Below are 72,089 nucleotides of genomic sequence, written 5' to 3' on the forward strand. Positions count from 1 at the left end.
CATTTCATGATAACCTATCTATTCAATCTGTAGCTACGGCCCCTCATCTAAAAAGATTTGTCGCTGCATTTCCAATTCCTGTTGTAGTCCCCCTTCATCCGCTGCACAGTCGTGGATCCTAACAGCCAAGATTCTAGGGGCGTCTATCTGATCCAGTGCACCCCACATTCTACCCATCATGCATTTAAGGATGGCCAGGCCCACAAAGATGCAGCCGAGTGCCACTGCTAAATACATGGCCATATTTATCAACCAGTCCTTCCAACCTCCAAATCCCCAGTTACCCCAAGAGCCAGGGTCCTGCATTCCGTCCAGGTGATCCCGTATGCAATCCATAAATTTAGTGATGTTAGCGGTTAGGTCTTGAACTCCCATGATGCACTTGCACTGCATTATGGCGCATACCCCACCCTCACGGGCCAGAAGATAGTCAAGAGCATACCAGTTCTGCATTGCAAACAACCGCAGTTGAGACAATTCCTTGGTTATTGCCCCGAGTGCTCCCAAGATTTTGTTTCCCAGGATGGTAAGGCCACAAACAAAATAATTCCTATCACTGACCGCCAAGGAACCCTCCACACATCCCAGTGTCAAGACGTTCAGAATTCCCCACCCGGCTGAGTGGCCCCGGTTGGGTGCGAGAACCTGAGGTTTTTTCCAGTTCTCGCAGAATTCAGCTGAGACTGCCCGGCGTGCTAACTGATTATGCAGTATCCACGCAGAGGGGCAGGGGACTGTGGTAGGGACTAGAGTCCCGATAGCAATTTGGCGAGGAAATGGGGGTGACAAAACTTTGGTCGCTGTGCCATTGAAAAAAAAGTAGTATCCTTGTTCCGTGTACAGGCTGCATAGGGATCCCCCAGTAGCCCAGTTTATCCAGCTTTGGAACGCCCATTCGGGCCTCCCAGCAATGCGGAAAGCCCTAGTCCCAACAGTGATATGAGAGACATTCGCCCAGCCACAAAGGAGCTGGAGGCCGGCGTTCAATGGAACGCAGGTGGTGTTATAACAGACGCATTGGCCAGACGCCTGAGTGATATGACACCTCCTGTCCATACAGGTGGGGAACAGACATGTTATATTCGTTTCCACCCCTACCAGCAAACAGCCGTACCCATCACTGCTGAAACAATTCTCGTACGACCGGGAGTCTCTATTGGGAGTGAAGTGGCTAGGTATGTATGCCCTCCACCGTTGCAGCCTATCATACTGTGAGTGGGAATTATCCCGAGGAAGGGGAAGGCAAATAACCGGTGGTGCTGAACCCGGATCGTAAGGAAGAGTGACTTGCTCGGGCGGTGGCTTGGAACGCTGACAATGAACCACCGTTTGGGGAGTGCCACAAAGCGGTGAAACAGAAAATAACCTAGACACCGCTGCGGGGTTTGGGTAGCGGACAACCCGTCCCTGGCCATACAAGCGGTGGTAAATCTGGGAGAAGAGATTCATACTACCCGGGTTTTCCTCAGTCTGGGCCCTAAATGAATTAAGTGTATCTCCTGATAACCTACGTTCTAGTTGTACTCCCCTCCTTACTCGCACCGTCCTCTCTCTTGTCCCCCTCTCTCTCTCACAACCTCTTCCTACCCTCTCCTGACGGTCTGATTTTACCTTTATGGCACCAATCTTAACACATCCAAAATCAAATTTACATGTACTCCAAAAACAAGGCAATGTCCATGTAATGTTCCCTTCCCATCGCCGGGACCGGTGCAATTGCTTCATGAGTCCTGCATTGTCCGTTAACCTGATGACCTTCCATGAGTCGATACCATGTCCTCGTATATGGGGGCAGCGAAGAACATCACCCCTGCATGAACGAAATGTCCTTGTAGTTTGGTTGGGGTTACAGATGTAGATGATATTTCCCTTTTCCATGTCCGTCACCGATGTCACTCCAAGCGAGGCGAGGCCGAAGATTACACAGGCGGTGCGCAGCCACCCCATCATGCTTCACACCTGTAAAACAGCGCTGGGGAAGGGAGGCAGGTTAGTAACCGACCCTTTTACAGTGGTAGAGGTGGCCCAATTTACAGTGGTAGAGGTGGACCCAATTTACAGTGGAGGAGGTGGACCCCAGCATTCCGCCCCTCCACATTAACTGCAGTGGGTGTGGTAAGGAGAACTTGGAAGGGCACCTCCCATCGCGGCTCAGACTTTTTCCGAGTCCAATTTTTGACCATGTCATAACTACCGGGCTGCACTGAAAGTGAGCTAGGTAATGGGGGCAGTGGCGGGTGAGCCGCGCGGACCTGGCCATGGATCTCCTTGAGGACCTTAGTGAGGGCTAGATCATAGATGGTAATTTCTTCAGTCATATGGTGAAACTGAACCAGTCTGGGAACATGCAGGTTCCAGGGTGTTCTAAGGGGACTGCCATAAAGGATCTCGGCAGGAGAGAGCCAGGCCGGTCTCGCAGGTGTAACCCGCAGCTGGAAGAGGGCAACGGGGAGCAACTTAAGCCATGTCAGTCCCGTGTCTGCTCTTAATTTAGCCAATTTAGTTTTGAGGGTCTGATTGTGTCTCTCAACCAACCCGGCCGCCTGCAGTCTGTACGCACAGTGTAACTGCTGGCGTATGCCCAACTGGGAGCAGAACTCCTTGTTAATCTGACCAATAAAATGAGGCCCATTATCAGAACTTAACTGAGCTGGTATACCGTACCGGGGAACGATTTCCCGCATCAGAATGTTAACCACAGTAGCAGCTTTATTATCGGTAGTCGGATACGCCTCGACCCACCTGCTGAACACATCTGCTGAACACAATGACCAAAACATATTTATAACATTGACACCTTTCTAACTCAATGTAATCCATTTGGAGCGTCTCAAAGGGACCATTGGGCAACGGGGTTTGCCCCATACCATAAGGGATACCTTTGCCGGTGTTATATTGCTGACAAATCAAACACCGATTACTGATACTCTGGGCCAACCCCTGCATTTTAGGGTGCCACCAAGTGTCCAGCAACAAATCACTAGTCCCCCGAGCCCCACAATGAGTTGCAAAGTGTACACATTCGATGACCCATAAAGCCAGTACATCAGACATACAAGTCTGATATGCTGGCGTGGTCCATAAAGAGGAAACAGAATCATATGTACAACCTAACCGTTTCCACATTTGTTTATCACTCTCAGGAGCGTCCTCCTGTAACCTTATGACGTCATGGATGGTTGGCATTGGCTTGTCAGAAGCAGACCTATTTATAGCAGATCGTTTAGTCTGACTTAACATTTTAGGCACCACCACTTGCTGAATTTGCGCGGCTGTCCGCGCTGCACAATCTGCTTGTTCATTACCAACGTCAACTGGGGTCTTACCGTTTGTATGGGCAGCGCATTTAATGACGGAAATCTGCGCGAGCATAAGGATGGCCTGCAGTAGGTCATTAACTAAACACCGGTGGGATATTTCCGTGCCGGCCGAGGTAAGGAATCCCCTATTCTTCCAGAGCTGTCCGAAGTCATGAACTACCCCGAAGGCGTATCGGGAGTCAGTATAAATATTTACCTGACGATCTACCCCAAGCATACATGCACGGGTAAGGGCAAAAAGTTCTGCTTGTTGGGCTGAATAAGGGGTCTGAAAAGCGGCTGCTTCTAGGATCAGACCATCCTGATCTAAGATTGCGTAACCAGTCTCCGGCCAGTGGGGCTTATTAATGCACTGCCATCAACATACATAATCATGTCAGGTTGTTCTCACGGAATATCGCTCAGATCGTCCCTTATTGTGGTAGTTTCCTGAATCAATGCTAAACAGTCGTGGCCAGGTGCGCCTTCATGGACAGGCGGACCGCTAAGAGAACCCTCGGCTAGGATATGATCAATTCCAGCCCCTCACCCACTCTCCGACTCGGAATTGCAACACAATTGAATTCACCAATAATTCTGTAAAAATACCCAAACGTCTTTGACCCGTGGCTGCCCAATAATTACAGTCACCAGGTTTGTAAATTTAAACACAATTACTTTTTATTAATAACAAGAACTGTAATTAAATATGCAGCAAATACAACTGGCTAACTAGAATCATAGAATCATAAAATCATAGAAGTTTACAGCATGGAAACAGGCCCTTCGGCCCAACCAGTCCATGCCGCCCAGTTTTTACCATTAAGCTAGTCCCAGTTGCCCGGACTTGGCCCATAACCCTCTATACCCATCTTACCCATGTAACTATCTAAATGCTTTTTAAAAGACACAATTGTACCCGCCTCTACTACTACCTCTGGCAGCACATTCCAGACACACACTACACTCTGAGTGAAGAAATTGCCCCTCTGGGCCCTTCTGAATCTCTCCCCTCTCACCTTAAACCTATGCCCTCTAGTTTTAGACTCCCCTACCTTTGGGAAAAGATGTTGACTATCTACCTTATCTATGCCCCTCATTATTTTATAGACCTCTATAAGATTACCCCTAAGCCTCCTACGTTCCAGGGAAAAAAGTCCCAGTCTATCCAGCCTCTCCTTATAACTCAAACCATCAAGTTCCGGCAACATCCTAGTAAATCTTTTCTGCACTCTTTCTAGTTTAATAATATCCTTTCTATAATAGGGTGACCAGAACTGCACACAGTATTCCAAGTGTGGCCGTACCAATGTCTTGTACAACTTCAACAAGACGTCCCAACTCCTGTATTCAATGTTCTGACCAATGAAACCAAGCATGCCGAATGCCTTCTTCACCACCCTGTCCACCTGCGACTCCACCTTCAAGGAGCTATGAACCTGTACTCCTAGATCTCTTTGTTCTATAACTCTCCCCAACGCCATACCATTAACTGAGTAGGTCCTGGCCTGATTCGATCTGCCAAAATGCATCACCTCACATTTATCTAAATTAAACTCCATCTGCCATTCGTCGGCCCACTGGCCTAATTGATCAAGATCCCGTTGCAATCCTAGATAACCTTCTTCACTATCCACTGTGCCACCAATCTTGGTGTCATCTGCAAACTTACTAACCATGCCTCCTAAATTCTCATCCAAATCATTAATATAAATCACAAATAACAGTGGACCCAGCACTGATCCCTGAGGCACACCACTGGTCACAGGCCTCCAGTTTGAAAAACAACCCTCTACAACCACCCTCTGTCTTCTGTCGTCCAGCCAATTTTGAATCCAATTGGCAACCTCACCCTGGATCCCGTGAGCTTTAACCTTCTGCAACAACCTACCATACGGTACCTTGTCAAAAGCTTTGCTAAAGTCCATGTAGACAACGTCTACTGCACTGCCCTCATCTACCTTCTTGGTCACCCCCTCAAAAAACTCAATCAAATTTGTGAGACATGATTTTCCACACACAAAGCCATGCTGACTGCCCCGAATCAGTCCTTGCCTCTCTAAATGCTTGTAGATCCTGTCTCTCAGAATACCTTCTAGCAACTTACCTACTACAGACGTTAGGCTCACCGGTCTGTAGTTCCCAGGCTTTTCCCTGCTGCCCTTCTTAAACAAGGGCACAACATTCGCCACTCTCCAATCTTCAGGCACCTCACCTGTGGCTGCCGATGATTCAAATATCTCTGTTAGGGGACCCGCAATTTCCTCCCTAGCCTCCCACAACATCCTGGGATACATTTCATCAGGTCCCGGGGATTTATCTACCTTGATGCGCTTTAAGACTTCCAGCACCTCCTCCTCTGTAATATGCACACTTCTCAAGACATCACTATTTATTTCCCTTAGTTTCCTAACATCCATGCCTTTCTCCACCGTGAATACCGATGAGAAATATTCATTCAGGATCTCACCCAACTCTTGTGGCTCTGCACATAGATGTCCTTGTTGATCCTTAAGAGGCCCTACTCTGTCCCTAGTTACTCTTTTCCCCTTTATGTATCTGTAGAATCTCTTTGGATTCTCCTTTGCATTATTTGCCAAAGCAATTTCATGTCCCCTTTTTGCCCTCCTGATTTCCCTCTTAACTCTATTTCGACAATCTCTATACTCTTCAAGGGATCCACTTGATCCCAGTTGTTTATGTACGTCATATGCCTCCTTCTTCTTTTTGACCAGAGTCTCAATATCTCGAGTCATCCAGGGTTCCCTACTTCTACCAGCCTTGCCCTTCACTCTAAAGGGAATGTGCTTACCCTGCACCCTGGTTAACACATTTTTAAAAGCCTCCCATTTACCAGCCGTCCCTTTGCCTGCCAACAGTCTCCCCCAATCTACCTCTGAAAGTTCCTGTTTGATACCATCAAAATTGGCCTTGCCCCAATTAAGAATTTTAACTCTTGGGCCAGACCTATCATTCTCCATAGCTATCTTAAAACTAATGGAGTTATGGTCACTTATCCCAAAGTGATCCCTCACTAACACTTCTGTCACTTGCCCTTCCTTATTTCCCAAGACGAGGTCAAGTTTTGCCCCCTCTCTAGTCGGTCCATCCACATACTGAATGAGAAATTCCTCCTGAATACACTCAACAAATTTCCCTCCATCCAAGCCCCTAATGCTATGGCTGTCCCAGTCAATGTTGGGAAAGTTAAAGTCCCCTACTATTACCACCCTATTATTCTTGCAGCTATCTGTAATCTCCTTACATATTTGCTCCTCAATTTCCCGCTGACTATTTGGGGGCCTGTAGTACAGTCCTTTCAAGGTGATCTCTCCCTTCTTATTTTTCAGTTCCACCCATATAGACTCAGTGGGCGAACCCTCGGATATATCCCCTCTAAGTACTGCCGTGATGTTCTCCCTAATCAAAAATGCCACTCCCCCTCCTCTCTTACCTCCTGTTCTATCCTTTCTATAGCATTTGTACCCCGGAACATTGAGCTGCCAGTCCTGCCCCTCCCTTAGCCATGTTTCAGTCATAGCTATAATATCCCAGTCCCATGTGCCCATCCATGCCCTGAGTTCATCCGCTTTGCCCGTCAGGCCCCTTGCATAGAAATAAATGCAATTTAATGTAGACTTTCCTTGCTCTCTGCCCTGCTTTCTCTGGTCATGCTTTACACACTCTCCCTTCCTGCCTTTTGTTTCTGTCCCCACTGACTTCCTACATCGGTTCCCATCCCCCTGCCACATTAGTTTAAACCCTCCCCAACTGCACTAGCAAACACACCCCCGAGAACATTGGTTCCGGTCCCACCCAGATGCAGACCGTCCGATTTGTACAGGTCCCACCTCCCCCAGAACCAGTCCCAATGTCCCAGGAATTTGAAACCCTCCCTCTTGCACCATCTCTCAAGCCACATATTCATCCTAGCTATCCTGTCATTCCTACTCTGACTATCACGTGGCACTGGTAGCAATCCTGAGATTACTACCTTTTGAGATCCTACTTTTTAGTTTAACTCCTAACTCCCTAAATTCAGCTTGTAGGACCTCATCCCGTTTTTTACCTATATCGTTGGTGCCTATATGCACCACGACAGCTGGCTGTTCACCCTCCCCCTCCAGAATGCCCTGCAGCCGCTCCGAGACATCCTTGACCCTTGCACCAGGGAGGCAACATACCAACCTGGATTCTCGTTTGCGTCCGCAGAAACTCCTGTCTATTCCGCTTACAATTGAATTCCCTATCACTATAGCTCTGCCACTCTTTTTCCCGCCCTTCTGTGCAGCAGAGCCAGCCACGGTGCCATGAACCTGGCTGCTGCCACCTTCCCCTGGTGAGCCATCTCCCCCAACAGTTTCCAAAACGGTAAATCTGTTTTGGAGGGAGATGACCGCAGGGGATCCCTGCACTGCCTTCCTACTCTTCCTCTGTCTGTTGGTCACCCATTCCCTATCTGCCTCAGTAATTTTAATCTGCGGTGTGACCAACTCACTGAATGTGCTATCCACAACTTCCTCAGCATCGCGGATGCTCTAAAGTGAGTCCATCCGCAGCTCCAGAGCCGTCAAGCGGTCTAACAGGAACTGCAGTTGTACACACTTCTTGCAGATGAAGGAGTCAGGGACACCAGAAGGGTCCCTGACTTGCCACATCTCACAAGAGGAGCATGACACGGGTCTGAGCTCTCCTGCCATGACTTAAATCTGAAGTTAAATTTGAACTACACTACACAGCTAAGAGAAAGTCAAAGAGAGAGAAATCACTTACCAGTCACAAGCCAATCACTTACCTGCTGGCTGTGATGTAATTGCTCCCGAGACTCCCTCACAGGTCTGCTTCTCTGCACCTCCTTAAGATGAGCACCAAATTCCCTTAACTAGTTAATTAATTTACTTAATTAATTGGATTTTAAAAAAAATTGGGGGGGGGAAACTCAACCACAAATACCAAAAAACACAGCCCTCACTCACCTCTTACCCGAACTCAGCCTTACCCAAACTCAGATACACTCTGTTTGCCTCCAGCACTCTGTTTCTATAGGCACTTCAGCCACACCCTTTGTATCCTTCCTGATTTACAGTCAGCCAATAGGCCTGCTCCCGGAAGTGAACTCCCGAAACTAACAGCTGACCTGCAAGGTAAGGAAGTTGTTAACTAACTTTCCCCCACCTGTTACACACACAAGCAAACAAAAACAGAAGGGAGGAGAGTAGTTTAAAAAAATTATAACAAAAGTAAAAGATTTGTTTCATGTGCTTGTTTCTAACACACTTTGCTTCAATCCAGGCTTTTAGTTTGATGTTTTCACTGTAGATTCATTCACTCAAATTCTTTAAGTTCAGAAATACATCAACTCACAGCCTTTCTGGAGAGAGAGCTAGAGAGAAGAGATGGAGCAGGTCCTCGTCCCTGTGTGTCGAGCTGTCAACTCTGCTTTCCGTAGGTCTCTGGAAATCATCCCACTCAGACAGGATCCAATCACCACCTGTTACTGCATTGAATGCAACCTTCTGGCCAATTCATTGGCCACCAGCAACCAATTGAACTGAGACTCACCATCTCTGGGTGACCCTCACACTCTGGAGCTTAACTGATGGTCGCGGTTACAATTGAGCCTTCACTAAACTCACAAGCGGAACTCGGGTGCAAATAAGGTTATATGTCTGAGTTCCGCAAACACTTAGAAGAATTGCTTTGAATTTTGCTTCCTCCCCTACTTTGTTTGCTTGGAAATAACACCCAAGGCACTTGTTGTATTGTGTCCAGTCCCCCGTGGAGGAGTCAAATGGGTCCATTCACCCAAAGCAAGACATTTTGGTGAGTACCCTTTTGTTCAGACTTTGATTTAAAAAGGATCATCACAGGTGTCAGGCCAGATGCAGTGTCAGGATAATTTATGCTCGTCACCAGATGTAAAGATGCACTTGCACAGCCTTCATTAATTGACACAAAAAGGATTTATTTGTTATGCAGCAGCCTCATGTCTGTAGCAGCTCACAAAATGTCTCTACCTAGGAGCTACTCACACCAGAGGGGATTCAACACTCTGAGTCCCGATTGGCCGTTCAGGATCTGCTATGTTGCCCTTAAAGGGACAATCACCACAGTCGTTCAGATGTTTGCTTGTGCAACATAGGGGGTGATTTAAGTACGTATTCTCCATCCATCAGAAAATCTGTGCGTGCTTAAAACCCTGAGAGAATTGAAAAACACAGGCAGCGGGATTCTCCGACCCCCGCCGGGCCAGAAAATCACCGGGGGGCGGCGCGAATCCCGCCCCGATGCTGGTTGGCGTATTCTCCTCCGCCAGTTTTTGGGAGGGGGGCGGGGTTCACGCCACGCCGGTCGGGGGCCCCTGGTGGTGGCCCTCCCGGCAATTCTCTGGGCCTGATGGGCCGAGCGGCCATTCATTTATGTCCAGTCCCCCCCCCCGGCGTGGGTTAGGCATGGTCCCACATGGCGGGACCTGGTATGTAAGTCGGCTGGGGCGGTCCTCGGGGGGGGGGGGGGGGGGCAGGGGGAATCCGACCCTGGGGAAGCCCCCCACGGTGGCCAGGCCCGCGATCGGGGCCCACCGATCTGCGGGCAGGCCTGTGCCATAGGGTCACTCCTTCCTTCCGCACCGGCCCCTGTAGGGCTCCGCCATGGCCGGCGCGGAGAGGACAACCCCCAGCGCATGCGGCAGAATACGCCAGCCAGTCTGTGCATGCGCGGAACCGCGCTGGTGGTTCCGGGCATGTGCGAGATCATGCCGGCCCTTCGGCGCATGCGTTGTAAGGTGTGTGGGAGGAGGTGAATACTGATAGTCAGCACAGGGCGGGGGCAACTATGACGTTCCTGAAAGGGGTCCCATCAAAGGCCAGGCTGCAAGGGCAGCGTGGGGTTCTAAGGAATGGGTTGCAACTCTGCCTCATTAGGAATGAAGCTCCTCTCACTTGGTGAAGCACAACTGAACAGTACATGGAACTCCACACTCAGGAGCAGTCTGAGGACCATGGGATTAAGCCGTGTTGAATTTCTATTCCACTTTTCATGGGAAGTTTATCTGTCAGGAATTAGTGTCTCGGGCTGTGAAATGGAAGAATGAGGGTGCCCACTCAAATTGTACTTGTCATGCTAATTGCACGCTTCACCCTAACCATCTGTGCCTCGCCTGCCACAAGATTCAGTAATCTGTCTGATATTCCCAGAGTTGGGAAATGTCAGGAGTAATGTGCCAGTGAGAATTAGATGGCAGAGGCACCTAATCCTGGTGGAGATGAGAGGGACAGCGTGAGAGGGGCGGGTGTGAGGTTCAGTAGAGGGGCCTCACTAAAGAGGAAGTACATGGGTAGAGGTCCCAGAGGAGTGAAGGGCTGAGGGTCAAATCTTTCTCATGAATCCTCACCGCTCACTTTTGTGTCATTCTCTTTTCAGTGCCTCATTGCCTCTAGGTTTCATTCTGGAGCCTGTCGAGCTGGCATTTCTACTACTTACAATAGAGCAGCAATAGACAGAGAGACAAGTGGTAAAAGACTACGACCAGCACCCTGCTAATGAGGGAGAGGTTGGACCGAAGCTGTTCCGGGAGCAGCACGACAGAGGGTGGATCCCCATTGGAGACTGTACTGGTCAATGGTATTCCGACGTCAGATGTCAGAGACACAATGCCGGAGAAGAGTTTGCCTATCCTAGTGGTGCTGGGCCACCTTTGTCATGCCCTACAAGAGTTGGCACCACATGGAATGGGAGGACACTCTCTGCCCATGGCCCGTAAAGTGCCGGCCACTCTGAATGTCTGTGCGAGTGGCTCATTTCAGGGCAGCACCAGTGATCTGTGTGGCATCTTCCAGTCAGCCGCATACAAATGCATTAAGGAGGTTACAGATGCCCTTTATGCCAGGGCCCATATGTATATCAACTTGGACTGGAAACAGGAGAGCCAGGATGCCAGGGCCAAGTGCTTCGCCCGCTTTGTAGGAATGACCCAGGTGCAAGGTGTGATAGATTGCACCAACGGGGCCCTACAGTCTCCATGGCATCATGTGGTGCCAATTATGAACCACAAGGAATTGCATTCCCTCAATGTCCAAATAATTTGTGACCACACAATGTGAATCATGCAGGTGTGTGCCCCTTTCCCGGGGCAGGTGAAAGTTACATCTTGGGGTGCTTGCAGATCCCAGACATTTTGAAAGAGAGCAGTTCTGGAAAGATGACTCCTTGGGAGCAAGGGATGCCCGATAATAAGGTGGCTAATGGTGCCAGTGCAGAGATCACAAACTCAGGTGGAGACTCGCCACATGAGGCTCATGCTTCAACGGCATGCTGGTCGAGCAGCCGATTGGACAGCTGAAGATGCAGCTCCGGTGCCTGGGCCGGTCAGTGGGTGCCCACCAATACTGTTCCAGAGGGTGTCCCGTGTAATAGTGGCCTGCTGCGCTCTCCACAACTTGCCGCTGCAGAGGGGAGGTCAGCTGGTCCAGGAAGAAATGGAGGAGCGTCACAGCTCCTCGGACGAGGAGGAGGTCGAGGACTACGGCTTGGGCCAACCTGTGGAGGAGAAGAAGGAAGGACCTTGGGTCATGGCCAGGGCCCACATGGGCTGGTGGGATAGGGACACCCTCATAGCCTCTAGGTTTTGAGATGAGCAGGACTAGAGCTGAGGGATTCTTCTACCTTGGGGACTGTTATCTCATCATTAGGGTGGTGCCAGCGGTAGGTTTCCATGAAGGTGCTCGATTCCATGAGCTAGGCACTAAAACCATTGGACTGACTCTTGAGGAGAATGATGATGACTTGCATTGAGGACAGAGTGATGCTCCTCTCTTCCTCAGCAATACGTCTGACTCCTGCCTGACAGAGAGCTGAATGCATCCTGCCAAGGAAAAGGCTTATCATGGACGCGAGATGCACTCTCAACTGCAACACCCCCCTTCGAGGTCAGGTGTCCTGGTGTGTTCCTTCAACTCACCTCCGGGGTGGGTCAGCCTCTTCTACACTTTGTCAGCCCGTGGCATCCTCACCTCTGGAGAAGAGTGGCTGCAATGCGAGGCTCGAGGTTTGATGCCGGCAGCAGCACAGCTTTACTGAGCCATCAGTGTGGGAGGTGGGAGAGACATAGCGCTGCGGGCGGCACAGTAGCAGTGGTTAGCACTGTTGCTTCACAGCACCACGATTCCAGGTTCGAATCCCAGCTTGGGTCACTGTCTGTGTGGAGTCTGCACGTTCTCCCCACGTCAGCGTGGGTTTCCCCCAGGCGTTCCGGTTTTCTCCCACAAGCCCCGAAAGACGTGCTGTTAGGTATTTTGGATATTCTGAATTCTCCCTCTGTGTACCCGAATCATGGCGGAATGTGGCGACTAGGGGCTTTTCACAGTAACTTCATTGCACTGCTAATATAAGCCTACTTGTGACAATAAAGATTATTATTATTATTCTCACACTGGGATGAAGCACCAAGTGTGCGAAGGGTTCGAGGAGTATGGTGCCACAAAATGACAGGGAGGAGGATCTGCTGGTGAACAAAGTGATATTTATTGACATGTACTTTTTTACATGTTAGTTAAGACCTATCTTACCTACGGCCTCTGCTCACCCGTGCCCACTAGGTACCTACAGTATCTTACTCATCCTAAACCTCACACTACGTCTCGGTGTTTCCCGACAGCTGAGGTTGAGGCTGTCTGTTGCCTTCCATACCCTGTTGCATGAAATGGGCGTCCCTTGGGGGGGGGGGGGGGGGGGGGGGTGCGGGCCTTGAGGGTCTGGACGTACTTTCGGGCAGCACGGGTATTACAGTGCTGCCCTCCTCAGTGTTCAGGGTCAGAGGTGTATGGCGCACAAGGAGGTTAGTGTCAGAAGGGCTGGACACCCCCAGACCCCACCCTGGGTAGAAGACCCCGGGCTGAAATCCTGTCAATCCTCTTCCCCTCAGGTGCATAATGGCCCCTGTCTTCCCCCAGAGGAGAGAGGGGTAATCAAATGAGATCCAGAAGCTCTGCCATCTTCTGACGCAGACACTCATGGATTCCCAGCCCTGCATTAGGGAGCTCATACCCTCAGCCATGGAGGTTTTGAGATGAGCCATGGAACGGACAGCCCCCGCCATAGAGTGCACGCCCTGCACCAATGTTTCCAGTATGGATGTCACCCTCGTAGTGTAGGCCTCGTTACGTTGCATTGACGGCACCATCTCCTCGGTCAGAAGGCGCTTGGACTCCTCCAATCAGCCTTGCAGTTCCAGGATAGATGCTGTCAATCCTGGCTGATCTCACGACTCAGCCTTTGCAGTTCCATCAGGTCGGGGACGACCGGACCCAGGGGCATATCATTGACAAGGGCTCAGCAGAGTCTTGGGCTCTAGCATCCATCCAAGCGCTAAATGCCTTGTTCGTCCCTGCTTCCACAAGCTGTGGATGATCATCGGTGAGGGACTCACCATTGAATGACCCAGAAGCCTGCCTACCAATTAATCCCACTGAGCAGAGAGTATCTGCACTTGTGGAGGGTATAGGTGACGCCTCCTCAATGATGTTGTCCGGGAATTCCCCCTCTGAGCTGCTGGGTCTGTGGTTCCCAGGAGGCATGAGGATGGTCCGGGCTTGTTTACTGTTGTCTTCCGAGGGATTGGTACATCACGGGGAATAAATGTTGCCAGGGTCACGATGAAATGGCCACGCTGCACCCGAAAGCCAGCTGCACAGCATGGCCGATAGAAGCTGTGAGACCACACTCCCGGAATCCATCTGGATGTTGCAATGTAAATCCCGCCCACAATGGGCGGGATCACTTATTAGCAAATCAGTATCTTCAAGCAAAACAGCTAGTCCCACTTTAATGTGCAGATTCACGAGTTACCTGAGCCGTTGAGACCAATCTCCTTTGTCTCACAGAATTCAAGGAGCGCCGTTCAGTACTGGTCTCCAGAAACATGAACCAGATGGAGCGGCACTGGTGGGGGTCTCCGAGGAGATTGGAGGCCCCTCAATGCATGCCCTTTGGGCAGAGTGGTACCCTGGCACTGCTGGTACTATGTTGGCACTGCCAGCCTGGCACCTTGGCAGTGCCACATGTGTGGCAGCCTGGCACCGACAAGGTGCACAGGTGGCAATGCCAGCTAGCATGGATGCTGCTGGGGTACCAAGTTGGCACGGCCAAGGTGCCAAGCTGGCATTTTTGTGTACTGGTGATTGGGCTGGGGTGCCTGGTGTTGGGGGTGCGGTGGGGAGGGTGTTCGGGCTTGGGGAGGGTCAGGGGTAGCATCGGGGATCTCGGAGATCAGGATGCCATTTAAAAATGGCGTCCTGGACACTTGCTGTGCTGAGGAGTTCTGGCAAGGGGAGCTCCTCAGTGAACAAAACGGTGCTATGTGTGGCCTCGGCTGCGCGTTCCTCGCTGAGGCCTCTTATCCAACATTAGTGGTGTTTTATAGTGAGCACCAGGAAATGCGCTCGCTATGGGACTTTGTTCCCTTTTAGTAAAATCTCACCCCAGATGTTTACTCACGTGAGGTTTGAGCAATGACGGTTTGTCCTTAGGTTTCTCACTTTAGCTCGCTGTCCCCACTTCGCCATCAGCACAGGCGCTTCCCCTCGGCCAAACCTATGCTCTTTCTCACGGGCGTGAGGGTGTGGAGCTCCAGTATGATTCCGGGTGGCTGTGCCCTTTCACAGAATCATAGAATTTACAGTGCAGAAGGAGGCCATTCGACCCAACGAGTCTGCACCAGCCCGTACAAAGAGCACACTACTCAAACCCACGTATCCACCCGATCCCCGTAACCCAGTAACTCCCACTTACCCTTTTTTTGGACACGAAGGGCAATTTAGCATGGCCAATCCACCTAACCCGCATATCTTTGGACTGTGGGAGGAAACCGGAGCACCCGGAGGAAACCCACGCAGATACGGGGAGAACGTGCAGACTCCGCACAGACAGTGACCCAAGCCGGGAATCGAACATGGGACCCTGGAGCTGTGAAGCAACTGTGCTAACCACTATGCTACCATGCAGCCCTGTTCGCGCTGGTTTTCCTCGATTTTGTCTTGCGGCAATACAGAGTGTAGGTGGTATTCCTGTCAGTTCAGAAGGTTCTGCATTGGCATGCACGGGACTGGAGTGGGAGCAGGAATGTGAGCAGTAGATTTGAGACTGTGAGGTACCAAGGGTGGTTGGGGGCCTCGGGAAAGAGGGTCTCGAGACTGGTGGGCAATCAGCAAAGAGACTGGGAGAGAGATCACCTTGGAGGTGCGAAGGGTGGGTGAGGGGATGCATTGAGAGACTGAAGGTGGAAGACTTACTCTGACCGCACGAAGATCATTCATTTTATTACAGCTCTGCTGCCCCCTCCTCTTCTGCAGTGAGCTGGCACTGACTAATGCCGCAATACCCTCCCAAGTGGGGGTTGACACTTTGCTGATGGGCTGCTTCCTGGAGTGCGGACTCAGGACTCCTGCCTCTGCTAGACTTCATCTAGAAGTCTGGTCAGGCTTCCTGGCTGCCATCTCACCTGCCATGGATCTGCAACAACTGCTGGGCAGGCGATATTATGGAGCTCCCCAGTGATTGCTGCGATTACGTTTCCCTGGGGTGAGTGAATCAGCGGGAGGCCTCCAAGAGCATGGCACGATTCATGTAGTGAAAAAAAACCTTGTGGGCTGGATTCTCCGATTCTGGGGCTATGTTCCCACGCCAGCGTGGGACCGATGGCGTTTTACATCAGAAAAAATGTGTAAAACGGCCACCGATGCCTCAATTTCCTGGGGGCTAGCATGCTGGCAGCATAGAGCATCTGGCTCTAGCTGCCAATACGGCCCGGAGAATTGCCAGGTCTGTGACCACGCATGCGCACGAAGGTGGCCTATAGCCATGAAGTAGTGCCCCCCCTTTGGCCGGCTCGCCACAGACCAATACCCTCACAGTTCCCCCAGCCCTTCATCAAGTTCCCCCCGCCTGAGAATCGACCCTCCCTCAGCCCTCCCCCCGACTGTGGCGGCGCTGGACTGAGTCCGCAGCCACCATGCTGAGTTCCAGACAGATGAGACCACACGCGACCGACACCATCGGGAACTCAGCCGGTCGGGGGCGGAGCATCAGGGATGGGCCTCAGGCAATCTCCTGAGGCCGTCGATACGTGGCGAATGCTTTGGGGGGGGCGGGACATCGTAAAAGCACTGCTGCTGCCCCCGATTTTGTAGGAAACTGTGATTCTCCGGCCGAACCCGATTTCGGCATCGGCGACCGGAGAATCCAACCCTTTGTGTCAGAGGCATAAAATTCTGTGAGAATCCCGTCTTTGCTCTGTTTTTCTGACCGGTAGAGACACTTTGCCATTTACTAGTAAGATTCCGGCCAGAGCTGGCAAATGCCAGTCCAAATCACCCACAGAGATTGAAATCTGACACGTTTGTTGACTATCACAAAACTAATCTTTAATCTGAGGCGCTTCTGAAGTGGCTAATCTAGATGCACATAGGGAAGAACATAATTGGTTGAATGCTACACAAAGAGGTTAAACAAGGACGGTGGTTTTGCCTTTCAGAAACATCACCAAGGCTTTGCATTTCGGGGGCATTAGATTTATGAAGTTCAAATACACTGCAAATATTGAGCAGCGACGAGCAAGGAGCATTAAAGTAAGCAAGTAAAAGGATGATAATTCTACTTTGTCCTGTTGGTTTATCATGTTCTTTTTGTTGCTTAATAGGAAGCCAGCATTCATTGCCCATTAAAGGCACGACAGTGACCTTCCCACTCCCCATTTTCCTGCAAATTTTAACAATCAGCTGTCGACCCTGATTCTTGGTAAATTCAGAATTAAATTTAGACATTTTCCAATGATGGGTCTGGTTTCTTTTTAGTGTTCTATTATTTTACAGTGCCAGAACACACAGGAGATGTCAAGAGAGATACTTCCACAGTCATAAATAATTGCTTCTCCTACAGGGAAGCGTCAGATAATCACCATTGCAGCAACTTTATAATTATAACGTTACAGTTTAACTACAATCACTGCTGACTTTAACCTTTCAGACCCTAATAATTTTTAAAAAGCTGGAAAAATCCTGCAGCTCTGCAACAACACAGAAATGCAAATAAATTGCGCCGCTACGCGGAAGAGATGCCATGTCCTGCTTGACCGCTCGAGGAATTTCAATTATCCATCCTTAAAATTATCCATTTTCACAAAATTGCAGGTTCCCCCACCAATCACCAATCACCAATCATCCCGAAAGTGCTTTGTGAAAATTACAGGCTTTTTGTGGCCAACCTCCGGTTTGTAAAATCAGCTGCTCATGAAAACACTTTGGTCTCAAAGATTTACAAAGGTCTCAACAATGTGCATTCCACCAGTTGAAAATGGGTCTGTCCTTGTCCATGTTTTACATCAAGGCACAGGCCCAAGCTCTCCAATACTGCAAATTGAAACCCCATAAATACGCTTTTAAAATTGATTTGTGGCTGGAGTGTCAATAATACAGAAAGGTAGGATTGAGTGATTCACAATTCAAGCTGGATGTAATTAGAATGAATTAATCAAAGTTGTTTTATCTTGTGAGCAAATAATATTTGGTGGGAATTCACCAACTGATCGCAGTGCCAAACCTTTTTGCCTTCGCAATATTTATAGGGGTTTCTAGTTTTTGATGATCATTCCAGAAGAAACTGAAATGGTTTCTTTAGTGGCACTCTTACATTTCAAAAAGTAATTAAGTGTATTCAGGACAGGTGAGATGCATCAAATGGCCTTTTCGTATTTTTCTGTTCCTATGTATTAATATTCTATTCATTTCTTTTTATAAGTCAGATCTTCAATTTTATTGACATTGGTACACCTTAGCTCAAAATGAGTCTAAATCATAATAATAATCTTTATTGTCACAATTAGGCTAACATTAACACTGCAATGAAGTGAAAAGCCCCTAGTCGCCACATTCCGGCATCTGTTCGGGTACACGGGGAGAATTCAGAATTTCCTAACAGCACATCTTTCGGGACTTGTGGGAGGAAACCGGAGCACCCAGAGCAAACCCATGCAGACAGAGGTAGAACGTGCAGACTCCACACAGTGACCCAAGCCAGAATCGAACCTGGGACCCTGGAGCTGTGAAGTAACAGTGCTAACCACTGTGCTACCGTGCCGCCCTCTGCATCACCCCTGCTTGGCCACCAATCACCAGATTGCACCAGGTAGGCTGAACCGTTGGCGCCAACCTCTTCTGCCGCTAGTAAAATCCCAGCAGTTGCAGGAGAAGGCCCTTAAGTAGCCACGGTTTGGCTAATTAAGGACCTCCATTGGCCCTTGAGTGAGTGGGTCTCCTGACACATCTCCAGCCGCTGGTAAAATTGCAAAGAGGGTTGGTGGTAGTAGCTGGGTGGGGGTGGGGGGTGGGACTAACAGAGGGAGGCAAGTAAGATTAGAGCATATGTCCTGCGACAGGCTCATCCTCTCAATTACTAACCTAACCTACACATCTTTGGACTGTGGGAGGAAACGGAGCTAATCAAAAGCTGTTCCATTTTACAACATTTCACGCAATGATAGATAACTTCAAAATGTAAATATCAAAATGTAAATATTTTTAACAAACATAACCTATTCAAACAGGATGCTTTTTCTTCTCCCGTCATGAATAAATTAAACATCCTTTGAGTTTCCTCTATTGGATGCTACACTCCCAATTGAATCAAGGATAACATTTGCTGATAAAACAAGGAACACCTGCCTTTTGTCATTGCAATCTCGAAAAACAAATGGCTGATTTGGAAACTGTAGCAGGCTGGCCAATTTAAGTGGGTACCTTCTGAAGGGTCATGTGACTCGCTCATCCAATCGATAATTAAGAGCATGATTATCACCGAGCAGACTGGCGGCACTGTGGCTACACTACTTTTGTACATAACATGTGTAAATAAACTTTTGCTGTTTGTGCCTAATCGGTGGAGCCAAGTTACCACATTTGCCGACGAGGTAAAACAAAGCAGCAGGTGCGCTTGCAAAATCATCAGCTCAGAACCTGGTCCAGTCGAAATAAAGCTTGTGAAGTAGAAGGTAGCTGCAAACATGCCTGTCTTCAGTAGAGTGGACCCCTTTCGACGCCTCGGCTGAAGATTGGTTGAGGCACGCTGAGCAACTAGAATTTTCCTTCAGAGCAAACGGAGTTGAGGAGAATGGAGGGAGGAAAGCAATATTATTCAGTGCACGCAGGACCCAAACTTGCAATTTGATTCATAGCCTTACATCCCCAAATGCGCCCGATGTAAGCTCATTTATAGATATCATGATATCCGTGATTTTGCAATGATTCAAATTCAATTCCATTGGCAGATCCACACTGGAGACCATTGCAACCTACATAGCAAGACTTAGGAAAATTGTGGAACACTGTGACTTCGGGACAACACTAAATGATGTGCTGAGGGATCGATTGGTTTGTGGAGTTAATGATGAGGCCATGCAGTGGTTGTTGCTGGTAGAAACTGAGATGAAAAAGCATTGGAAATAGAATTAGCAATGGAGAGCGATGCACAGGACACCCAGGAACATCAAAGGGTACAGAATGATGCGGTCCAGCAGTTAGGGCAGGAAGCTGAGGACAGCAATAGCACCAAAAGAAAGGAGACCCATTTAAACAGGGAGACAAGTACAGAAACTGGTAAAATTAGAAGATTCAGGAGAATGAATCAACAATCTTGGATTGGTGCAGGGTGTTACAGGTGTGGTGGGAATCATTCCCTAGAGATTTGTAGATTCAAAAGAGAGGAATGCTTCACCTGTCACTAGAAGGGCCATCTGAGGCACAGATGCAGGACTAAGCAGAATCTGCCTTGTGGCAATATAGTGAACAGTTCGGCACCAGCACATAATGATCTCCTACGGGACTGCTTAGAGTCAGTGGACTGGTCAGTATTTAAAAACTCTGCGACCAGCCTGACCGAGTACGCCACGACAGTAACTGACTTCATTAGTGAGTGTGTAGAAGACTGTGTGCCAAAGTAGCAAATCCGCGTGTTTCCCAACCGGAAACCCTGGATGAACAGGGATATCCACTGATTTCTGAAATCTAGGTCTGAGGCGTTCAAGTCAGGCGACCCTGACCTCTACAAGAAATCCAGGTATGATCTAAAGAAATCCATCAAAGATGCCAAAAGACAGTACCGGACCAAGCTCGAGTCCCAGGCTAGCCACACGGACCCCCACCATCTATGGCAAGGTCTGCAAGACATAACAGGCTACAAGATGAAGGCATATAAAATCGTCGGCTCCAACGCACCCCTCCCTGATGAGCTCAATGCATTCTATGCCCGCTTTGAGCAAGAGGTCAGGGAGAGTGAGCTCTCCACCCCAGAAGTTGCGGATGAATTTGTATCTGAGATCACCACTGCAGACGTCAGAGCAGCCTTCTCGAAGGTCAACCCTCGGAAAGCCACTGGCCCGGCTGGGTACCCGGACGGGCACTCAGGTCTTGCGCAAATCAGCTGGCGGGGGGTATTCACAGACATCTTCAATCTCTCTCTATAACAATCCGAGGCCCCTATCTGCTTCAAGAAGACGACCATCATCCCTGTACCAAAAAAAGTCAAGCAGCATGCCTTAATGACTATTGTCCAGTGGCTCTGACAACCATCATCATGAAGTGCGTCGAAAGGTTAGTCATGGCATGAATCAACTCCAGCCTCCCAGATTGCCTTGAGCATCTACAGTTTGCCTACCGCTGCAACAGGTCCACAGCAGACGCCATCTCCATGGCCCTGCACCCTACCCTGGAACACCTAGATAACAAAGACACCTATGTCAGACTCGTATTTATCGACTATAGCTCAGCCTTCAACACCATCATTCCTTCGAAACTCATCTCTAAACTCGGCTCCTCCCTCTGTGACTAGATCCTGAACTTTCTAACCCACAGACCACAATCAGTAAAGATAGGCAACAACACCTCCTCCACGATCATCCTCAACACCGGTGCCCCACAAGGCTGTGTCCTCAGCCCCCTACTATACTCCTTATACACCTATGACTGTGTGGCCAAATTCCCCTCCAACTCGATCTTCAAATTTGCTGATGACAAATCAGTGGGTCGGATTTCGAACAATGACAAGACAGGGTATAGGAATGAGATAGAGAATCTGATGAACTGGTGAGATGACAATAATCTCTCCTCAATGTCAACAAAACGAAGGAGATTATCATCGACTTCAGGAAGCGTAGTGGAGAACATGCACCTGTCTACATCAATGGGAATGAAGTAGAAAGGGTCGAGAGCTTTAAGTTTTTAGGTGTACAGATCACCAACAGCCTGTCCTGGTCCCCCCATGCCGACACTATAGTTAAGAAAGCCCACCAACGACTCTACTTTCTCAGAAGACTGAGGAAATTTGAATGTCAGCTACGACCCTCATCAACTTCTACAGATGCACCATAGAAAGGATTCTTTCTGGTTGTATCACAGCTTGCTATGGAGCCTGCTCTACCCAAGACCACAGGAAACTACAAAAGGTCGTGAATGTAGCCCAGTCCATCACGCAAACCAGCCTCCCATCCATTGACTCTATCTACAATTCCCGCTGCCTCAGAAAGGCAGCCAGCATAATTAAGGACCCCACTCACCCCGGACATACCCTCTTCCATCTCCTTCCGTCAGGAAAAAGATACCAAAGTTTGAGGTCACGTACCAACCGACTCAAGAAAAGCTTCTTCCCTACTGCCATCAGACTTTTGAATGGACCTACCTCGTATTAAGTTGACCCTTTCTCTACACCTTGCTATAACTGTAACATTATATTCTGCAGTCTCTCCTTCCTTCATCATGTACGGTATGGATTGTTTGTACAGCATGCAAGAAACAATACTTTTCACTGTATACTAATACATGTGACAATAATAAATCAAATCACATGTTAAGTATTTTTCTGCACGTGATCGGAACGTTCATCAGGTGAAAAATGTGAAGATGAGCAAGGTAGCCCCCATTACAGTGGTGTTAGTGCTCAATGGCAGACCATTAAGAATGAAAATAGACACGGGAACAGCTGCTACCATAGTAGGGGAGCCGACCTACAGATATCTTCAAGAAGTGGTTCAGCCTCGGAGCTGCAGTACATGGCAGCTAGGTTGACTACCTACACTAATGGGGAGGCCATTAGGATGGTAGGGACGATTAAAACACCTGTGAGCTGTGGGCTGCAATCTGCCTGACTTCCATTAATCAGTGTATCTGGCCAAAGACCAAATCTAATAGGCTGTGACTGGCTCGAAGAAATTAAACCCCACTGGTTGGAAACTTCCAGAATTATGGAAGGAGACCTACTTTAAGTATTCCGAAAGTATCAGGATGTTTTTCAGGATGAACTGGGAAAGTTAAAAGTTCACATGGACCCAGAAGCCATCCCAAAGTTTTTCAGGGCTGGGCCTGTGCCCTATTCATTGCTGGAGAAAGTCCGAGCTAGAAAGGCTGAAAGGACTGGGTATCCTCCAACCAGTTCAGTTTGCTGAATGGGCAGCCCCAAAGTACTTGTTGTTAAACCAGATAAGACAGCCCGTATCTGCAGGGATTATGAATTATCAGTAAACCCAGCAGCAAAGCTAGACAGTTATCCTATCCTGAAGAAAGAGGATTTATCTGCAAGACAGGCTGGAGGACATTCATGTATGAAATTGGATATGGGTCATGCATGTCAACAGTCAGTTGGAGTTGGATGATGCTTCCAGAGGATATGTGATTATTAATATCCATAAAGGATTATATCAGGATACATGCTTGCCTTGCATTGTTTCATCGGCTTGCGCCATATTTCAAAGAATCATGGAAAGTTTATTACAGGGCTCACAGCGTGTCATTGTACATGTGGATTACTGGTGCAACTGAAGAAGAACACCTGGATAATCTTGAAGAAGTACTGAGAAGATTTCAGGAGACGGGAGTTTGCCTAAAAAATGTGCATTACAGACCAGCAAAATAGCTTACCTCAATTACTGTGTGGAGCCCAGCGACTGCCTCCTATGGAGGACAAGGTAAGAGCAATAAAAGAGGCACCGGCCCCTAGCAGAACCTCGGAGCTTCAGTCATTACTGGGGATGGTTAATTATTACAGGCATTCCCTTCCGAATCTGTCAGCATTATTCGCCCTTTCACATGTGTTACTGAAGAAACACCACAGATGGTTCCGGAAAGTATCACAGAGGAAGGTATTTAATAATGTACCATCTTGCCTACTGGTACATTTTGACCCATCCAAGAAGTTAGTGCTGACGTGTGACGCCTCCCCAAAAGGAGTTGGGGCAGTTTAATTACACAGAATGGATGATGGGGGTGATTCTCCAATATTGGGCCCAAGCGTTCGCGCCGTCATGAACGGTGTTGCATTCCACGACGGCGCGAACAGGGCCCGGTTACGTATGATTATGGCCCCCATAGGGAGCCAGCATGGCGCTGGACCGGTTCACGCCGCTTCAACCTCCTTTCGCGGCACCAAATGGGCGCCGCGCCAACCCGCGCTTGTGCAGTTGCGCCAGCTCAATCCTGCGCACGCGCAATTGGGCTGCGCCATCCTGCGCATGCGCGGGGGACTTCTTTAGCGCGCCGGCCCCGACTAAGGATGAAGTTGGTGTTCAGGGGCCGGCTGCGCCAGAAAGTAGGCCCGGGGGGGGGAGAGGCTGGCCCGCCGATCGGTGGGCCCCGATCGTGGGCCAGGCCCCATCGGAGGCCCCCCCCCCCGGTGAAGGAGCCCCCCCTTTCCCCCCCCCCCCCCCCACAGGCCGCCCCCCGACCGTTCCCACAGAGTTCCCACTGGCAGCAACCACGGGCGGGACTCTGTCGTATTGGCGAGGCCGCTCGGTCCATCTGAGCCGGAGAATCGGCGGCCCCGCCGATTCCAGTGGCCCGCAGCCAGCGCCGCGCCAAACACGCCGGCACAAATGGCGCTGATTCTCCGCACTTCGGAGAATCGCGCGCCGGCAGAGGGGCGCGGTTGCGGCGATTCTCTGGCCCAGTGCGGGGCTCGGAGAACCGCCCCCGATGTGTCTCAGGAGCCGATTACACATTAATCAGAAACCCTCTCAGAAGCTGAGAAAGATTATTAACAGATAGCTCCTCTTTTTCCATCTGTTTTGTGCGGAGTGAGAAAATTCCATTGGAATTTCTATGGAAGATATTTTATTGTTGTAATGGACCACAAGCCTTTGCTGAGTCTTTTCAAGGAGGGCAAGGCTATTCTGCTGACTGCATCGGCCAGGATTTAGCGCTGGGCATTGATCCTGTCAGCTTATGAATACACATTTGAACACAGCCAATGCTGATGCGCTTAGTTGTCCTCCACTGCCAGAAAGTAACACCCCCTCCGCCCCACCCCCGTCCGTCCGTCCCCGCCAATGCTGGAAGAAATCATTTTGGTAATGAATTTTCGAGTCACTTTGCCAGTGTCAGCACAGTATTACGATCTCAGACCAGACCCCAACAGTTGCTAGGATACTGGACATAAACCTCAATATTATATTTTAATTTTGTAAGACTGTGAGGAAAGGATACTTCGCTCCAGGGCTGATTACACAAAGAAATAGGGATATAGTATATTGAAACAAACTTTATTACTGACGCAGTATTAAAATATATTTAACATCACACCGAAAATAGCTTATAATTACTCCTTAAACAATACTGCTCAATACAGTGAATATAATACCTTTAACTGCTATTTTTATTCCCACTTAAACAACAAAGAAAAGAAATCCCAGCTCTCAATCCACTATTAAATACGACTGGCATGCAGGAATACTTTTGACACTGCTTTACGATCTGATGCCTGTCAGAATCATGCAGAAACTCTAGTTTCAGAAGCTGTTTCAACTTGTTTCAGCTCCATTTGTTCCCAGAGATGTCTGCACTGCTTTCAAGACTGTTAATCTCTTTTAACTGGACTGCAGTGAGAGAAAACTGCTTGTCTTCTGGTTATACCTTTATTCAGTTCACAACTGAACTGCATTCTGCAAAATGCCTGATGCCTTAGCTCCACTAGCAATGGCATAATTTTACCAAGCTGAAATCTAATTAACTTAATCCAAACCAAATTGCATTAGTCCAAGCCTTTTACAGTGGATTAATTGAACCCCTGGCTCCCAAAATATATTTGCCTTTCAAACTAGTATTTCCATTAAAACATGATAGCAGCAGTCAAACGCTAACTCTAACCCAGGCTTTTAACCCTTGCCGCATCAACAAACTGTAATACAATGCACCTGAAATTCCTACATTCATCATTACAGCAATAAAATTGTGGATCAGCAAAGACCCCTTGTTATCAAAGATAAGAGACAAGAGATTAGTAGGTTGACAGGATGAGAGGACTTCTGAATAGCTGAAGCCATACCATGTTCGGAAAGGTGAGCTGAGCTGTGAGGACGGCATCATCCTAGGAGCAGTGAGAGTAATTGTCCGAGTGCAGAGGCGGGAATTGCTCCTTGCAGAGTTGCTTAGAACCCATTTGTCAAAAACTAAGATGCTTGCCAGAAGCTAGGTTTGGTGGCAAGGCATCAACGCCGATATTGAGAGATTAGTGAAGCACTGCGATCAGTGCCAGTTACAGCAGATGTTACCTCTGCTGCAGTCCCTCTGGAGTCATGGGAGTGGCCAGGTCAGCCATGGATACAAGTCCACCTAGATTATGTATGACCAATGTTTGGCAAGATGCTTCTACTATTGGGAGCCGCCCACTCCAAATGGTTGGAAGTATTTGAGATGAGATGCACAACCGCACATGTTACAGTCGAGACGCTTCTTCAGTGCTTCACCCTCCGTGGCTCACCTGAAGTACTTGTGTCAGATAACAGAACAATTTTTACAAGTGCCAAATTCCAAAATTTCCTGTTAAAACATGTCAGAATTGCACCGTATCATCTCTCATCAAATGGACTCACTGAGAGGGCAGTCCAAACATTCAAGGCCAGTTTAAAGAAACAGTTAGGTGTGTCTTTGGAAACAAAGGTAACTCGGTTCCGCTTAGCATACAGGACCAACCCTCATTCAACAACAGGTATATCTCCAGCACATCTATTGATGGGTCGACGGTTAAGGACCAGGCTAAGCCTGGTGTTCCAAATTTAGCAGGGAGGGTAGAGGCAAAACTATGCAACCCAAAGAGGAATCATGATTCAACTAAAGATGCAAGCTCTTTCAAATTGGGTGACCCAGTTTATGTGAGGAATTTCAGAAGTGGCCCAAGCCGGGTTCCAGGAATTATTATGGCCGAAACAGGACCATCTTACAAAGCGAGTATGCAGGACAAGATTTTGAAGAAACATGTAGACCGTCTGGAGTGAGCGAGAGGCGTGCCAGGAGCCAATGTTAAAGCTGGAGGTGTTGATGGCTACCTGGGAAATGAAATTTCCAATCAGCGAATGGCAGGCGAGAATATTGGGCCAGATTCTCCGGATTCCGATGTCGAAATCGCGTTTGGAGAATCCAGGTTTTTGACCAAATTGGGGGCTGCGCCACTTTCACGATGCTCCGCCCCCTCGCACCACATATCGACGGCTTCAGCCTCCTGCTGCTCCGCCCCTGACAGTCGAAGTTCCGGACGGCACGAGACACGCGTGGTCTCACCCGTCGGGAACTCGGCGTGGCGGCTGTGTACTCAGTCCAGCGCCGCCACAGTCGGGGGAGGGACGATCTGCGGGCGGGGGGGACATTATTCGGGGCTGGGGGCACTATGGGGGTGTGGTCTGGGGCACGTGAGCCGGCTGAAGGAGGGGACTATTTCGCCTGCTGGGTCTGTGGGCTGCATCCACCATGAGGCACGGCGTAGCCGCATGCGCGGCCACAGCCCCGGCGGTTGTCTGGGGCGTATTGGCAGCTAGAGCCAGGTGCTCTACGCTGCCATCTTGCTAGCCCCCAGCAAAACAGGGAATCGGTGGCCGTTTTGCGCCAGTTTTCATCCACCGTTCCCACACCAGCGGACATAGCCCCAGAATCGGAGAATCCAGCCCATTGTCTCTACTGAAATAGAGGAGGTTGAAGCCTTAGTTCCAGAAGAGACATCTGGTGTGACAGTCAGTGGAGCTGCGCCATTTTACAAGGAAGGGAAAGCCACCAGAAAGATTGAGTTTTTGATGGACTGATCAAAAAAAATTCATTGCTGTAAATGTTGGGGAACAGTATGAGTTAACAATCATTCTGTGCATTGAGGAACTTCGATGGAGAAGGATGTAGTAGCTGGCCCCTTTAAGTGGCAAGACTGAACAGTCATGTGACCCACTCGTCCAATCTGTAGTTAGAGCTCGGTAATCGCTCTACAGAGCATGGGCTTTGTTCAGTTCGATCCAGGAGGCAGAGTGGCAGCATCGAGGCTGCACTCCTCTGTACATAGCACGATGGTTAAATGAATGTTCATGGAACCAAGTTACAACAGAGAAATGTCACTTCTCCCTCCTCACTATCCTGAATTCAACCTCTAACCTGATCTGAATGGCCTCAGCTGCTGCCAAGGTCTGTGACTGGGCAGCTACTGTTAGCAGGACCCAGACCAGAAATGGATTTGGTAATGAAAGAGGCCCATTTGTTGGACATCTCTTGGAAAAGTTGCCAAACTAAGGCACTCTCACTGGACGGGAACGATCTCATGACACTCCTTTGAGGAAGAAGACTGTCCTGGCTGATATATAATCCTCAACCAACACTGAAATCATGGAATCATAGAAATTTATAGCACTGAAGGAAACCATTCAGCCCATCATGTCTGCGTCGGCTGACAAGTAGCGATCTAGCCTAATCCCACTTTCCAGATCGTGGTCCTTAGACATGCAGATCATGGCACTTTGGCTGCAGGTTCAAGTACTTTTTAAGTGATCTGAGGGTTTTCTGTCTCTGCCACCCTTTCCCGCAGTGAGTTCCAGAACCCCAGCTCTGGGTGAAACTTTTCGCCCTTGAATCTCCCTTCAGTCCTCCGACCTAAATCCATGACCCTGGTTTTGGACCCCTCAACCAAGAGGAATAAAGCCTTCCTAATTCACTTTATCTGCCAGAGTCTGTGATAGGAGACCTCCTGTTTCCAGGGCCCACACCAGAAATGGGTGCATTAACAAAAAGGGCCCATTTTCCCATGGGTTATGGATAAATTGTTAAACTGTAGTGTTAATGTAAGCCTAATTGGGACAATAAAGATTATTATTATTAAACTAAGGCCCCCCCCCCCCCCCTCCCGCTCAGATGGGCATCAACGATCCACCGACACTACTTCAAAGAAGAACATCATCTATTGCATTGCTTCTTGTGGAACTTTGCTGTGAGCATATTGGAGGCTGTCTTAACAGTAACGACTGCACTCAGAAATATGTACCTGGCTGCGAGGTGCTTTGAGCACACGGAAGTTATGAAAGGTGCTACATAAATGCAAGTTATCTTATTTCATGGATGAGAAGTAGGGTGAGATGTACCCTCAGGTTCTTGACATGGACTGCCATCTTTCATAGATCATGGTCACACAGTCCTGGTTTATATCATTTACTTCACAAAATAAAGGCAGGGAATTGGGATTATAAAATATAGAGCATCCATAGTTAACAATCAGACAGAATATGCGAGATAGATAAAATATCTATTCCTTTCCCCAGCATCACTGTATACTGTAGGGGCTGAGCAGTGAAAATGCATAATCGGGCCTTTTGAACTGAGATTGGTGTTTGGTTAGTCATTCATGGAATTTAACAGCAGACAGAATAGAATTTTCTGGATAAAAGCCCGATGGCATCTAATCTCTGATTAATCCGCTGACCTTCCCTCACATCCATGTCCTTGTGAGTGTTTTTGAATGCCAGGGGAGGTGAAGATATTGATCTGAATGTTGATAATGAAATATTGTTTCACACTTTGACTGTCAAAGGGACTATGCTTTCATTCGAATTTATCATTGTTAGTATTTAGATCACATTCACGGTTAAAGCAAAGTGAAGCACTGAAGTAGAAAGAGGAAGGTTCACCTGGGCAATGTAAGATATCAAATCAGATACTTTTATGTTGCAACGTTCAGAAGAAAATCACGGAATGGAGAGACAGGAAGATTCTAGAGTTAACCATTGTTGGAAATCACTCCGAGATGGAAGCATATGTATGCATAACGGGGGTCATTGTGATTTTGTGCAATAGCATAAAATGTAAATTGAGAGCACCTTTTACATCTCTCCTGGTTCAAAGTAAATCATGATAAAACTCTTGAGAAGTATAAGACCTCTTGCGTCTCCCTATTACCTGTTTTACACTATCGAATAAAGTCACATTCTAAACTGTATTTATGAAGCCGGCTTGCCTGCTGCTTAAACAGAGGTGCTAACCTGTTGATTTTAAATGACCGTTATGTCCACTGTTGAAAGTGAACATTTACATATGAAATGATGGAAATTCAGATTGCCAAAACTCACCTGCAAATATTTAATGCATCTGTGCACCACTCGCATTACATTCTGATGAAGCACTATGACCCATCTTTTCTGCTGAATGTCTATTGTGTGGTTTCCAGCAGGTTCTATTTTTGTTTCAAGATTTCCAGAATTTACTCATTTTCCTTCTTATTTTCTTCCACTGCCATCCTCTGTGGCCTAGTTTTGTGAATACATTAGCCCATTTATTTTTAAATTAGCTAATGCCAGCTTCAGAGTAGAGCTCACAGGAATGTGTTACTCCTCAACGTGCTCCTCCGAGCCACGCACTTGGGCATACATCAACGTTCCTTCATCAATCCTGGAAATCCCTCCCCGACAGCACTGTGGGTGTACTTGCACCGACTGCAACGAGTCAAGACGGTAGTACTCTGCCACCTTCCAGAAGTTAATCAGATATGGAGAATTAAATGCTAGCCTTGTCTGCAATGTCCACACACAATGAACACATTTTTAAAAAGCGTTAGGGAGTATGAATAATTGAAAGGATGCCTTGGGACATTTGTGGCAGAATGCTAAATATGTTTTTCTGAAAGCCTTCTATTTTAGTGATGGTGTTGACCTGTTTAAGGGAGTTGAGATATCACAGCGACACTGGTGAGAATAGTATTCCAGGACATAAATTCAGCCCAATTATCAGGGCTCACCGTGTCACTAATATCCAATGAAAAGCATATAAAATTGTGCCAAATCGCTTTATTGTACTGATTATTTGGATGCTTTAATCAGTTTTGTGATGGCTAACTAGAATTGTGAAAGGGTTATTTCCTAATTACAACACTGATATCAACTTAACACACAACACTAATTGGTAGCCAAAACAGTGGCAACATCAAAACGCTGTTAATTAACCTGCTTATCTTGGCATTAATGAGTCTGAGTGTGTCAACTGCATCACTGATTTAAACAAAGACAGCATGCCACAGGTCTGTTTTTGTGCTACTACCAGCTTCCTTAATATTGTAAATCTGAGCCTGTGATGATCTGAGCACGTTCAGATGGTGGGAGTGGTCTAACACAGACACAGCTTCACTTAATGCAGAAGTTCAATGGTGCTTAATGTGGATAACTAACGTAGAAAAAACAAAATCATAGGGCTGGATTTTAGTGAAACTGTGGTCCCACTAGCCCCAGTTTTTGCGCTGATGGGAGGAAGCAGGGAAGGGGTAGTTCCTAACCTACAATCCCGAAGGTTTCACCACAGCAATTGACCCTGAAAGCAACTTTAGGGCTGTTACATTCTTCTTTTCTTTGATGCAAGGATTGGTGAAACAATAATGTGAGTTTTTTTATTTAAGGATGAGACTATATGCAGACAGTATTCACTGAGGGGCATGTTTGACTTTGATCACTGCTGCTCATAAACTGCCTGCAAGTCACAGCATTAATACATCAAATCCTGTCGCAGTGGCAATGATTGACTGCAGCTTAAAATATGAACCCTTATCAGTGCAAGCAAATCATAATGCAACAAAAAGGCAAAAGTTCTACCCTCCTTCTCAGGAACAAGTCCCACCTTAGGGAGCTGGTGGCCCATGAGATTGACTTGCAGCTTTTTTGTAATCTCAGCCGCTCAATTGGGAGTCACTGCTGGGACTAAAAGGCGTCACCAATGAGGAGGAGCCTGAACAGAGAGATCGGGGTTGGGGGTTGTGGCAAAAGGGGTGAGGAGGTGAGTTGGGCAGTTGTAAAGATGCACTTTCAGAGACTTAATTAATGAACACAAAAGGTATTTATCAATAAGAATTATACAGCAGTCACATGGCTTTAGCTCCCTCCCAAAATGTCTCTTTGCCTCATAGCCTCTCTCACCATAGGGCGATTCCACACTCTGAGTCCCGATTGGTCGCTCAGGCCATATTTATTTATTTATTAATTTTTACGGATCTGGGCTTCGCTGACTCGACCAGTATTTGTCGCCCATCCCGAATAGCCCTTGAAAAAGTGGTGGTGAGCTGCCTTCTTGAACCGCTGCAGTCCATATGGTGTAGGTGCACCCACTGTGCTGTTAGGGTGTGAATTCCAGGATTTTGACCAGTGACAGTGAAGGAACAGCGACATATTTCCAAGTCAGGATGGTGAGTGACTTGGGAGGGGAACTTTCAGGTGGTGGTGTTTCCAGGTATCTTCTGCCCTTATCCTTTGAGATGGTAGTGGTTGTGGGTTTGGAAGGTGCTCCTAAGGAGCCTTGGCGAGTTCCTGCAGTGCATCTTGTAGATGGTATACACGGCTGCTACTGTGCGTCAGTTCTGAAGGGAGTGAATATTTGTGCCAATCAAGTGGGCTGCTTTGTCCTGGATGGTGTTGAGCTGCTTGAGTGTTGTTGGAGCTGCATTCATCCAGGCAAATGGAAAGTATTCCATTACACTCCTGACTTTTGCCTTGTAAATGGTGGATAGGCTTTGGGGAGTTAGGCATGAGTTACTCACTGCAGGATTCCAAGCCTCTGAGCTGCTCTTGTGGCCATGTGACTCTTACACTAGGTGTTGCCCTTATAGGGACAATCACCACATTATTCCTCCTTCAAGTCTTTTATACAATCTTTAATAACTAATTCACTCAGTCCTAAATACTAACTAAATGTTACATACATAGGTTAGACAATTATAAATCAAGTCTTCGAGGGGATTCTCTGTTCCTTGTAGAGTGGCGTAATTCTGTTGTCTGAGATGCTTCCACAGGATAGACATTAACGGGAACTGCAATAGTGGCAGAGGCGATTCATCACTACTTGCACCTTTGGAGACATCAGTTATGTCGATAACGGGTCGCTCAGGTACTTCAATGCTTACGGGTTTAAAAACATTTCTTGATGGCAACATTGCCTGCTGGAGTGCCTTTCTGCTCCTCAAGTGGCCAACATGTTTACAAACGATCCATCTCTCCACGTCCCTTTGGTATGAAAGGGGTCCGGTCTTAGAGACAAGAATCAGGGAGGAGCCTCTGGATCCACATAAACCTTAGATTGTAGCCCTTTGATTTTGCTTAATTCATCACAGAAGCTGCCCTTGTATTTTCTTACCAGTTCGCGCATTCCCCCCTCCTGCACTTGAAAAATCCCGACCCAATTTAAATTGATTTCTTTGAGCCGAGAATGCTTGGTCTTTCGCCCTGCGCTATTGTCACTGGGAGCTGGGTAAACTGTTGTCCAAAGTTCACAGGGACCATTGTGGTGTCTTTTATTTTTATTGTTTCTCTCGTATAGGTCTTCAACTTGGCAGAAGTTCTCTTCAAGTTCAATGGTTAGACCTCGTAGATACTGAAATATATGCTTGCCTGTTGCATTGTCTGAGGCCCCTCTATTCATTTCCATCATAAAAGGCGTCCCATTTATCGGAACGTTACAGTGATAGGGTCTATCTTGCCTGATTTGAGATTAAACAGAGAGTGAATACCAGAATCACGGGTGCTAAGCTCTTCCACACTGTATACTTGTAACATCTCGGCTGATCGAATAGTTGCCGATCTTGACATAGCTCTACTTCATGGCTTTGTCAAATATTCTCTTTTGTGACAATAAAAACATACAGACACCTTAAACCGACATGATTCAATGGTGTGTGGTTACCTCCGCATTGGGAAATTTCCATTTTTAGCACTATTGACTGATAATCTATTTGTTTTGCGGGTGGCTGAAATTGTTTCCCATTTCGCGGCTGCTTCGGCGGTTTTGGTACCATGGCTCGCTGCAGGTTCTTGCCCTGACTGGTGAACAATGCCATTTGGTGCGGTCCAGCCCATGCCAATGATTCCAATGAGATTTGGTCTCCCCTTGCCACAGGTAAAATAACAGCAGCAGCAGGATGACACTCTTAAGTGCCCATTGATAGCTTTTTTCTTTCCTTTCACTGCTGCAGAGTTAATGCACATATTGTGTACTGCGCTGGAGGAGTTCACAAAAGTACTGTGTGTTGGAAAGGAGTGATGCAAGGAGTGAATTGAATTTTGAAAGGCCAAGGAGCAGAAATCTTCCTCTTAGTGGGTTATGGTTAAGTCCCTCAGAATGATAGGGAGATGAAACAGGCAGTAGAAAGGAGGGTTTACCTACACTCAACAGAAGGTCCTTCTCACCTAGGGTATTCAGATGAAACTTCTCTGACCTCCACTTGCACCTGGAACAGTGTCTGAGGGGGCAACACTTTACCAGTGAGGTGGCCACTGAATGTGCCAGCTTCTTTAACCAGGGTGCAGCCGCAAAGCAAGAGGCTAGTGCTGCCTGTGGTCATCAATTTCTATGACTCAGGATTCTTCTAGGCTGGAGTCAGTGGTATCACTAAGACCTGTCAGTTTGCTGTGCATCACTGCTTCAGAGAGGCCACCAAGTCATTGTGTGCATGGAAAGTGAACCTCACTGTTTTCTCTCTAAGCACAGAGAAGCAGCCATGTGGTTTTGCCAAACTCTTGGCATTCCCAAAGGCGCAGGGCATCTTTGACTGCTAACATCCCTACATCTCGATGGGGAAATGTACTGGAACTGCAAAGGTTTCCATTCTCTGAATGCTCACTTGGTGTATGATTGTGCATAGTGTATCATGTGGGTGGACCCGTGCTATCCCAGCAGCAGCCACAATGTTTAACCCATGCCAGTCAATTGTTCTGAAACTTTTCGGTGGGCTGCATCAAACAAGAAAGTGGCTGTTTGATGACAAATGATACCTGCTCTACACATGGCTCAAGCCTGCCCGCTACCACCCGGCTACATGTGGTCACTGCTGTTACCACAAGGCCTTGCTGCGACCGTTAACTTTGTGGAAAAGTCCAGCGGCGTCCTCAAACCAACAATTCTTCTGCCTGGACTGCTCGGGAGAGACCTAGTGGAGCCTCTCTCCAGATTTCTGGTGGGCCGCTGTGTTCTAAGCAATCTGCAAATCAGGAGGGTACTGCCCCTACCACCAAACCTTTGGTGAGAACCTGAGGTGGAGGAGGAGGAAGAGAACTCATTGCTCCAGATTGGCTATCCATGTACTCCTAGTTAGGCCCAAATTCCCCAGAAAGCATCTCCAGTTCAACATTGCTTCACAGTTCCACATCTTTCCAACTCTCTAATACAGACCATTAGAGCTTCCAATTGGCCAAAATTGTGAAATAAAAGACACCACAAGATAACTACTCCTAACAACTTTATCCAACAACACTTTCAATAATATGAGTAATTATTCACCATTGTGCATTCCCTTAACCCTTGCCTTGCAGCTGCTGTTACCTGGCGTGGTGCTCCTCTGAAGTGCTATCACAATGACTGCAATATGGCTGGTAGCAGGCTGCTGGCCTTCAGTAGGGAGACTGTAGCTCATCCGCCAATATATTGTTGAGAAGCTCTCAGCCTTGAGGGCTTATCTTTGGACTGCGAGGCAAGCATCAGTGTGGTTTGACATGCAAAGAGACAAACAGCAGGGGCACTGGCAGAGTAGTAGTGGTGGGAGCACAGCTGCTGTCATCCTGAGAGCTGTCAGCAGGTTGGTGCCCCATGAATCCTTGCCGTTCCCCTGGGATGCCTTTCCAGCAATCCTGGTGACATGCAGGAGCAGGAACTGCTGGACTACCTGCTAAAGCCCGCAAGCTTCTTTAGGCATTGGTATCCAGTCAAAATGGCGGCAGAGGTCCAGACCTGCATGGCAGAAAACTGGACTCGACTGGCAATAAGCATAGATCTCATGACCTCTGTCTGAACTTTCATGCAGCATTCGGACACTGGGTGGCTTCTGACTGTGTTACCTTGACAGCTGGGACATTGGCGATCAGTTGATGACAGATGTTTGGGTCCATTCGTACTCTCGTCGATTTGGCCATCATTCACACACTGGAAAGAATGCAATCCAAGTTTTCTGCAAAGCCCTGTGCCAAATTGGAACCAGATTCTTCCATATTCCTTGATCGTGCATGCCCATCAGTTTCCTACCTGTCCATCAAAGTCCTCATCAAAATTTATGTGTGGCCTTGCCCTCCAGGGATATGGGGCATGCACTATCCTTACCTCCCCGGCCTGGCAGTATCGACTCATATCTGACGACTTGTCACATGCTGATGCCATCTCCATGCTGCCACCTATGCCCAGTACCTAAGCGCATCCCCTGCAGGAATGTGGTAAGCCGGTGGTTGAGAGTGTCCAAAACAGACGTCTACCTTTCTTCTCACCCTCCATCAGGCAGCAATGTCTCCTCAGGCATCTGTCCTTCGCTACCTGAATGCACAATTTCAGAAGGCAGGGTTGCGTTATGTGCAGGTTGTGAGATGAGGGTGAAGTCAGATATGAGAAGATCGATTCAGCAGGAACCATCACCCAGAATTGTTTCAGCAATGTCAGTTATAATGGCCTCAGTGACAGTCCCAACAATAGCTTAGAGCCCTATTTCCTCCAAGTGGCTCAGGAGATGCAGCCATGACTGTCCCCTGCTAGGTTTTGGTTGCTCCCTCCTGTTAGGTCCTGCAAGAAAGAAGCAGATTGTCAGTGAATGTGTTGCAACATATTAGGATCATGTGCCCATCATAGCTGAACAGCAGGTGAAAACTGTGGGCTGCGAGGTTTGCAACAGCGGTAAATATGGAGGGTGAGCTGGAACATATGTCAGTTAATTGGGAGCCCTGATTGCTAGAGATTGTTGATGGGTGAGTGATAGGCCTGTGGTGCAATGCACAATGTGTGAAGTTGGTGGCAGTTAGTACAATTGAACATTTGAATATACATTCACTGACCTTGACTACCCGTGTGCAGTCATTGATCTCTTTACAGCACTGCAGCAAGGTCCTTAGCATTAACCTCCCTTGCATTCACGTCTGTGCCTATCTGCCCCCATCCCCTTCAAACTGTATGTGTGTAAGGCCTCCTGGTCTCCTTTGTAAACTGGTCTTCTTCCTAACCCTGTAACAAGCCCTCTGGTGCTCCATTGCTTCTCTTCCTTGTGGGAAACATTTTCCAAAGCTGTTGTGTACCTGCAGCCAGAATGTGTTTCCCCTTTAAGAGGTGTTGGTTGACTTTGTAGGCTTGTTAACTTTGAACGAACCTCTGCCCAGTGTTCAGCCACTCAGGAGCAACTTTAGCAATGGGCTGCATGCTCCGATCATAGAGAGGAGCAGGCAGAACAACATTTGCAGGTTGTCTGCATCACTTACATAGGTTGCAGGTTAATTGTGCATCACAATCCTCATGCCTCCTGGCAGCGAGATTCAATTTTTAGTCTGTTGTCTCGCTACATCCCTCTGCTTTAAGACACTTCGTAACACCTACTTCTCTGATTCATTTCTTATTTGGTCACCAGTAATAATATCTTCTTATGTAACTCCAAGGCAAATTTGACCTGGTAACATTCCTGTGAAGTTCCTTTGGAGAATTCTAATTATAGGTGATATAAATTCTAAATAAGGTGTGATATAAATGCAAGTTTTTGTTGAGGTTTTTAGATTTCTGACATCATTGATGGTAAGCAGGAGGCCTTTGGTTTTCTCCGGTACAGGCAGAATATATTGGGCTGCGGGATACGGATACTGTGGGCAGGTGGTACGGTGGGTGCCTGAATGAACAGTGACCAGGCAGCCTCCACAGCATCGGCAGCGGCAGAGAATCCAGCATCGGGCAAAAAACGAGACCGTTCCGATGCTCCGGTCCCACACTGGCATCCGCACCATCCGTGCCAGCAGGTGGTTGAAAATGAGTCATTAAAACCATTTGTATCCCACTAACAGGCCAGGCACTATGTTTTCCAAGCCCGCGTGATTCTCTGGGCAGGGAATCACATGGGCGAGAATTGGCGCAGGCCTTGACAAACGTGGCCCTGACGCGGTGGACTGCGCGGTGGGTCAAGGGGTAACTCAAAGGGAGTTTCCCCCATGTACATCAGAGGACCATTCGCCTCCTCAACAATTCAAGGCTTGCCCACGTTACCCCTATCAGACACCCTCCCCACCGAAGACCCCCTAATTAAAGAGACCCGTACCAGAGACCCCCTAATTAAAGATACATGCACAAGAGGACCCCCCCAAAAATACAAGAGAGACTTCTATCTCGGATTTCCCAGAAGACAGACCCCAAACTAACCAAAAGTATCTAACTCTCTTTGATGTGGTCCAAGAGCTGTCAATCATAGCTTGATCTTTATATATCTTTGCTGTTAGTTTCACAGCTGACCACTTCAAAACCACTCAAGCATGAAGGGAGATGAATGAAACAATGCCTACAGTTGGGTGTGTGTGGAAGCTGCCAATGTCACAGATAAATAATAATGAATGAATGGCTGCAGATCAAAGATCCGCAGGAGGTTCAAACCCAGCTGACTGGATATCTCTTTCCAGGAATTGACAGGTGCTGCTTCCTCTGCCTGAGCCAGGTGTATTGTACACGCGAGTTATAAATTAGGAATTGTTTTCACTGCCTCTGACTGAACTACACTCTAGCTTCCAGGTGGGGTTTCTGTTCAGGGAGGCTTCCAGGCAGGGGTCTCTCTTTTGGGGGCTTCCAGGCAGGGGTCTCTGTAATGGGGGGTGTCTCTGGTGGGGGTCTCTTTTATTCGGGGATCTCTAATGGGTGTCGCTTTAATCAGGGTAAAAGGGGTGGTGGTAGGGAGTTTGTGTCATCCTCGTACTGTGAGGGGTAACCCAGAAAATCTCAGGGGGGAAGGGGGTAAACTGACTTGCATTGCTGTGGGGTGTAGGTCCAGCGTTGGTGGCCCAATAGCAGGATTTGCCAGGGAAGTACTCACAATCCTCGCCATGCATAAATTTGCATGGCTCTGGATTGGGAATCGCTTGCTGATTTACACTTCCAGTGTGGGTGCAAATCAGGTGCGAAACAGCTCCGATGGGAGCACAGTCTTCCAAACGGAGAATCCGGGCCAATATGTTTGAGCATGGAATTCTGAGCTATCAGCTTATCCTTCAAATATCCAATATGACTTTAATGCAAATGTTGCGCGCCTTTTAAAAATATTACGAAATCTATATTTAAGTGATTGATTTTGCATTCCCATTTAGTCGTTCATCATCTCATTAACAGGCTGTATTGGTGAGTCTATCATATCTACCGGTTGGGGAAATGGGCTCCTAATGCTGGTGGGAGTCAATCTGCTCAGTCTGTACACCTGAGAAACACTGGTGCTGCTTAACTTCCAGAAGTGTACCTCCACTTCCAATTAATTGGAAGGGAAAACACAAATTAACAGACTGTCAATGGTGGAACTGCAACATCAGCAAATCGACCATCTACAAAATCAAAATAGCAGCTGCCGTTCCTCCCATTCTGGCAGTGTACAATTTAATTAAGTTTCACACTCCAGTTACTCCATTAATTCTATCAGAATCTCAAAGAAACGCCTCGCAAAACCTCCAAAAGTAGACCCAGAAATTGAAGTGGTCGCTCCATCTGGTCACACTGCAACCTTGACTGCCGTTGCACTAAACTGCAACCAGGCAATCTCCTGCAAGAAAAAAAGAAGCTTAATCCAATTCAGGAAGACTTTCCTCAATTGAAGGAGCCAAGTTTGTCTCCAATTGGCCACAGGATACAAAACTGTGAATAATCCCAGCTATCAGTTTACATTCTATGATTACACATTTCCTCACCACTAGAGCTTGTCACTTGTCTTTAAATGGTTTACAATGACTCCATTAGTCTGTTTCACGACTGGCAAATCATCGCGAACCCCTCACTGATTCCGGTACCGGTGAGGGGCTAGCACCGGCACCGGGTGAAACGCCCGCGGATCAGGCCGTAAACGACCGGAGAATGGCTGGGTCCCAGGCCGCCCTTCCGCACGGCTCATGATCTGCACTGGTTGTGCCGTACAACGTGGCACTAACCGTGCACGATGCCAACCTGCCAACTGTGACCTCACAGCCCACCAGTCCTCCCCAGCACTTGCAGAAGCCCCCCCACCCCGGCCAGCAGCTCTGGTCCGCAGCCGTCAGGCCGGGTTCACGCACGGCTGATACCACACGCGTCCCACGCTGTCGGGAACTCAGCCCATTGGCGGCGGAGCCATCGCGGGTGGGCCGGCCGATGACGCGCCAATGCCGTTGAAATAGCGCGTGGCGCGCGTCACGATGATGCCAGTTTGGAGGGGGCGGAGCATGGCAGATCTGCGTCAAACCGGCGCTGGCCCCGGTTCCACCGTGAAAATCCATTCTCCGCCAGACCGCTGAACATGATTACAGCATCGGGCTGGAGAATCCAACCCCTGCATCTTCTGGCATTTAACCTGACTCTCCGAAGGATTTTATTGTGCATGCTCGTGGATGCGAACATGTCCCAACTATAAACGTTGCAATTTTGTACCTGCGCCCAAGTTGCTGAAAGGCCTCTACAGGGTAGATGCTGTGAGGATATTTCCCTCCATTCTCCCAGTTTGAAAATAAGAGATCGAGAGTAATGTCTGCTCTCAAGGCGTTTGTGTATGGAATTCCCTTGTCCATTGAGTAGTGGAGGCTGGGTCATTGAATATATTTGGGTTCGACAGATTTTTGATTGACAAGGGAATCAAAGGTCCTGGCGGGGCAGGTGAGAAAATGGAGTTAAAGTCACAATCAGATCAGCCGCGGCCTTATTGATTGGCAGAACAGGGGCCGAGTATCTGACTCCTGTTTTGGTCACATCCTTATCTTAATTAAGTTCCTGGAAAAGGCTGTCTCATAGATTGAAGCGTTCCTTCAGTTCAGGGAGTTAAAATTCAAGAGGAGCTGTCATGCCGCGCTGTCTGGGAGAATCGCTGTTCACGCCAGTTTTTCACGCGACGCCGGTCCGATGCCGTTCCGCCATTCTCCCAACCGGCGATTTGTTAAAAGAGCGCTTTGGCACGTAGGCAGCCAGGGCACTTTAGATGAATGGGTGCACAGGCTGCCTGGTCACTGTTCATGCAGGCACCCACCGTACCACCTGCTCACAGTATCCTTATCCCGCACAGTTCAACCCGTCCCTCCTCATCGCAGCGCCAGCGGACACAGCCCTTCACCATGTGTACAAGGACCGCAGTTCCTTCGAGGACCTAACACAGGTGGCATGCAGGAGGAGACTTTGATTGGGCCGTGAGACAGTCGGCCATATATGCCACCTAATGGCGCACCTGGAACCACGTGGAGCTGGGGGAGGACATACCCTCCCAGTGAGGGTGAAGGTGACGGTCACCCGGAATTTCTTCGCAACCGGCTCCTTCCAGTCGCCAAGCGGGGACCTTTGCAGTATTAGTCAGGCCTCGGTGCACCGGTCAGTCACCGACGGCCTTTATGCAGCCGCGACACAATACATCAATTTCCTGGAGGACCACACGCACCAGGCTGCCAGGGCATCGCAATTCGCCTCAGTGGACGGCATCCCGATGGTACAGGGCATCGTGGATGGTGTGCACGTCAACCTGCGTGCACCAACGCGGGACAGGGACATCTTCCTAAACAGGAAGGGGACATATTCGCTGAACGTCCAGGTGGTTTGCGACCAGGGAATGAGAATAATGCACGTGTGCGCCCAGTACCCGGGAAGCGTGCATGACGCCTTTATATTGTGTTATGGGAGAGGCATTTTCAGAACTCCAAAATGTATCATGGGGGTTCAACCAACCTCCCCCTTTAATGTATTGTTGCTTTTCCGAGCACAACTTGTTCTCCAGGTGTGGTATTACAATTATGGACACATGGGTTATGGACACATGGGTTTTTAAACACATAACAATGTTTGTTTCATGAACTCAAGTTAACCTTTGAAATAAACATTGGATCACTTAACACCCCTTACTTCAAAGACAACCCTGAAAATAATACAACACTAAATAATCCTTCAGTTATTCCTTTCAACATCCAAGAGACTTAACACCTTTAACAGAAACACATCAGGTTAAAGGCATTACTATTATGAGTTTAAATCACCCAAATGATCCAGAGATAGTCTTTCATGGCAGAGATCACAGCAGATCCAGCTCACTGCAAACACAGACACACCCAAGCTCTTTTCCTCAAAACTGAAACTAAAACTGCAAAATGGCTGAGCTAAAACCCAGCTCCATCCACACTCTGACATCACTGCATTTCTTAAAGGTACATTGCGTAAACATCCATTTCTTAAAGGCACTCTCACATGACAATTGGCACAGTCCTACATCCCCACAATTTTTTTGAGGGTCACCCACCCCGGATGAGGGGCTGGTTGCTGGGCGACAGGAGTTATCCGTTGCGGCCGTGGCTGATGATGCCCATACAAAGGCCACAGACCAACGCGGAGAGCCGGTACAATGAGGCCCATGCAGCAACCAGGGGTATAGTGGGAGGTGCTTTGGCCTCCTTAAAATGAGGTTCCGGTGCCTGGACCGCTCAGGAGGCGCTCTGCAGTATGACCCTGACAGGTCAGAAGGATCGTCGTCGCCGTTTCTTGCACAACATCGCCCAACAGAGGGGCAATGTGATGGAGGAGGAAGAATCAGGTAAGCCCGAAGAGGCCAGCGACTCTGAATAGGAGGATGAGGAGGAGGAGGAGGTGGAGGGGGAGGATGGGAGGGTGGCGGGGCAGAGACATCATCGGGGCGCGGGATATGGCTGGGAGGCCACACAACACCACCGTTTGTGACACCGGGCACGCGATGAGTTGATCGACGCACGCTTCGCACAACAGGGGGAGGGCATCATTGTTCAGGGCACTCGCACCATTGACCGCGCGCACTGTCACCACCCAGCACCCCCCTCCCGCACCATCGCACAACCCTACCACACAAGTCACCACCCTCAAGCAACAGTACACCTGCGCACCTTGTTACTGTCGGTAGACTTTTACTTCTGTAAGCGGGAATGAACAGTGCCATGTTGGATGATGACAACCCACTCTGCGATGAGCTGTGAGCGATAGATCGCTACTGAATGTCTGACTCATGGCCATATCTGAACACCCCCACCTCGGTGTCCCCTCTATGCGTCACGGACACGCCATCACATGTCCATGTGGGGCAGCGGGCGTCGGAGCACTGAAGACGATGGCGTGTTTGGTGTTGGGGGTGGTGGGGGGGCACTCCTGGCCTCACCCTTGCAATGATCCTCGAACACCACCGTCACCGGTCACCCTCACATCCCCTCCCGCCCCTGGCACCGAAAATAGGACAGACGCATGAAGGTTTGGTGTAACAACTTTAATTGAAAGACACGTGCCCTAGCCCCTACAACTAATCTGTGCCCTGCACCCGTGCCAACCTACTACGTGTCTAATATTTTGGCCTTACGGGCCCTACCACTACGTCTAGGTGTCTCCCCAGATGGTACATCAGGAGTGGAGGCGGACTGCTGACAATCCTGCCATTCGACGTGGCTCCCCGTCGGCGTGCGCTTCCAGGGGCGGGCGTGCTGGATGGCATGATGCCACCCTCCTCTGCCCGCTGCCCACCAGATGCACCAGGGACAGGACAGGACGGGGGGGGGGGGGGGGGGGGGGAGGAGTGCGAGTGTTCCAGTTCCTGCCTTGCTGTTGTGTTGTGGTTACCGGGACAGGCACCGGGACCTCCTCCTCCGTCGGGGAGCCCGTTGGCCCCCGGGCCTCTATAAGGGACGGTGGTGCACGTGGAGGCAAGCCCCGTTGCATCACCGACACTTGGCGCTGCCAGTCCTGGAGGCCCGCTGTGGAATCGACCAGGGTCTGAACGTTCCCGCCAATGGAGCGGAGGGAGTGCGACATCCCTGTCAGGGACTGTGCTACCTCCCGCTGGGATTATGCGACGCCATCCATCACATGGGCAAGGCCGCCGATGCTCTCAGCGTTGGCCTGCTGGGACTGGGCCATGGCCTGCTGGGCCAGACCCTGGAGCGCGGCGGCAATGTCCATGTGGCTCTGGGACATGGCTGCCTGTGAGAGGGCAGCCCTGTCGTGGGCCACGGACGATGCGTGTACACTAAACCCCACGCCCTGAAGAACCTGACCCATGGCCAAAACCGTTTCCCCCATTGCCTCCAACGCGGACGCCACCCGTGCGGTGCCGGCCTGGTGGTAGCCATGACCGGCACTGCTCCCTGCTCGTGGACGCGGGTGGACTCCTCTAGCTGCATCTGCAGTTGCCAGAAGACAGCCGTCATCCCGTCGTCTGGTCCCTGGGGTAGCAAATGCATCGGGTCTGTGGTGGGTCTGGCAAGCCCAGGAACCCGGGAACTGTCTGGGCGGCAGCTGGGTGCTGGGCCTGGCCTGCCCTCCGACCGTCCAACTCGGCTGCTCCTACCTCCAACTGCTGTACCGGTTCGGCTGTATGGTGCGCACCAGTCTGTGAACCAGAAGCCTCGGCACTTACTTGCCCAACCGGGGTGAGTGTATCTGCGACGTTGGAGGGTGTGGGTGACAGCAGTGCGGCGGCGGCCGCTAGGTCTTAGTCTGTCCCCAGCTCTGGTGTCTCCTGTGTGGAACCTCGGCCTGGTGCATTGGGACCACGGCCGTGCCCCTGTGCCTCGAATGTCACAACGTCCTCTGTGCGTCACTGTCCGGGCTCGCTTTCCCCTCCTCGTCCGTTTCACTGTCATAAGAGTCATTACGGTCCGTCCTGACGTCTCGGTTTGTCCTCTTTGCGTCACGCTTCGATGGCCCGGTCTTAGAGGATGGCCCTCCTGCCCGTGATCATTCCCCTCTGTCCCGTGCGTCCCTGTGGCCAGAAGAGGTTGGAGCTTTATGGCGGCGGGGTGAACGGGCAGTTCCATGGCAGTGCTCGTGTGGCCTTGGAGAACACAGTAAGGCACGTTTTGTTAGACACGGGGGGTCGTATGTGAGAGGGTGGAGGGGGCTTGCGAGGGTTCGGACTGTGGGGGTGGTGCAGTGTCAGGCGGCAGGGTGTGAAGGTGTGGATTGTGGGGGTGGTGCAGTGTCAGGCGGCATGGTGTGAGGGTGTGGACTGTGGGGGTGGTGCAGTCAGGCGGTGGTGGGCTGTGAGGGGGGGCGGGGTACTGATGGGATGAAGGACTGCATTCATACAGTGGATTCTCACTTGGAGCTTCGCCTCCGACCTGGCACGGCGCTACCACCCGACTGGCGGCTCCCCCATCAAGGTCCAGTGCCCCCAGTCATCGACGGCCAGAGTGTGCAACTCATGTGATCCCCCTCCGGTTCTTGCACGCTCCCTGTAATTGTGAGCTGTCTTGCCCTTGGAGGGGGGGGGGGGGTAGACCTCAGGGTTAGGCGGACATTGGCAGGACGCACACATGAAAGCAACATTATCGCAAGCTGGGGACACTACGACCCACGCCATGGCACCTGCCCACTCGGTGAGGTGGGGGGTTCCACATGTGTCCCGGGTGCAACGTGGGGGCCTGCCCCCCACCCCCGGCGTGGGCAGGGGTGGGGGGGGGGGAGCGTCAGGGTACTTGCCCTCGCGAGGTCGTGCAGTTTCTTCCTGCACTGGTCTCCCGTGCGGGGGATGTGCCCCACAGCGCTGACCGCCGCCCCGACTTCTCGCCATCCTCGCCTCACGGTGCTGCATGGCTGCTGGTGTCCACGTCGGGAGAAGAGGATGGCCCGGCGCTCCTCCACTGCCTCCATAAGTGCTTCCGGGTCGCTGCCCCGGAAGCGGGGAGCGGTGCGACGGGGCTCATCGATGTCGGGCCCCGGTATGTGTGTGCCGATCCGTGCACTTCCTGATACGTAGCGCACCGTCATCCTGGCCTCGCGCGATGACACCGCTGGTCCTGCGCAACGCCCACCGCGTTTGTCGCGGCGCCGTTCACGACGGAGCGGGAACTTAGCCCCGCGATCGGAGAATCGCCCCCCTGATGTTTTAATTAACTTTGTGTTACAACTGTGCCCTGTGCCTCATGCCAACACAGTAAGGTGAAAGAGTTATGCCAGGTAGAGCAAAAGGTTCGGTGTGGTATTTTTAAACATGTTCAGCTTACCCTAACACACTGACTTGAGCAAGAATGGGCAAGGGGGAACAAAAGGAGAAGCGAGAATGTAATATTTTTACACATATTGTCTTGTGGGCCAGAATTCTCCGACAGTTGCGTTTCACTTTTCCCGCCGGCAGCGCACCCTTGCCCATGGTTCCCCGGCGCTGTGGGGTGGCTTCAATGGGTAATCCAATTGACAAGTGGCGGGAGGAGAGAGTGCCGCCGCCAGCGATCGGTGCGCCGCCGAGAAACGCAGAACTGGGGGAACGGAGAATCCGGCTGATCTTTGTTCTGAATAATATTGCCGACAATGAAGATATGTCAATGCTCAAAGCTTTATTTTCTTTCCTCCCTTTGTGTCAAAAAAATCCACTGACTCGCAAAGCCATTACTACTCTTTAATTACAGAGCATCAATTATTATTGGGATGAAAGCAGTAACGACACAGCAGGACCATCGGAATATGAAAGGAGAAACAACAATAATGGGTATCATTAGCACCTGCGGTGAAGCTCCTCTTCAATATTTTCTTTCACCTCTGCAGATATGCAAAAATATCGCACAATATCTGTTCAGACCTGTAGGGGTTTGCAAAACAGTTTGCAGCAGAAAGCTAAAAGCCAAGGATTTTTTTCTTTTCCACAGATCAACTATTCCCCATCCATCGAAAAATAGAAAATAGGAGCAGGCGGAGGCCGTTCGGCCCTTCGAGCCTGCTTGGCTGATCACTCAACTCAAAAGCCTGATCCTGCCTTCTCCGCATGTCCTTTGATCCTTTTCATCCCAAGTGCTGTATCTAACTGCTTCTTGGTAAAAAATAGTGTTTTGGCCTTGTGTGAGAGACAGGATTAGCACAATGTTCATTTTGGTTTTGTATTTATAGCTAGCCACACCCTTACTGCACAGTCTCACCACCTCATACGTTGATCCATTACTGACTGATTTGTCCACTAGCTTATCTACCAGAAAAATAAATATCAACCAAACGGCAAGCTCTTGAGTCAGTTCAAATCTGTCCCACAATTCTAAATAGAAAAGACCACAGATCTAAATTCAGTAGGTCAGCACGATAATGTACTCATGGAATCCCCCAGTGAAGCAGTGAGATTCAGACATTCCTGACACAAGAACTTGCTGTGGGGATGGAAAGGGGAACAGAATAGAAGGAAGCCATGCAGCTCGAAATAAAAGTGACCCCACCAGTCATTTTGCCACAGGCACAGAGGGTGGCCAAATCTTCCAGGGGTTTAGTTCCCACTCTGCACTATTTGAGTGCTGTGATGCAAGGCCATTTGAAGTAAACAGGAGCATGGCCAGAATATATTAACACAAGCGTGTCCATCAATGCGCTAAAAATGTCAAACTCCTTGGGGTAGGTCCTTGTGTTGGGCAGTAATGCAGTTGACTTCAATAAAAATTAAAATTGGCAGAGATTTAAAGTGGGCTTCTACCTCACCATCACCTGTTTAATACTATGGACTGGTTGGGCTGAAGGGCCTGTTTCCATGCTGTAAACTTCTATGATTCTATTGGACAAACTCAAAATCTATACCAACAGGAGTGGACTATTAACTTTTGGCAAAGTGTCAAACTCAGGCAGAAAACTGGCGCGTAACGCTTTAGTTGCACAGATCCGTTTTCTCACCAAATCTTCAGCCTCTGAGACAAAAACAAATGGGTGGGTGTGATTTGCGCCGTCACTCTGGCAGGGCGGGTCCTCATAGTGCCGGCGACTGGTCAAACCTGTTGTGAATCTAGCCAGTGATGAATTCATCATGCCAGTGAGGAATTAATATTTAGTGAGGGGAGGATCATATGGCGAGGGGGCCGCTAATAATACTATAGTCAGTGAACATTTATTAAAATGAGGTCAACGCCCTTTGTGGGCATGAATCTCATGACATCGCCTAGTGGGGTGGGGAAAATTGGCAGTATTTTGGCATCAAACGAGTGGTCAGTTCTCATTCTGACTTGATGGTGGTCATTTCGTCTGAGGCCCACCATGTCTTAGATATACATTTTCTGCATGTGTCACTTGCTATTGATCAGTACAGAGTCCATCTTACTTTTCCTTCGTGCAATAGCCAGTCTTCTGTTACTGCCTTTCCTGAGGTTAGCTTATTCAGCACAGCCTGGACATGGGGCCTTTGGCCTCCCCGGGGTTGCAGGGATTTGTACCGTACCAGGTTGCTCATTCCCCTTTGGGCCATTTTGACAGCTGCAGTTCAGATTCATTCTCTCCTCTTTTCTTTATTCCTGTTTCTTCGCTGTGCAACATTACTTCAAACAGGATTTGCAACATGGGCCAATGGCAAAGTTATTACTTTTTCAAACAAGATCAAACCCCTTCATTTCTGAAAAGACTCTCTTTGCCAACCTGTGGCGAGTCAGACTTGGGTTGACAGTTCCACTCCAGAGATTGGAGAACAGAAATCAAAGTTGATATTCCAATGCAGCACTGAGGGTGTCGCAACTGTCCATCACGGGCTGAATTCTCTGTCGGCGGGATCCTCCGTTTCGCCGGCAGCACACTCACGCCCGCGGAGGTACACACAATGGGAAACCCCATTGACTGGCTGCCGGGACGGAGGACACCGCTGATAGCGGGTGCGCGCCGCACCAGAAAACGGGAGCGGCGGGACGGAGAATCCCTCCCGATGTCTTTTGTTTGAGACTTAAGGCCCTGTTAGCCTCTCTGGTGGGTGTAAAGGATTTCATGGCACTATTCTGAAGAAGCGCAGGAGCATTATCCCTGGTGCCTGGACCAATGTTTATCCCTCGCCAAAGATGAATTACTTGGTCATTATCATGTTGCTATTTGTGGGAATTTGTGCTGAGCAGATTGGCTGCTGTGTTTTTTGACACTTTTACACCTCAGCTCCTTGGCTGGAAAGTGCTGTGGTCACAAAAAGCTCGATCTAAATGTAAGTCTTTCTCTCGTCCCAGTAGAGTACAGGACCTCACTCTTCATGTACGCTAATCAGATTTTCAAAAGTGAAAACCAAAACACGTTGAAAACGCTTGAGAAGGCGGGGCTCTGTGATGATTGAGATAGTGCATGACCAACGGCAACCGGTTGGAGGAGGGGCGGTTGGAGGTAAGCGATCAAGAGATGACATCGCCCAGAATATATGCAGCCAGAGTTGGCAATCCTATTAAGACACTCAATTACTGAGGATAGTCATTATAAACGACAGATGTTGGGCGGGATTCCCCATCCGATTTGACTGAGCACCAAATTCTCCACCCTGGCTTGCAGAGGGAGTGGGACGGACTCTCAACGCAGAATCCCGGTCGTTGTTCCAATGACATTTCTGCCTCATTTTCTTACATTAAAACTGAACCAGGCCTCTGCATGTTACAAGACCCCAACCAGAATCCTCTATTCCACCCTATCTTTACTGTGAAATTCACAATGGTACAACCAATCTCCATTTGAAAGTCTTGATTATTTCTGTTTACACATTGCGTTCTAACGAGAATTCAGCGAGAAGCTGAATTTTAAACTAGCAAATGTACTTTGTGTGTGAAAGTTTTTCTATGTCTGTTCATTGCATGTGGGCATCACTGACTCTGCCATCAATTGTTGCCCATCTGTAATTGTGCTTGAGAAGGTGGTGGTGCACTTCTGAAAATGAAAATCGCTTATTGTCACAAGTAGGCTTCAATGAAGTTACTGTGAAAAGCCCCTGGTCGCCACATTCCGGCGCCTGTTCGGGGAGGCTAGTACGGGAATTGAACCGTGCTGCTGGCCTGCCTTGGTCTGCTTTAAAAGCCAGCTATTTAGCCCAGTGTGCTAAACTTGAGCCGTTGCAGTCCATGTATTGTGGGAAACCCACGGTGGTGTTAGAGAGGGACTTCCAGGATTTTGACCCAGTGACAGTGAGGGGACGATGATATATTTGGAAGTCAGGGCTGTGTGTGACTTGGAGAGGAGCTTGCAGGTGGTGACCTTCCATGGATCTGCCACCCTTGTGAGTTTGGAAGGTGCTGCCAAAGCACCCGTCTCCCAGAAGATGATGGGGTAATGTATAGGAGACCATGGGGTAAATCATGCCCATAACCTCCTATAAATTACCCTAAGTATCTCCTCTAATTCAGTGTCTCCACCATTGGTTTTCCACCCAACCCCGGTGGTTTCCCCCTCACATCCACAGGTTTTGATGAAGCCCTGATCTCCTGCTCCACCCCCTAAATGACCAGTGGGCACCTCTCTGACTAATTGGCTCTAGATTTCCCCTGCTGGCCTACCACTACCTCTCATTACTGGCCAATGGGTTCCAGCTCTTCCTTTCTGGTCTCCATTTCTCTCACACCCACCCCCGCTGGTCTCCTGCTCTCCCACATTCTTCTCCGTCAGCCTCCGGTTCGCCCACATTCCACCCGTCCCCGACCAGCATCCCATACTCTCCCAATGGCCTCCATCTCTCCTGTATTCTCCCTCATGTCTCTGGCATTCTCCCCCCACCCCAACCTCCAGCTCTCCCACCCTCTTCCCCCACCCCCCAGCCTCCGATCCTCCCATGACCTCCACCACCCCTCCCCACCAGCTTCTGGTTCCCGGTTATTCCACATTCCCGGCTCTTACCTACTCTTCCCCTTTGGCACTCTCTCAATGGCGTCCATCATGGAATCCCTGAGTAGCCAATCACAGTATTCTGTCGGAATGGCCAAGCAGGGCACATCTGAAAAGTGAACTGCATTTATGGAAAGGTAAGTAGTGGGGTAAAGGGGAGGGGGTCTCACTGGTGCTGCAATTCCAGACATTTGTGCAACTTAGAGAAAAATGTTGGAATATTAGGATGTATAGTGGAAAACTCAGACTGACCCAGCCAAAGCAGGATATCTGGTCACCCTATCTTCATGATGCTCATAAAGAGATGGAGTGAGAAGGCCAGAGATTCCCTTATTAGAGCCAATGAGTGTCTGTGGCATAGGTAACCTCCCAGTGGGAGATTAGCAGATAGGAATTTCAGCAACCAACCTACTGCTCCCTCGCTCTGTCTGAAAAGGACACGCGTTTGTATCAGGTGAACCTAATATAGAACAGAAGAAGACGAAAGGAAAACAGATCCTTGGCAATTTTTAATTATTTTCTCTCCTAATATTTATCCTCAACTAAACTTGTCAAAACAGGTGATTTGATCTTATTGCTGTTGTGGGAACTTCCTTCCCATAAATTGGTTGTTATTTTGCCCGAATTCTAACAGTGACTGCACTTCAAATGTACTTCATTGGCCGTAAAACACTTCGGGACAATGGCCGGAATTCGCCAGCCGTCGGGAGTCTCTGTTCCCGCAGGCAGCGTACTTCCGCCCGTGGGTTTCCCGCTGGCGTAGGGCGGCCTCAATGGCAAATCCCATTGACAAGCGACGGCAGTAGAGAATGCCGCTGATGAGAAACATGCCATGGCTGGAGGGCCGGAGAATCCAGTCCACTTCATTAAATTCCTCTCAATCACATGGACAGACGATGTATCCAGATCCAGATTCAATGAGGGGCTCATAGAAGAACAGCTAACTGAGAGAATCTTGGTATCTTCTCGGTTATCCAGCCTGACATTACCTTTAAGTTTATTCTGTTTAAAGTGTTGATTCTCACCGAAACAGATACAAATCCTGTGTGGTTAAACGTTGAGCAATGTCCGGGCAGCCTTAGAAATACAGTCCTCTACCCAGCAACATCGTCACCTAGAGCCCTTTATTTGTTCAGTGACAACTCTCACGGATACAGATTTATTATCAAGCAATACTTTGGAACTCAAGTCTGAACATCAGAACCGTTCTATTGAACTCAAATCAGATGAGTCCATCAAATTGAAAACTGACATCAGCAGTTGACTCGATATCACATCTCCATTTCAGAGAACGACCAGTTTATCTGGGATTTGGAGATTTTGATTATTGGAGACACGAGTGTATTGCTTCACAGGCAAGGTGTCAAAGTGTTTAATTTAGAGCAGCTGGGTGTTTCATTTTTAAACACGGCGTATGGAAATCCCATCATCCAGGATTAGAGGAGTTTTGCTGAATTGGGTTCCCAGATGGTTTTTCACAGTCTCTGTGCATATTTGGGAAGCAATTCCCAAAAGATTGCTTCTTTTTTGAGGATTAGTGGCATCAGGCGTTTGGTTTAGCACAGTGGGCTGGTTTAGCACAGTGGGCTAAACAGCTGGCTTGTAATGCAGAACAATGCCAGCAGCGTGGGTTCAATTCCCGTACCGACCTCCCCAAACAGGCGCCGGAATGTGGCGACTCGGGGCTTTTCACAGTATCTTCATTGATGCCTACTTGTGACGATAAGCTATTATTATTGCCAGCTTCTGTTCTGAATCCCAACGTACAACAGCAGAGCTGGTAATTGCTTGGTTTGAACAATGTCCAGTGAGGTGCCGTCAGAAGGGTTGGACAATGTTTTTAATTCTTCCTTGCCTACACAGAGCTGCTGGAACAAAGCAACCTGCTGCCCGCAAATAGCCTGGATTCTTTGCATTTAATCGGAGTCAAAACAAGCGTTTGATTCCTTCCCTTGTTAATACACAAATAAATACAGATTGTGCTGACAGCTGAAAGTGTTCAGGTGTTTCTGTGCAATGTGAAGAATATATTTAATCAATGCAGCAGGAATGAAGACGTGTGAACTGATAGTGGAAAGTTTTCCTGACACTGCATTGATTTCATGCTGATTACAAAATAATTCTGACTGGTGAGAAGTGAACTGCAATCCCATTCTGGGTCGGATTGTTTGTCCTTTGGTTGAGGGTCAGGGAAGATAGACAGTGAGTCAGGGTGGGGGTGGGGGCGCTGGGTGAAGAAGTGCTCGGAGAAGCAGTTGGGTCAATGGAGATTAGTCAGGATGTTGTGGGGTAATCGTATAGCCATGGAAGGTCAGGGGTTGGTGGGTGCAGTCAGAGGGGGAGTTGGCTAGTGGGGGAATAATGAGGGTATGGAGAGTAGTCGGGTGTGGGGAGGCCAGGCTGAAGGTTATTTGGTGCTGAGGGTTGGTCAGTGTCATAATATCCACGCATGTATATAAGGAAGTGCAAACAGGCAGTGATTGACACACAGGATGACCAGTAAGCACACAGCACAGTGCAGCTAATCACCATACAGGACACCACCACTATGAAGCCAGAGGGCACTGGGTTTCCCGCTCTCTCGGGACCCAGCCACTGAGACAGTCAGAGTCCACGAGCTAGCACAGTGCAAACACCATGTGGTAGCTAGTAAGTCTGGTCAGGCTAGTACAATGTCTCCAGTCAGTTCAGTATAGTGTCGACCCACAGTTAAATATGTGTGCTAGTTCTATCGTTCAATAAAACCGTGTTGGATCTTCTACAGTGTTAGAGGTCTGTTTCTCGCATCACTGCATCAAGTGCAGTCCACACCGAACTGACCTGCCTAACACATCATGGTACTACGGTGTGATTCTGAAAATTGACGGACCTACCTCGAGTGAATCAGCATTGACCAGCAAGCAGCCATCCGGTGACATGGAAACTATCCAGCCTCCTCCGCAGCTCCGCATCTCCGGCAACCTCGGCGCAAATTGGAAGCTCTTCAAGCAAAAGTTCCTCTGGTACATCGAGGCCTCCGACCTCGAAGCAGCATCTGATGCCAGGAAGATCGCGCAATTTCTCTCCACCGCGGGGGACCACGCCACCCACATCTACAACTCCCTCACGTTCGCTGACGGCGAAGACAAAACAAAATTCAAAACAGTCCGGCTGAGGTTTGACAGCCACTGCGACATTGAGGTGAATGAGAGCTTTGAACGGTATGTTTTCCAGCAGAGGCTTCAGGGTAAGGATGAACCTTTTCAGTCCTTCGTCACCCATCTCCGCATCCTAGCGCAGTCATGTAGCTATGACTCGATGGCTGATTCCATGATCCGGGATCAGATCGTTTTCAGGGTCCACTCCGACTCCCTTCGGCAGCAGCTCCTGAAAGTCAAACAGTTGACTCTCTCTGTCGCTATCGAGACGTGCGTTGTCCATGAGCATGCTAAGAATCGTTACTCCCACATCAGGGCGGCAGAAACTGCGAAGCTGGCCTCCCACGAGGCAGAACGGGTGCAAGCCATTGCACAAATGCAGGGCCTGAGCATCAAGGAGAGTGGCCATTTTGCCCGCTTTTCCCGTGTCCCTGCGCATGCGCGCTACGACCGAGTGGACGACGAGCCCGACAACCCGACTATGCAGGTGCGTACGTCGACCGACCACACTGCGCATGCGCGATGGCGCACGGAACGTGCTGATGTTGACGTCATGAGATGTCAGAATTGTGGCTCCACCCACTTAAAGCGGCAATGTCCAGCAAAAGGACGCCGGTGTCTACAGTGTGGCGAGCGTGGCCACTACGCAGCCCTTTACAGCTGTGGCGCAGAAGTGTCCGCTCAATACAGCAAGCCATGCCAGATTACGATCCCGACAGCCCAACGGACCCTGATGCTGTGTGCCTCAAGTCCCCATACTGGGTGGGCATCATAACTACACATGTGCTGCCTTCCACCACACCGACGCAACGCCTCTCAATCCTCAGTGTGGATCCCGACGACGAGTGGTCTGCTGTCTTCACAGTGAACAAGGCTCGCATCCGGTTCAGACTGGACACCGGCGCATCTGCGAATCTCATCGCAAAATCTGACCTCGACAAACCAAGCATTCTTCCACCAGCCTGCCAGCTCCTTGACTACAATGGCAACGCCTTAGCTGCCAGTGGCTCGTGTCAACTGGGGGTATCCAATAAGGCGATCAAGGCAACGCTGCAATTTGAAATCGTCGGCCCTGACAGAGCATCTCTGCTCGGTGCTCGTGCCTGCAAGCTCCTGAACCTTGTTCAAAGCGTCCACACCATGTCATCATCACCGGCGACGGCCTCGCCCGATGGAAACTTGCAAGCCGACATAAATGACATCATCACGCAGTACCACAGCGTGTTCGACGGATTGGGCACACTCCCATACGGATACAAAATCCTGCTCAAGCCGAACACCACCCCTGTAATTCATGCACCTCGCCGGGTGCCAGCGCCCCTCAAGGATCGTCTGAAGAAGCAATTACAGGACCGACAAGACCAGGGCATCACATCAAAGGTTACAGAGCCCACAGACTGGGTCAGCTCCATGGTCTGCGTCAAGGAGCCGACAGGGGAGTTTCGCATTTGCATCGACCCTAAGGATCTAAACCGAAACATCATGAGGGAGCATTACACGATACCAAAACGAGAAGAGTTGACCAGTGAGATGGCTCATGCCAAATTCTTTACTAAGCTCGACGCCTCCAAGGGTTTTTGGCAAATACAACTGGACGCGTCCAGTCGCAAGTTGTGCACGTTCAACACCCCGTTTGGTCGCTACTGCTACAACCGGATGCCTTTTGGCATCATATCTGCCTCAGAGGTATTTGATCGCATCATGGAACAGATGATGGAGGGCATCGAGGGGGTGCGACTGTACATTGACGATGTCATTATCTGGTCCACAACGCCCCAGGAACACATCGCTTGCCTCAAGGAGTCATTCCAAAGAATCCATGAACATGGTCTTCAGCTCAACAGGGCCAAGTGCTCATTTGGTCAATCGGAGATCAAATTCCTGGGTGACCACATCTCCCAGCAGGGCGTACGGCCAGATGCCGACAAGGTCTTGGCGATCAACGCCATGAAGACCCCGGAGGACAAAAAGGCGGTCCTCCGCCTTCTCCGAATGGTCAATTTGCTCGGGAAATTCATTCCCAATATGGCATTCCACACCACGGCCCTCCGCCATTTCGTCAAAAAGTCGATGGAATTCCAGTGGCTGCCCACGCATGAAGAGGAATGGCGCGAGCTGAAAGCAAAACTCACCACAGCCCCGGTTCTAGCGTTCTTCGACCCAACCAAGGAAACCAAGATCTCAACTGATGCAAGCCAGGACGGCATTGGGGCGGTGCTCCTTCAGCGGGATGACTCCTGGGCTCCAGTGGCGTATGCCTCCAGGGCCATGATGCCCACTGAGCAATGGTACGCTCAGATTGAGAAGGAGTGTCTGGGCCTCCTAACATGGATAGTCAAGTTCCACGACTATGTTTATGGCCTGCCAAAATTCACGTAGAGACGGACCACAGGCCTCTAGTCCACATAATCCAGAAGGATTTAAACGACATGACACCTCGGTTACAGCGTATTCTTCTAAAGCTACGCCACTACGGCTTCGAACTGGTCTACACGCCAGGTAAAGAGCTGATCGTTGCAGATGCCCTGTCCAGGTCCATTACCACACCGCATGAACAAAGTGATTTCATCTGCCACATGGAAGCCCAAGTGCAGTTGTGTGCCTCGAACCTTCCGGCCTCCGACGAACGGGTGGTCCAAATTCGTGAGGAGACAGCCAAGGATCCTCTGCTGCAGTGCGTGATGCAGCACCCCAGCAATGGCTGGCAGAAGGGACACTGTCCCCAGTTCTATAACGGAAAAGACGACCTGACGGTGGTGGAGGGAATCCTTCTGAAACTCGACAGGATCGCAATTCCTCAGAGTATGCGTGCTATGGTGCTGGGCCAACTCCATGAGGGTCACCTTGGGGTCGAGAAATGCCGACACAGAACTCGGGAGGCGGTCTATTGGCCGGTCATCAGCCAGGATATTGCCGACACAGTCCTCAATTGCCCTACCTGTCAGAGGTTTCAGCCAGCTCAACCCAAAGAAATGTTGCAGCAGTAAAAGATTGTGACCTCTCCATGGTCCAAAGTCGGTATAGACCTTTTCCACGCCAAGGGGCGTGACTACGTACTCCTGGTCGACTAATTCTCCAGTTACGCAGAAGTGGTGAAACTGTCCGACCTCACATCAAAGGCGGTAGTCAAAGCCTGCAAAGAATCGTTCGCCAGGCATGGGATACCGCTCACGGTAATGAGCGACAACAGTCCTTGTTTTTACAGCCAGGAATGGTCTGACTTCGCACAGTCCTACAACTTCCGTTCCGTTACCTCCAGTCCCCACTACTTGCAGTCAAACGGGAAGGCCGATAAAGGGGTCCACATTGTAAAGCGGCTGCTGTGAAAAGCTGCAGATTCAGGCTCCGATTTTAACCTGGCAATGCTGGCATACAGGGTGACCCCACTGTCCACTGGATTGTCTCCAGCCCAGATGCTCATGAATCGCACTCTGAGGACCACAGTTCCAGCCATCCATGTTCCGGACCTTGACCACCTCACAGTCCTACAGAAAATGCAGCAGTCACGGGTCCAACAGAAAGCCACGTACAATGCCCATGCCACGGATCTGCCCGAGCTGGCCCCAACTGATCATGTTCGCGTACAGTTGCCTGAGGGCGGCTGGTCAACCACAGCTGTTGTGCTCAAACAAGTGCCCCAAGATCATTCCTTGTGCGTATGGCTGATGGCTCCCTGAGACGGCGCAACAGACGGGCACTGCGAAGAGTTCCACGCCCGCTACCTGACCGAAGTGCCCCGCCGCCTACGATGCCTCCTCCGGACGTACCCTACCACGAGGCCACCGATCTACCAGCAATCCTGCTGGTCCATGCGCCTACTGCGATGCCAGAGATCCCGCCTCTCCAAGTGCAGGCAGCTCCTAATTTACCTCTGCGGCGATCAACAAGAATTTGTCGCTCACCACAAAGACTAAACCTATAGACTGAGCTTTTGTACATTTTTGTGACTTCACCAATTGGACCTCTGTAAATATCATTTTGTTTGCCATGTCTCTGCACTATCGCAACCTTCCTATCTATATACGTTTGTTTAGACATCTTTCTGTATATAGTCAGGCACATATATATAAATATATATATATTTATAAGCAACCACACCTTAGTATTTATTTTTTTCAAAAAAATGGGGGGAGATGTCATAATATCCACGCATGTATATAATGAGATGCAGACAGGCAGTGATTGACACACAGGATGACCAGTAAGCACACAACACAGTGCAGCCAATCACCAGACAGGACATTACCACTATAAAGCCAGAGGGCACTAGGTTTCCCACTCTCTCTGGATCCAGCCACTGAGACAGTCAGATTCCATGAGCAAGCACTGTGCAAACACCATGCGGTAGCTAGTAACTTTGGTCAGGCTAGTACAAGGTCTCCAGTCAGTTCAGTATAGTGTCGACCCACAGTTAACTATGTATGTTAGTTCTGTCGTTCAATAAAACCGTGTTGGATCTTCGACAGTGTTAGAGGTCTGTTTCTCGCATCGCTGCATCAAGTGCAGTCCACACCGAACTGACCTGCAAGCAGTCCCCCGCTTCCAAGGCAGAATTCAGTGAACTCAAGTTAAAGTACACTAAATGGCACGTTTAGCGGGCTGTTTGTCAGCACCTGAAATGCTGAGAAAGTCCCCATTATTCAACCTCACTTTGCCGGTAGTTTTGCCCTCGACAAGGAGCTCCTCGTCGAGGCCACTTATCGAGGCCACTGGCTCAGCCCGGCAGTGCAGGACGATGACTCGCGGATAGGGGCGCCATTTGTAAAGGCAGCCCTGGGGCTGGATTCTACAATTTTCAGGCTATGTCCCCACGCCGGCTTGGGAGAAATTGCGCCAAACGGCCACTGATCCTCCATTTTGCTGGGGGCTAGCAGGAAGTCAGCATAGAGCACCCGGCTCTAGCTGCCGATATGCCTCGAAGAATTGCCGGGTCGGTGGCTGCGCATGCAGCGGCTGCGCCGTGCTACATGGCGGAGGCCGCTCGCAGACCCGGCCCGCAAAATAGTGCACTCCCTTTGGCCGGCTCCCGTGCCCTGGATCATCCCGGAGAATCCAGCCCCTGATCTTTTGATCCAGCTCTGCACCACCATAGCTTCAGGAGACCCCTTGCCCCCCCCCCCCCGCCCCCCCCCCCCCCCCCATCCTCCCCCCATTTCACCCAACTTACCTCTCCTGTGGTAACGGAGCACCCCCTCACCCACCTCTCACAGTCCGTCCCCCCGAGCAAACGCCTGGCAGGGCTAACCTGGCACCTGGGCACATTGGCACCGTCAGTCTGGCACCCTGGCAGTGTCACCGACGCACAAATCCCGCATGATGTTTTGCATGTCGTGATTCCCGATGGAAACCTCTCGCAAGATTCAATGGCCTCTTCCGACACCAAGTCCGGCACGACGGGGCCGCTGAATCACGCCCTAAGTGCGGTCTTGTTACGCTGACCAGAATGGCGGGATGCGGTGCCAGATTCTGTGCTTCACAGCTCATTAATTGTGCACAGGTACGTTCCCCTCTGAAACTCCTGGCAGGCTGACAGCTGATTCAGCCACCTTCCCTCAACTGGTGGATTTGGAGGTCCCAGCGCCATATTTAAAAACCTTTTTAGCACACTCATATAACTCTCCCCAGCACACCTGACTTCACCAGACCGTGCAGGTTGTCAGAAACCCACAGAGAAAAGACCATCACCTTTGAGGCGCCCAAGCCCCACTTGGACCTCTACCACCACTGGAGTCTTCATGTATCCCCTTTCAGAAAATGATGTGGTAACCCAGTTGTTTTTGAGCTTTTCATGCAGGCTTGCCAGGTTCCAGCTTCCCTCCTCTTGGTCTTCCCTCTGCCTTCCATTGTTCATCTCCTTAATCCACCTCCTTGCCCCTCTGCCTGCCATCATGATCCCTCTCCCTACCCCCCACCTCCTCAGCACAGCCCTCCTTCCACATTACCGCAATTGTCTTCATTAGGCCCCCAAACTCCTCCAATCACCTCTCACCCCACCCACAGTCAAACATCGGACCTTTGTTATGGTGGCTGCATGCTTCCCACAGCACAGTCTTGTCCTCACAGACACTGGTATGTGGCACCAGGGCAAGGAAATCCCTGTACTCACCAACCCCAGGCGCCGTACTGATCTGAGACAGTGACACAAGAGAATCCAACAGCATGGCGCTGCCAATCAAGACCAGCGCGTAATGGAGATGGTGGGCAGGAACCAGTCTGCCCCAGCAGAGTGGTGGACAGCGCAACACCATGACACAAAACTTTGTGGCAGTCACCTCTAAGTCTCTTGTCAATAGAAGACCGATTTGTGCATGCCACTCATTCGAAATCGGGTTTGACACAACATGATTTCCTACTGGCGTGACACAAGACTAGAAGGCTTGATGGGATACCGGCAGGCAGCTGTTTAATGAGCATTCATAAGAAGAAATTAGTCCAATTGCATTTGTGTCAATTGCCGGCAGGTCAACACGAGCTATTTCCTCCCCATTCGAGCTTGTTATTTCTATCATCTGTCTTCGTCTGTCTAAATTCCTTAGACAGCACCTTCCAAACCCATGGCCACTACCATCAAGGAGCAGGGCAGCAGACACATGGAAGCTTCCCTCCAAGCCACTCACCACCCTGACTTGGAAATACATCATCATTCCTTCACTGTCTCTGGCTCAAAATCTGGAACTCACTCCCTACCAGCTCAGTGGGTGTACCTACACCACATGGACTGCCACAACTCAAAATGCAGGTCACAACCACCTGAAGGGATGGGCAATAAATGCTGGCCCAGCCATCGATTCCCATATCCCATGAATGAATAATAGAAATAAATCTCCTGACCAGGTTATTAAGGTCGCTTAAATTAAAGCGAACAGTCTCTTATGTGTAGCCTTATCAAACATCTTCCTGAAGTCTATTCAAATTACATCCATATAAATTTCCGTTTCTACTAATTTGGTTACTTATCTTCATTAAAAGATTCAGGTGGGTTTGTTCGACATGATCCACCCTTTCCAAATGCATGTTGTCTCTTGGTTCAAAATTCTCCAAACATTCAATCACTCTTGCCTTACTAGAGATTCCGATAACTTGCCTTCAGCAGATATGAAAACAACAGGGTTCGAATTTCCTGGTCTCTCATTCACCGCTCTTCAACAATGGAGTAACATTTGCAATTTTTCAATCTAAGGAGACAATTCCTGAGTCGGGAGATCTTTGGATAATTATCGCCAAACGATCTGTAGTTTCCTCACCTATGTCCAGTGACTGCTGTGTGCTTTTGAGAAACTCCTGAAGCCAACAATAACCATGGTTGGAACCTCCCTCTGATCTTTCCAGTCTTGGATTCTATGATCCAGAGAATCAAATTAGAAGTGCAAATATTGGAGTTTGCTTCAGAGAAGGGGACATATCCTACGCCAGCAAGTCAGAAGTCATTTCTTTGACGACAAGTTAGAATTAAATTCTCAACGGTGTTCAAATGCATTCAGATGCTGGGAATGGGTGGGCCTGAGGTTCTCCTGACATTGTGTAAGACAGAGGGGGTTGCTGCCTCTCCCCAGGCATTGTTGGCAATTATCTTCAAGTGGGACCTGGAGAGTAGATGATCCGGAGGGAAGGGAATATTAAGGGGGAGAGATGACAGCAATCAATGGTGTAATAGGGATGTACGGGGCAAGCAATCATTGGTGGGGATGGGAGCGATAAGAAGGTGACTCCGTGATCAGTACAATGTATTGTAATTCCCAATAGGAATATACAGTTTGGAAGAGTATTGTTATTTCCAGTCCTGCAAAACAAATATTATTTTTCTTTCTGGGAAAGGCTTCATGCCTGTTTCATGCACGGACCCAGAGCAGCATGGTAGCACAGTGGGTAGCACTGTTGCTTCACAGTGCCAGGGTTCCCGTTTCGATTCCCGGCTTGGGTCACTGCCTGTGTGGAGTCTCCACGTTCTCCCTGTGTCTGCGTGGGTTTCCTCCCGGTGCTCCGCTTTCCTCCCACAAGTCCCAAAAGACATGCTGTTAGGCGAATTGGACATTCTGAATTCTCCCTCTGTGTACCCGAACAAGCGGCGGAATGTGGCGACTAGGGGCTTTTCACAGTGACTCCATTGCAGTGTTAATGTAAGCCTACTTGTGATAAGAAAGATAATTATTATTATTATGTCTTTTCTAATATTAATTTTTCTCCAGCTGTCAAATTGGATACAAATCTGCCTGTTTCTTTTTTGAGAAAGTAGCCCGATATCAGCAAATTTCTCGGCTCCTGATTTCTTTTGGATTCATTAAAATGGGAGGTAGCTGTCATAATATACACCAGTATATCATGGTGCAGACACACACTGATGGACACACAGTGGGACCAATCAACATACACAACACCGCAGCCAATCACCAGTGAGAGCACATGCACTATAAAGACAGGGGACATCAGAGTTCCCGCTCATTCGAGTAGCAGCTAGCTAGGAGGACAGAGCTCACAGCCTGCAACACAGACATTCACTATGTGCTTGAGTGCATCGACTGGTTAGGACAAGGCAAAGGTCTTTAGTTGAAGCTAGTATCGTATTAACCCACAATCTGAGTATGTTTATACAGTTAATTATTCAATTAAATAATGTTGCACTATTTCAAGTGTTGGTGACCTGTATGTGATCCAGAACACCCAACACATCAGTAGCTCCCCCAGCAAATAAATCAGCTCATTCCTGAAGTATATGTCAACAGTTCTAAATGATATTTCAAAGCCCAATACGTGGTTTCATCCAGCCAGGTATAATGAAAGATGCACTGTTTTCATAACCTTTAAGAAGAAAACAAAGACTTGGCTTAGCAGAGCTCAGAAGCATCTCAGAGTACTTCACTTTGAAAGATGATGACTATTCACAGGTAACCAAATCGACAGGGCAACACAACACCAAAGCCATCTGTGTTGAGCCTCTGTATGAAAACGTCTTCAGTTTAAGCTCAGTCAATAAAAAATGAAAATAATGTCAAGAAATGTGTAACATTCCTTGATTTAAAATACATATTGTAACACCACTGTAATCAATAATTAAAATACCTTTCATAAATAAAATCTATTATAGACTGGTGATAATCAGTGTGTAATAATTCCATAAATATGTAAATATAGAATTGTAACAGCTTAATCCATGTTTCTTAGCTGCCTGAAACATGCATTATTAATTTGTCGTAAATATTGGTCATGAAATATTTAAACATGTGTTACAACATTTGAATCTGTCAATGCAAGGCACATCTTCTGTTGTTAGAATCTAATGGAAGAGTCCAATTTATATTCTTTTCCCAAACAGAGTAAAGAGCATCAAAAATGAACAACAGTTTTCTCGATATCTCCATTTCATAGTGAAATGAGAGTGTTTTATCTTAGTGTTGCCTATAGCTACAGTACAACTGTGGGTCTGCATTGCGGCATATTCCTGACTATAACAAAGGAAGTTAGTTTGTGTGTTTACCAGGTGCCTTTTAGTCACTTTTGGTCTTGGGTGGAACTTTGCCACTTTTTGGCAGTGTCATCCGGGGCAGGAAAACAGAGGGCAGCCCACCTGCGGTGTTGCCAATTTTCCCCACTGTATTTTTAAACTCTTTGCCAAAAAAAAAGTGAAGAGGCAGGTCCCACGGCGTAACGCTGGTGGGGCGGGCTCCAATTAAACCCACACCAACAGCGACTTTGTTTTTTAAAAGATCGGAGCATGGGGTGGTGCCAGGTAGCAGTGCCCAGGAAATTCCAGGGCACTGCCCAAGCATGACCCTCTTCCCCTCTGGGGGCTCTACTCACTTGTGCACCTCTGGTGGGTTCTCCTTGGTTCACACCGTGGGGGATCGGTTGTGATTCACAGCGGTATGCTCTCATGTCGACGTGAATGGACAATTTAACGTGGGGGAACAATTAGACGTAAAGTCCTGTCCATATTTAAATTAAAGTCAGGATTCCAGTTTAGTCATTGGCAGGGGGCAGGGACTTTGCCAAAGGAAATCTTGCCGATGTAAAAGCCCTTTTGGAACTCCCGTCGTATTCTCCACCCCCTCTGCTGTTCCCCCTTCCCAAAAATGGGAGTGAAAAATCCTTAGCCACCCACCCCCTTGTATTAACTCTTTTGAAATAACTGGCTGCGACTGTGACAATAAGTATATTGTGTGGTAAATGAAGAGTTCATAATTTAATGTGAATGCATCCAACCACTAGAGGGTGATCAAGAACATACACGTGAATCACGTGATACCCTTGATTCTGGGAGTAGGTGATTAGGCAGGTTGGAGAGTAGCTGTGTTTTCAGAAGCTCTGTAGATAGAATCATAGTTTAGTTTAACTGTAGTCTCGTAAATCTTAGTTAGCAATTCAAATCTATTTAATTGCAGTGTGAATAAATCAGCTTTGTTAAAAACATAACTTTCCACTGGTTGGAATCATACCTGGCACAAAGGAAGATGGTTGTGATTGTTGGAGGTCAATCATCTCAGTCCTAGGACATCATTGCAGGAATTCCTTAGGGTCAAAGTCTAACAGGACTGGACAGGGTAGATGCAGGAAGGATGTTCCAGATGGTGGGTGTATTCAGAACCAGTGGACACAGTCTGAGGACATGGGATGGACTATTTAGGACATAGATGAGGAGAAGCTACTTCACCCAGAGAGTGGTGAGCCTTTGGAATTCGTTAGCACAGGGATTGGTTGACTCCAAAACATTGTATAGTTTCAAGGAAAGTTAGATATAGTACTTAGGGCGAAGGGAATCAAAGGATATGAGGGAAAGCGGGATTAGGATATTGTGCGGGATTCTCCGCGATCGGCGCGACGGTCCGACGCCAGCATCAAAAAAGGCGCGAATCACTCCGGCGTCGGGCCGACCAGAACGTCGAAAATGCTTCGGCCCGGAAGGGGCTAGTAGTGGCATGACGCCATTCGCACCAGCGTCACCCATCACCGACGTGCCCGCCGTCAATGATGCCGCGCGGTGTCGCACCACAAAAGATGCCCCCGCCGGAGACCCGTCAAAATGGCTACCTGCCGCGCAGCTCCGAAGTTCCAGGAGTGCGACATCATTGCGGTGGAGCAGAGGAGGGAGACCCTGCACCCCGGACACGGCCACAGGGTCACACCACATATCAGCCGGCGCCTGAGGAGAGAGGCATCAGCACCGTGGCCGTAACAGCCAGGACAGGCATCCAATGCCCAAGAAGGTCAATGACCTAGTCAGGGCAGCCAGGGTGAGTACCCCCCCACCCCCGCCCCGATGGGCAGGTCAGCCATACCTGAAACCGACATGGCTGCACCCACCCATGCAGGCTGCATTGGCAGGATGGGTTGTCAACTTATGCCAACATACACACAACCGCTGGTCCGCATGTATACTTCTGCCTAACACTATTGCCCTTCATCCCTTCCACCCGCCCCCCCCCCCCCCCCCACTCCCCCGGCAGGAGAAGTGCGCACATAACAACCGGGAGCGTGAGAGGTCCAGAGGGGGTCCACCTGAATTGCGCCACCTCACCGTTTACGAAGAAAGGGCCCTGGACCTTGCAGGCGGACCTGAGGACCGGGAGATTGCGGATGCAGAGGTCGGGGGCGCACCACCAAGTGAGACCCCCAAATGCCTGCCCCCTTTCCCCCATCACCCATCCCACCTTCCTCCCTTTCCCCCCTTTCCAAATTCCCCCTTTCCCCTTTCCCCATCCCACCTTCCCCCTTCCCCATTCCCCTGTTTCCCCCTTTCCCCATCCCCCTTCCCCCTCTTCCCCCCATACTCCCTTCTCCCCTTTCCCCCATCCCTCCTTCCGCCCCTCCCCATACCCTTCCCCTTTCCCATTCTCCCCTTTCCGCCTTTCCCCACCCCACTTTCCCCCCTTCCCCCATACCCCCTTCCCACCTTCATCCCTTTCCTATTCCCCCTTCCCCTTCCCCATTCCCCCCCTTTCCCCATCCCACCTTCCCCTTCCCATACCCTCTTCCCCTTCCCTCCTTCCCAATTCCCCATATCCCCTTTCCCCCCCTTTCCCCATCCCATCTTTCCCCCCGTTCCCCCTTTCCTCTCTTTCCCCCTTTCCCCCATCCCACCTTCCCCCATACCCACTTTCCCTCCTCCTCCCATCCCCATCCCCCTCTGCGTGTCTAACCATGCATGCTGTATTGTGTTTTGCAGGACCACACGTTGACCCACCCGTCCCTGCGGATGCCGACCGCCCCAGGACGTGCCCTATCAGGCATACGCGCCCCCACCCTGTGCCAGGCCACCCACGAGACAGGGATAGACCAGGCCCGTCAGGCATACGACGCACCCACCCTGTACCAGGCTGCCCACGAGAAAGGGCAGACCCGGAGTGGTAGGCATACAACGCCCCCCCCACCCTGTGCCAGGCCGCCCACAAGACAGGGACAGACCCGCAGTGGCAAACATACGACAACCCCACCCTGTGCCAGTGCGGCAACGCCAGCGGGCCACACCCAGCGACGAGGAGGGCAGCCACAGCAACAGGCCCCCGTCCCAATCGACCCGGGACACTGACACACACGACACAACCACCCATGAGACCCACATACAGGACGCACCCACCCAGGACACACATACCCAGGACACTGACATACAGGTCACCAACACACAGGACACTGACACACAGGACACTGACACACAGGGCACTGACACACAGGACACCCACACACAGGACACCCACACACAGGACACCGACACACAGGACACTGACACACGGGACGGATGGACAGGAAACACCACCCCAGGGGACCCCGGACTTCGGGTCGGATGAGGAGCATGACATGACGCCACTGCTATCTCCTACACCCTCCACCACCGCAGAGACACTCACCTCGGTTGGGCACTTTGGCGATGAGGCCTCTGGTACAATAACTGGTGCGCACAACACACCGTAATAGCAGGTGGAGGCAGGAGCAGCTGAAAGGCTGGGCAGTCGGATGGCAGGCCGGCGCAGGCAACCATCTGCCGCCCAGAAGGGCCCAGGGTTCCTGCAGTTACCACACCCACCCATAGACCCGATGCAGTCACGAACCAAGGGACGATTGAAGGGGGTGACGGCCGGCTTGCGGCAGCTGCAGACGCAGGTGGGGGAGTCCACCCGCGTGCAGGAGCAGGGAATGGTGCTTGCCATGCGTGCACGGGTGGCGTCCGCGGTGGAGGCAATGGGGGCGATGGTGTCAGACATGGGGAGAAGTATGCAGGGCCTGGGGCTGTCCGTGCAGGAGGCGTCTGTGGCCGAGGACATGGCTGCCCTCTCAGGAGGCAATGAGCCAGAGCCAGCAGCGGATCGCAGAGGCGCTCAATGTCATGGCCCAGTCCCAGCAGGCCATGGGCCAGTCCCAGCAGGCCATGGGCCAGTCTCTGCAGGCCATGGCCCAGTCTCAGCAGGCCATCACTGAGGGTATCGGCGCCATTGCCCAGGCTGGCCGGCGTCGCCCAGACACAGACAGGTATGGCCAACTCCCTAAGCTCCATGGCTGCAAACTTGCAGACCCTTGTTGATACCAGCACGGGCCTCCAGGACTGGCAGCAGCAGGTGCCGGGGGGGGCGTCGGATGCTGGATCCATTCGCACTCTCGACCCATGGAGAGGCCCGCGGGACATCGGGCACCCCGAGGGAGGAGGAGGTGCTGGGGCCCGTTCCGTGTCCCCCTGTAGGGGGGAACACCGCGACACCTCGGACTCCCCCCCCACCATCCGTCCCGTGTGCATCTGGTGGGCAACGGGCAGAACAGGTTGGCAGCTCGCTATTCCAGTCACCCGAGCCGCGGCCTGGCCCATCCAGGCCGGGCCGCCCCAGGAAATGGGCGCCAAAGGGGTCCCTAGTCACAGGGCAGGAATCACATGAGTCCGCCTTCAGTACTGCTGTACCGTCTGGTGAAGCACCTAGACGTAGCCGTAGGGCCCGTAAGGCCAAAAAATTAGACACTGAGTAAGTTGGCACGCGTGCAGGGCACAGACTAGTTATAGGGGCTAGGGCACATGTATGGACTGCTTGTAATTAAAATCACTTTCACACCTACATAAGCTGCCTCTGTCCGATGCGTGCGGGGGTGTGGTGTGAGGTGAGTTCCAGTGTGTGTGTGAGGGGTGATAGGACGTCGACGTCCGGTGAGTGTCTCCCCGGCACTCACCCTCACCCCCCCATTCCTGGCACTCACCCTCCTGTTAAGTAATGGGTTAAGAGACATTGCAATTAGTTGTCTCATTTATGTTCAGTATCCATTAATTGACACTGATATGTAAAGGGGCTTCAGGTGGCCTCTGTCAGGTGATTGTAGTTAGAGGTTTAAGCAAAGTCTTTTGGAATGAAATAAATGTGTGTTGGTGAAAAAGGAGCAGAACGTTAGACTCTTCATATCACAGCAACTAAAACGTCTAACAATTGGTAGCAGAGGATGGTTGCTGTGTAAATGTGAAGGGTTGAAAGATACAACCTTTCCAGATTAAACCAAGGAGTGAATGAGAAAAAAAAAGGGATATATGGCTGAACCGAGGATAAAGATGGCTGGATATGACTATCCTCCCTTATTTTCTGAAAGGGAATCGTACGACCAATGGAGAAGTGCAGTAGTTATGTGGACTAAAGTAACTGCTTTGGGAAAGAGAAAACAAGGTATGGCATTGGCTCTTTCTCTACCATATGGCAGTAAAATCCAGAACAAAGTGCTTCCTGAGCTGGAATTGGAAGAGTTAGACTCAGAAGAAGGTCTGGAGACTTTATTACATTATATGGATAAGATTTATAAGAAAGATGACTTGTTAAGTGCGTATGAAGCATGGTCGGATTTTGATAAGTTCCGGAAAATGGAGGATATCTCCATGGAAGACTATACAATGGAATTTGGCAGACTATATAAAAGGCTGCAGAAATACAACCTGGAATTTCCACAGTCTGTGTTGACCTTTAAATTTCTTGACTGTGCTTTAGTGAGCAACATGGATAGGCTCCTGGTTTTGACAGGAGTTCAGTTTACTGATAAGGATACCTTATTCGAACAGATGACAAAAGCTTTACAAAGGTTTCTGGGGAAACATTCGATTCCGATGGCTCTGATGACCCAAATAGGTCAGCCTGCAATAAGGCAGAATATGGAAGATACACTATTAACAGGATGGCGAAATCGTATGACTACAAACATGGCTCAAGGCTATTGAAGGAGACCGAGACAAGGAAATTATGAAGACAGAAACCCAGTTCGAACCTACAATAGGAAGATGAACCCCAGAAATGCACGGGGCATGATAAATCGATGTTTTCGATGTGACTCTCAATACCATTATGGTTTCAACTGTCCAACTCGTTATGATAGAGTGTTTGAAGCGACACATGACACGGAAGAGTCAGAAGAGGAAAAAGATAGTGACCAGAAAGAAGGCATTGTCCTATTGATGACGAATGTGATATAAAATAGTTGCTTTAAAGATATTAGTTACTGTACTGGAGATATAGGCCGGTCTAATTCATGTTAGTTCACAGACAAAGGCTTTCAGAGAGCATGGCAAAGGAAGGGGAGGGTGTTAGAGAATGAGGAGAAAAGGATGCTGGGTAATAGGAGGCCAGAGCAAGGGATGAGAAGTGAGCCAATCAGGATGTATGGCCAGGTCAGGAGGGGTATAGGATGACTTATGGGAATCGTGTATGTGAAACTTGATGCCATTTGAATGTGTCGGTAGAGATTTCTTTGTTCTACAGAATCACTCGATTCTGGATAGCTAGGAGACTAGTTGTGTCCTGGGTTTCTGTGAAACGAGTCAGACTTGCAAGTCGAATAAAAATAACTAATGCTATGCCTACAAATCCATCTCGAGTTTTATTGAGGCCAGACTGACGGGTAAAGATTTAAGAATTATCATTGACAAGCAGTTTTACGCCGGTAATGAGAGTATTGGTTGCAGAATCCTTCAACTGTGCTGTATGGACAGTGGCTGCACATCTACTGTGTGTGGAATTGACTGGTTAAAATGTTACCTGGACTCCTTGAATGCTGAAAATCGTAACCATGTTACGGAATTTGAAAGTTCCACAAGTTTCAGGTTTGGGGATGATAATACTCTGAAGTCGCTGAAAAGAGTGGTGATCCCTTGCAATATTGCCGGAGTGAATCATTTCATTAGCACGGATGTTGTATCAAGTGAGATACCTTTGCTTTTGAGCTGACCGTCAATGAAGAAAGCACACATGAAACTGGATATGGAACAGGATAAGGCAACAGGTTTTGGAAAGACGGTGGACTTACAATTTACACAGCCGGGACACTATTGTATTCCATACTGACAAATAATATTTCAAGTAGAGTGGTTAAGGATGCGTTAATGGCAATTGAAAATGGGACTTGAGCTGATAAAAAGCTTGTGGTATTAAAACTGCATAGGCAATTTGCACATCCGTCTCCTCGGAGGGACTTTATTAAAGGATGCAGGGGTAAGGGATGACGACTATACTAAACTGATAGAGGCGGGTACAATTGTGTCTTTTAAAAAGCATTTAGATAGTTACATGGGTAAGGTGGGTATAGAGGGTTATGGGCCAAGTGCGGGCAACTGGGACTATCTTAATGGTAAAAATTGGGCGGCATGGACTGGTTGGGCCGAAGGGCCTGTTTCCATGCTGTAAACTTCTATGATTCTATGATTCTAACAGGTTAGTGACCGCTGTGAAGTTTGTAGGAAGTACAGAAGGACACCAGCACGACCAATAGTAACCCTACCTTTGGCCAGGGATTTTAACAACATTGTGGCCTTGGACCTTAAGATCTGGGATAAAATAAATAATATATTTAGTTTGCATTTTGTAGATTTAGCAACCAGATTTAGTCAATCAACGATTGTACGAAGTAAAGAAAAGAGAGTAATTCTGGAACAAATCGTGGAAAAATCAATAGGGACAACAAAGAACAAAAGAACAAAGAAATGTACAGCACAGGAACAGGCCCTTCGGCCCTCCAAGCCCGTGCCGACCATACTGCCCGACTAAACTACAATCTTCTACACTTCCTGGGTCCGTATCCTTCTATTCCCATCCTATTCATATATTTGTCAAGATGCCCCTTAAATGTCCCTATCGTCCCTGCTTCCACTACCTCCTCCGGTAGTGAGTTCCAGGCACCCACTACCCTCTGCGTAAAAAACTTGCCTCGTACATCTACTCTAAACCTTGCCCCTCTCACCTTAAACCTATGCCCCCTAGTAATTGACCCCTCTACCCTGGGGAAAAGCCTCTGACTATCCACTCTGTCTATGCCCCTCATAATTTTGTATACCTCTATCAGGTCGCCCCTCAACCTACGTCGTTCCAGTGAGAACAAACCGAGTTTATTCAATCGCTCCTCATAGCTTATGCCCTCCATACCAGGCAACATTCTGGTAAATCTCTTCTGCACCCTCTCTAAAGCCTCCACATCCTTCTGGTAGTGTGGCGACCAGAATTGAACACTATACTCCAAGTGTGGCCTAACTAAGGTTCTATACAGCTGCAACATGACTTGCCAATTCTTATACTCAATGCCCCGGCCAATGAAGGCAAGCTTGCCGTATGCCTTCTTGACTACCTTCTCCCCCTGTGTTGCCCCTTTCAATGACCTGTGGCCCTGTACTCCTAGATCTCTTTGACTTTCAATACTCTTGAGGGTTCTACCGTTCACTGTATATTCCCTACCTGCATTAGCCCTTCCAAAATGCATTACCTCACGTTTGTCCAGATTAAACTCCATCTGCCATCTCTCCGCCCAAGTCTCCAGACAATCTAAATCCTGCTGTATCCTCAGACAGTCCTCATCGCTATCCGCAATTCCACCAACCTTTGTGTAGTCTGCAAACTTACTAATCAGACCAGTTACATTTTCCTCCAAATCATTTACATATACTACAAAGAGCAAAGGTCCCAGCACTGATCCCTGTGGAACACCACTGGTCACAGCCCTCCAATTAGAAAAGCATCCCTCCATTGCTACCCTCTGCCTTCTATGGCCTAGCCAGTTCTGTATCCACCTTGCCAGTTCACCCCTGATCCCGTGTGACTTCACCTTTTGTACTAGTCTACCATGAGGGACCTTGTCAAAGGCCTTACTGAAGTCCATATAGACAACATCTACTGCCCTACCTGCATCAATCATCTTAGTGACCTCCTCGAAAAACTCTATCAAGTTAGTGAGACACGACCTCCCCTTCACAAAACCGTGCTGCCTCTCACTAATACGTCCATTTGCTTCCAAATGGGAGTAGATCCTGTCTCGAAGAATTCTCTCCAGTAATTTCCCTACCACTGAAGTAAGGCTCACCGGCCTGTAGTTCCCGGGATTATCCTTGCTACCCTTCTTAAACAGAGGAACAACATTGGTTATTCTCCAGTCCTCCGGGACATCCCCTGAAGACAGCGAGGATCCAAAGATTTCTGTCAAGGCCTCAGCAATTTCCTCTCCAGCCTCCTTCTGTATTCTGGGGTAGATCCCATCAGGCCCTGGGGACTTATCTACCTTAATATTTTTTAAGACACCCAACACCTCGTCTTTTTGGATCACAATGTGACCCAGGCTATCTACACCCCCTTCTCCAGACTCAACATCTACCAATTCCTTCTCTTTGGTGAATACTGATGCAAAGTATTCATTTAGTACCTCGCCCATTTCCTCTGGCTCCACACATAGATTCCCTTGCCTATCCTTCAGTGGGCCAACCCTTTCCCTGGCTACCCTCTTGCTTTTTATGTACGTGTAAAAAGCCTTGGGATTTTCCTTAACCCTATTTGCCAATGACTTTTCATGACCCCTTCTAGCCCTCCTGACTCCTTGCTTAAGTTCCTTCTTACTTTCCTTATATGCCACACAGGCTTCGTCTGTTCCCA

General features: G+C 49.3%; 1 long non-coding RNA gene across 1 annotated transcript; it reads right to left on the minus strand.

The window, feature by feature from the left end:
- Positions 1-31,425: 31,425 nt before the first annotated feature.
- Positions 31,426-45,231, minus strand: LOC140425517 (uncharacterized). Its single transcript, XR_011947878.1, has 2 exons — positions 45,011-45,231; positions 31,426-36,136 (listed from the first exon to the last, which is right to left on the minus strand). It is a non-coding gene; the product is annotated as an uncharacterized lncRNA (long non-coding RNA).
- Between the last annotated feature and the right edge of the window lie 26,858 nt (positions 45,232-72,089).

This window comes from Scyliorhinus torazame, chromosome 6 (genome assembly GCF_047496885.1).
Source record: "Scyliorhinus torazame isolate Kashiwa2021f chromosome 6, sScyTor2.1, whole genome shotgun sequence".
Lineage (NCBI taxonomy): Eukaryota > Metazoa > Chordata > Chondrichthyes > Carcharhiniformes > Scyliorhinidae > Scyliorhinus > Scyliorhinus torazame.